This window comes from Muscardinus avellanarius (genome assembly GCF_963383645.1).
Source record: "Muscardinus avellanarius genome assembly, chromosome: 17".
Lineage (NCBI taxonomy): Eukaryota > Metazoa > Chordata > Mammalia > Rodentia > Gliridae > Muscardinus > Muscardinus avellanarius.
This window is the reverse complement of record NC_137803.1, coordinates 4,192,968-4,251,449: the sequence shown is the minus strand read 5'-3', so window position 1 is coordinate 4,251,449 and position 58,482 is coordinate 4,192,968. Positions and strand designations below refer to the sequence as shown.

Genomic DNA, 58,482 nt, shown 5'->3' with positions numbered 1-58,482 from the left:
CTGTACTTCAACAAACTCACTTGGATTCCACACTTGTTGACCATCTACTGTGTGAAGGACGATGTTCGCTTATAACTGTAATTTCTCTCCCTTGGCAAACTTTAATGAAGCATGGAGCTGTATCAATTCAACATGGCCTCTTCATGGTCTTTATTTAGCAGGTCAACTCGGTCAGCAAGATTGTCTTCTACATGACAACCCCAAGGTCATTATGAAGGTGAACTGCATAGCTAGTTATCCAAGACATAACACCCCTTGCCCCCTCTCCAAGGCCCAGATGGTTGCAATAAACTCTGCACCCTCTATGCAACCACAGGACCCCTAACTTTCTAAAACTGAACATTTCAGCTGTGTCTGTGCTTCCTCATCCACACATGCATTTAATGTGTTCCTTTAGACCCTCTAGTGGAGCCGCTGAGGAGGGAAGGAAGGCTTTTCAGCCTTCAATGCCATCTGCAGCTGCTGGTTATATATATCAGGTTTCCGATCACTGGATGGGCACCACCGACTGCCTTTTGTATGAAACAACTCTGCTAAAATCCCTACACAGCAAGTGCAGAACAGAGCTATGAGCCCATCTTTAATTCATGGGGCATGTTGATTCCCGCATTGAAAGTTGCCTGGGACCTTTAATTTGAGCTCTAAAAATGTAGACCTCTCTTTAAGTTAAATAGTCACCGATGGTGGAAAACAGGAAAATTAATGTTAAATCATAGAATTAATGTTGAATCATAGGCAGATTTTCTTACAGAGGGGGCTAGAGTAAAGCTTGCAAAGTGACAGGTCATAATTTATACCTGCTAGGTGCTCAGTAAATGTTTGCTGAATTAAATAACTCAGAAGGAATCTGAATAAGAGGAGTTCTTTTTACTCTCCGGAGGCCTTGGCGTCCTCTATATTCCTGAGTAGTGGACTCCGTCCTCCACCAGATGTCCTGAGGACAGACGCCAGCTCCCCCAGGAATTTCCACTCCCATTACTGAGTGAGTTCTCTTACTGGACGCTGCGCCACTGGGACAGAGAGAACACAATGATCTACCTCAGGGTGAATTCCTGGTGGCCTTGATTTACGAGTCAGAACTTTTATGGACTATTTTTCCCAGAATATTAACCCTGTTGATGTTTCTGAAGGCAAGAGAGGGAAGAGAGAGCATGCGGGCACAATATATCTTTGTATATTGAGTGTTACTGTGCCTGTCGCTGCAAGCCACTAAGGCCACACTCCTATCACCTCCCGCACATCTTATTCAGGAATGACCTCTGTCCTGCTGCCATGGCACCTGTATCATAGCAGAGCTTTACCTTTGCATGATTCTCTTTCCTGGATGGCCCCACCAGGGGTGGCAAGTGGTCTGCAGACTCACTCTGTGTTAGCAGGTACACATCACATGTCAGAGAACAGTATGCATAGCCCAGCAGCAAGAGAAGAAGAGACAATTCTCTCAGCACCACACACCCGGATGTTCACTTCCAGACCCTCCACCGAGGCAGGCAGCATATTCCTGAGTCTGAGGCAGGTAAGTCCCTGTCCATCAGCAAGACCTGCTCTCCCTGACTGCTAAGGGATCCATGCTCACCCAGAGCACTGATGCTCCCCACTGAAAACCTCAGGTCTCAACCATCCCTGGCTAGGCTGCGATTGTCTCGAAGGCAGGGAAAGTCCAGGAGATTCCCCATAAATACAATGTCCCCTATGTACTAGCAGCTTGATGAGAGTTTTTTGGGTGGACTGGTACACACCATGTAGAATTTTGCTTTACAATTCTTACTGCAGTCGCTCGGTGGGGATAACTGGACATTACCTGATAGTTTCACGGCAGGTGCAAGAAGAGAAATCCTCCCTGCCCTGAGTGAATGTCCACCGTTGCGTTGGAATCCGATGTCATGACTTTCAGCGAGGAATGTTATGTATTTCAATGAGTACTTTCTTAAGACATCTTATGAACAACAGAGTAGCCCTATGTTTGGAGAAAACTACAGACTAAAAAACTTAAGGCCAAAATGCAAGGGAAGGCTCCAACTCCCAGGCACACACTGCCCAGCACAGGTCAAAGCCACCTGGTGCTCAGGGTTTGCTCCACCAAGTTTTCTCTGCTCATCAATGCCACCACTTCTCCTCACATCAGAGCAGGAGGGTCAATGCCATCGCTGATCGATGTCGACCAAGCACTGCCAGCCCAGGATGCCAGGGGCACTGGAGCTGCAAAAGCAGCAAAGGCTTTGTTCTCCTTGACACCACCAAGATGCTGTGGATCAGGATGTTGGGAGGAGACATTCCTGAAGATGGAATTTCTCTGCTCCTTTTGCTTGCTCGTAACTTAGCTGTTAAACACTATTTCTCTCCCTTGACTTTTACCTACTCTTCTCTTGTGGTTTATCATCTTAGAGGCTGACTAAAATGGCTAGTTACCTCACAGGTACCTAAGTAGTCACTTTGCATTAGCCCCGGATTTCTCCACTGAGCTTACTCCACAAGAATGCTCAGGAATAGCTGGAAGCGCTATTGCCCACAGGTATGCCAGGCAGGAATTGGGGTGTGCTGGACCCTCCAGCCCAGCAGTGGCAATGGCTGACTCAGAGCAGGGGACAGCACTGGTGGCTGGGCCCATGGGGCCTTCTGCTGCTCACCTCTGAAGAGGCACTCTTGCTCTAGAGATCACACAACCATCACCACCTCCACCTCCCCAGATGCATCCCCTGTGTGGGTCACTTTCACAAAATCCCTGAAATGTTTAAGGATCCATTCTCAGCTCTCAAAAACCACCCATGGTGGTTTAGAATTCTATTTCAAGTGTGAAGAATCAACCTCTTGCCCCAGTTTCCCCTTGGCTGTGCCTCAGGCGAGTGCTGAGTTCTGATTTAGTGAGGACCCACAGGGTCATGGTTTACCTATAGGGCACAATCATTCCCCCCACAATCCCACAAGGTGAGCAATCCACCATCTCTACTCATGTACCAGCAAACTGGGATACAGAAAAGCTGAGACACTCACCCAACGTCATAAGACTGCAGAGCAGCAGAGCCCCGCTAGGCTCAGACAGATGGCACCAGCCTTTTACCTCGAAGCCAGACAGGAGGCACAATGGACCATTGCTGCTGCCCACAGGCACCAAGCATCTGTGAAACATCCTAAGCAAACATCACCAATAGGCAATGTTTGGACCATAGAAGCCACAAGCATGGGCTGAGAAAGTAACACACAACAAAATAGTTCTGCACCCATATCAACGGTATCTGTGAGTCAAAGACATTGTCACAAGGATACGGGAGTATCTGAATCCATTTGGGCAAAGAGGAGGCACAGGGCTCTGGGAGGGTGCAGCCTGCTCCTGGCCCAGGCGGGTTTCTCCTGCCAGCTCTGAGATGCTCTCCTGGTCTTCACCTCTACACCCATCCTGAACCCATCTCTCTCTTCCTCCTGTCTCCTCCTGTTTCCTCCTGTCTCTTCCTGCCCACCCTCTTTCCCTATCCTTCGACTTCTCCTATTTCCTTTCCTACCCTCCAGACACCTGCTGTGCTTCAGGATAACCTATTAAGCTCAGTGCTCAGTTCTTCCTGTTGAGTAAGAGGAAGCAGCTTTCCGCCGCATGCACTTCCATCTTCTCCCTCCCTTCTTCCCAGTGCTTGCTCCTGACCTGGACACCCTCATTTTTACAGAACAAAATCCAAGCCTTATTTCAGTGCCCATACATCTTTTCAGCTTCGAATGCGCTGCACTGAGCTGCTACCTTGTGCTAAATAGGTGCGCAATGAATGCAGGTTGAATTCCACTCCAGGAGTCATGGGCTGCTACTGAGAAAAGAAAGTTTTTCCCGCCCGTGGATCTCAATGAGTGCCATAAAGTCTAAGCAGGTACTTGGTACTTAAATCTAAATGATTACCAGCAACTCAAGAGAATTGATGTGTCCTAAAACCCAGAGCTGGTGCTGAAGTCTGAAACAAAGGATGTATGTTCGTCTGTTACATGATAGCTTACCATGATAGCTCACCATCTTTATGGAAAGCCCAGTATATTTTAAATAAATAATCATGGGCAATCCTAAGTATTTTGTCCAAGAAGCCATATTTGATTCCTGATACAGGACCCAGTTTCAAGCACTTACAGAAAATTATGGGAATGATTTCTCCATATCTATGAACTGGTGGAGAAAGAATTCAGAGAAAAGTAATGCTCTCTGCTGCTGTGAGGTTTTCAACATAAATCACAGTGATTAAACTGCATGGTTATACCCCCTAATTTAATAATACCCTTGAGGTATAAATGTGAACTTCACATAAATCCATGAGACTACATTATATTGTCTGCCTCCAAATGTGTGATTTTCATACATTTCTAATGACGGTGCAGAAAGTCTTCCATCTTGCCCCTTTATAAGACAAAGCTTTACAATCCAGGGACTTTTTCCTACAATCTAGCTTTGAGAATCTTTTTAGAACAGTTGCCAGTGTACCCAGTTGCCAGTGAGCCCCCCAGGAAAGATAAGAGCAAATGCCTAGAAGCTAAGCCAGGTATTATGGGTGGGTTTCAGCTACACATGGATAAAGTAAAATATAGCTATTTTCCAGGCTGCTTCAGAAACAAATTTCACTAGCATGGTCATTCATCCCATTTAAACAGGACCAACAATATGGCAAAGTAGCAAATTAGTGGCAAACAGTGGCCAACAGAGTCTTATCACAGAGTGTCTCGGTCACATTCTCACCTCTATCATCCAAAACCACTGACCACAGAACTCACAGGAAGGAAGACTTATTTACACTTTTGGGATATTTATTTATTTACAGTTTTTGTATATTCTGGCTTTAGTCCAGGTGAGGCCAGGGTCTGTGGACCCCAGGATATGGTGGCGGAAGCAAAGAGGAGAGAGAGCTGCTCTGCTCTCACAGCGTGGAGGCCAGAGCATGAGAAAGAGCAAGCTAGGGATTTCAAAGACAAAAGCACAGTCCCGCAGGCCACACCCCTCCAGGGACCCACCTTCTGCAACCACGCCCCATCAGCCTTGGTTACCAGCCAAGGTATTTACACACTGATGACATTACAGCCCTCACCTCTGAACGTTAGTCACATGAGCTCTTCAGGGACATTCCACCTTTAACCATAACAAAGTGTCCTGGTAAATAGGAAGATAGATCTATACAAAGGGATACCACTTAGTGTCTTACTCCAGGACAACTTTGATTTTTGCCCCAATGCAGAAAGATCAGCCTGTACTGGAAAAACAAAAGGTACTGGAAAAACCAGGGTCAACGAAAGACTACTGGGATATGAGTTGTATGTAAATACAATATCTCATAATTCTCATTGCAGGCTCCCTGTTCTGGTTACGTCAGAATTTAATAGTACAGTTAATGTAATCAAGAATGGAATTTCTGATTTTTAAATATGTTATTACATTACAGTAACATTAATAAAATTACCAATAAAATGTACTCCTAATCTCATGACTTCCACCAATCAAACTGCATTTATTTGGTCATTATTCCTTCTAGTCCTTGCTATAAAAATAAATAATTATTACTTAGCTTAAAGTATCCTGCAGTTAAGAATCACTTGACATTTTAAATCAATACAAAATGCTCAGAATTATTTAACCCCACTGCATTGACCTGAGGATGTTTAGACTCTATTTATCAATAAAAACTCTTTTCTGAGAATTATAGCAATATTAAGTGCCACTAAACCAAGATAATTCTTTTATCAGTTTCTTAGACCACAAAAGTAAGCAGTTTGCAGTTTTTCATCTTCACTGGAACCAACTTTTGTCCACAAAAGTTTACAATACAGATTTGATTCATTGATTTATTTTTGGCCCCTATCATTTTTACCAGTTAACATCTTTGCCACTGAACATTTTCTTAAGTGACCATTACTTTTCAAAGTCTGGTGGTCTTATCTGAAGTTAACCACTATCAGTTTCATTTTGCATTTATTATTTCCACCAAGCCTAAATTTTACTAATAACAAACATCACTGCAGCTGGAATGATAGTCTAAATATTTTGCTTTAATTTTACATACTTTACATAATAAGCTTCTCCTCTTGTATTTTGTATGGAGGACTGTAGGCAACTTAAAATCTACTAAATGCAACTCCTTTAGTTGACATTTTGAGACCTACCTTGGCTACCCTTTTAAACGCTGAGCCGGAACCAGGTAGATTAGAGTTATTCTATCTCCAGTGGGAGAAATGCAACCAATGACTCATATTTTTTGACAGTTACTTAGAGGCAGATGTTGCCTCTAAGTTGGCACAATTTAAAGAGAAATATTCCAGAAAGAGTTGTCAAAAAAAGAGGATATGTTTCTTAAGACAAGTGAGGTCCTGTATCTAAAAAAGTAAAAGAGTGGCACTTGGGTGGAGTGACTACCAGAGATGCCAGAGATGCACTGGGGAATACTTGTTTTCTTCAGGGTAAGAACATGTAACATGAGATCTGTCCTCTTTAAAGATATTTAGGTGCAGAACACAGTATTGTTACCGAGGAACAATGCCGTACAGCAGATCTCTAGGCTTTAGTCATAGCGCACACTAGAACTTCATACCACTGAACAGAATTCTCCACGTTCCCTCCCCCTGCCTCAGCCCCTGGTCGCCACCATTCTTCTGTTTCTATGAGCTGGACTAAATTCCACATATAGGTGAGATCATACAGTATTTGTCTTTCTGTGACTGGTTTATTTCACTTAGCATAATGTCCTCCAGGTTCATCCACATTGTTTATTTTTTAAAGCCCAGGAGCACTCTGTGTGTGTGTGTGTGTGTGTGTGTGACATTATCTTCATCCACTCATCCGCCAGGATGATCCCATATCTTGACTATTGTGAATTGTGGGAGTGACTGTGCAGGGCTTGTGGGAGTGCATATTCCTCCTCACAAGCCTGGTTTCAACTCTTTTGAATATATATACCCACGGGGAAAATGCTGGATTATATGTTAGCCCCACTTTCACTCCTTTTAGGAACCTCCGCAGTGTTTCCCACAGTGGCTGTGGCATTTTGCATTCCCACTGAAGCTGCACAATGGTTCCAATTTCCCCACCTCCTCGTCAACACTTGGTGTCTTTTGTTCTTTAATAACTGCCATTCTCACAGGTCTGAGGTGATATCTCGTTGCGGCTCTGATTTGAATTTCCCTGATGATTACTAACATTGGGCGTGTTCTCACATACTTGTCAGTCACTTACGGTTCTTCTTTGGAGAGATGTCTGTTCAGGTCCTTTGCCCTCCCCCCCTTTTTTTTTACCTGGGTTGTTTGTTCTTTCAGAGTAGAGTTCCAAGCAGTCCATCTTGTCTTCCTGGAGCTTTCTTATTTTCTCTTTTCATATTTAGGTCTTTCATCTATCTGGAGTATGTCTGTAGGCATGGAGTAAAGTAGATGTCCTTTTTTCTTTGTTCTAAGTGGCTGTACAGTTGACCTGCGTCATCTATTAAAGTGTCCCCTCTCTGTTGCTCTCGGGTGCCACCTCTGCCATAAACAATTGTCTGAGTGTCTGCTTCCAAGCTCTGTGCTCTGCTCCATTTGTCTATTTGGACTTTTCAGGCACTAAAGGGCAGTATCTTATTTCCTATGGTATTTCGGAAAGTCTTCCCGAGCCATATTGCCTTGTGTTTCTTCAAAGCAACTTGGTTATTCTTCATTTTCTGTGTTCAGATACAAGCTTCACTGGCTTAAGACATGGCCCTTTTAATAGATTTAGCCCTGTTAGGCAGAATTAGCTTCGTTGCACATGTTTATGTATTCTTTACTAAATGCCTACATGATTACAATTTCTTTAAGTGTTCATAATGGATCTTGAGCCCCCCAGCACCACAGGGCCCAGGGAGATATGGAACAACACTTAGGTCTGGGCTTCAGCACCCGCAAATCCTAATGCTATTACCAGATGTGCCCTTCTGGTTATTTAACTTCTCTGGGCTCAGCTCCTCATTATAAAATGTCATTATCATACCATCTACCCACAGGGTTATAGAAGGATTTAAAAAGATGTAGGTAAAGCCACTGCATAATGTCCACTGCCCAATACGTTCTCGGTATTAAGAGTGAAAGCTACCATTGTTATTTCATGGCAAATTTTTCACTTCCTCCCCAGCCAACATTAAGCCAATGGGAAATCACCAGTGTTTTATCTATAGTCTGAGTGTGCCTCTCTGAATTAGACATATACAGATGAATGCATTTTTTCTGCCCATTTCACTATTAATCAAACACAGGAGTATATGTCAACCAGCAACTATACATTTGCAATTTCCAGAGGTCCTTTTATATTCACCAAAAGATTGGAAGGTAAAGTGGGAGGGTCAGCCCCGGCCAGCTGTCCAGGCCGTGCCAAGAGGAAGAGGATGAGGACTTGTCTCTATCATTCAGTGAGAACCTAAGTCTGACATTCCCTGGAAAATTCTGCACATTTGCACACTTCCCCAAGCATGCACTCACCTCTGCACATAATTTCCCAGAACAAAGCTGGTATCCATGCTGTTGTATGCATCAGAGGTGGTAGGTACATAAGCTGGAGTCCCTGCCTGAGCACAGCTGGTTCTCATCAGGGGTGAACAGCAAGGGCCTGAGCATTGGTAGCTGCACCTTTGCCCCGTTTTGCCCCCAGACCAGCCTTGTCTTCTTGACTCTTCCCTAGCAGCCTGGAGCCACAGAGAGAAAGTGAGAGCTTGCACTCAGCTGCTTTGAAATGTGCACTGGGACGTTTCCCCTCAACCGCTCTGTGTTTCTCTGGGCTCCCTACTCTTGACCCTTCCTGCCCTGAGCTAAGCTCAGTGAGCATGCCTCTCAGATCAGCAGCTTCTGCAGCTCAGGACTTGTCTAGAAGTTACCTGCTTCGTGTTTACTGTGGCTCCCAGGAAATCCATGTCATTTCTTGAAGATGCTGGAGACCACAAAAGACTCTCCCAGGCTCAGGTGAATGCCCAGTAATTCCACGTACAGTTTATTCCACATACATCGGTACCTTAATAACAATTCTGCATTCAGCTTACTGGTGGCACCATTACTTTGCACTACAAGTTTCAGGGATACATTTTATGTCGATTTTCCAAGGTGACTATTTTTATCCTGAAGCAGTTATAGTCACTAGACTCAAAATTAATAAAAGTAAGAGACAACTATCAATGTATTTATAAAATTAACTTTGCAATGGTTAGGCAAGTCTTTGACCTGATTTTAAGCCAATAAGGTTTTGCATCTGAGTATACTTGAGATAAAAGTGTGTCTCTTCCACCCTTCAATACTGGTAGCTATGCCTTTCTGTGTGTAACTGAAATTTGTTTTCTTTGCCAACTGAATAATTAAGAATTTGCACCTGTTCCTTTCCTTGAACTGATTCAACTCGATGAACCCTGCGTCATGGTTCTCTTTGTATTTAAGATGCCCCAGCATAATCTTTCTTCTTGCTCTGCAAAAAGGCTTTCTTTTTGACAAAGGAATATGATTAGTAAATGCTTTTACTTCATGTGTATGACAACTTAATTTCAGTACATACAATATTAAGATGGACTATTAAGATGGGCCTTTGTCTGTTTTCTGTTGCTTTAATGAAATACCTGAGACTGGGTGATTATTAAAAAAAAATTGAGGTTAATTTAGCTCAGGGTTCTTAGTCTGGGAAGCCCAAGAACATGGTGCTAACATCCAGTGAAAGCCTTCTTGCTGCATCACAATTTGGCAGAGGGCGTCACATGGTGGAATAGAGAAAGAATGCCATCACTTTGCCTAGATGGGGTTGAGGAAAGTTTACAGAAATATTTTTATATTCTGCTTTATATACTCCTATTATTTGAAACTATTACCTTTTATATAAAAAAAAACATTTAAAGGGTCTCTAATCTAAAGAATAAAGTTCAAGCCACGTGTGATGGTGCACACCTGTAATCCCAGTATAATCCCAATACTTGAGAGGATGAGACAGGAAGATCACAGGTTCTAAACCAGCCTCAAGGACTTAGTGAGACCCTGTTTCAAAATAAACTAGGACTGGAGGTATAGCTCACAAGTAGACTGCCCTTGGCTACTACAGTCCCCAGTCCCTCCCACACACACACACACACGAATAAAGTCCATGTCTATCTGAACATGCTGGCTCCATTCACAGCCTTGTGAGATTTGGTTGTTTATCTCCCAGACAGTAACCACAGCAAACCTCTCTCTACTCCTCTGTGCCCTGTGCTCTTGCACAACCTGGGGCTCTTGAGGGCCTGCGGGATGTTTCTGTAAAGAAACTGGAAGCTCCAGAGAAATGACTTCTTATTGCTCATGTATACACACACACAGTACTTGTGTGTTGTATGATTTGCACATGTAGTGCTTGTACAATACCAAAGGCAGTACTGCCCCATGACTCTAGGGTGGCCATCACTGGCTATAGACAGTATTTCAATGCCACAGAAGAGTTCTGGTAGGATTCTAAAGTCCTGTGTCTTAAATATAAGCAGAGAGCAAACTTTAAGGGGAAAACCAGAAATTGAAGACAAAACAAAAAGAACCTAAATGAGATAGGAAACACCAGAAAGATGGGGCCAATTTTGTTTTAACTTTTAATTTTGCAATAATTTCACACAAGCAGTTGCAAAAACATCTCGAAGACTTCAAATATGCCCTTCACTCAGATTCTTCAAATGTTAGCATGTGACTTTTTTTTATCAAAGTCAGGAAAGTAGCGCTATTATACTGCTATTGCCTGATCCACAGCCCTTCCTCAGCCTTCACCCGGTGCCCCCTTAGGGTCACTTTCTAATCCGAGTTCCCGGCTGAGCTCACACTCGGTCTGTGCTGCTCCCTAGCCTCCTCCATCTAGGAGACTTTTTAAACTTGTATTTCGAAGCAGAACCTCACTAAGTTGCTCGGAAGGCTCGCCTCCCAGGTACTGGAATTATCAGCATGCACCACCGTGGATAGAAGACATTCTTTGTTTTTAATGACCTTTCCATTTTTGAGAGGAAATGTCGAATACAAAAGAAAGTAACAAGTGTAGAATGTTCTTTTGCTTCTGTTTGGTGTTTTCCCATGTATAATTTTTGGTAAAAAGCCACAGAAGTTATGATGTGTTTTTTCTCATTGCATTACCAAGGGGCAATAATTTGCCCATTACTGGTGCTGTTGACTTAGTCACTGGGCAATACAGTACTGTCTTCTCAGCTTCCTTCACTGTGAACTTATCATCCTTTCCTTTGTAACAACTACATAGCTTTGAGACTGAATCAGTATCTTATTTCTTATCATCCACCCTCTGGTGATATGATAAAATGATGTTGCCTGTGCTGTTAACCTCTGAAATGGATTTCAAATCTTTCTCTCTTCCCAGGGGCTGAACCAAAAGGACAGGAGGGTAGAAGATGGTGTCAGCAGCAGGAATCCTTTCTACTTTCACAAATCTCTGGGAAGAACCCAGTACCTCTTCCAAATCTTTGCTTCAGTGCTGTCATAAAGCCCTTTGTTGTGTATTTCATACATTCACGCAGCATCATGCATTTATCTCAAAAGAGAAAAATGGTCAGATAACAGAAGGAAAAGGATAGAGGAAGGTGAGTTTAATCATGCCTGACTAAATAGGAGAAACAAACATGATATAAAAAATCATCTCCGTTTAGGAGAGAGAGAAAAATATGATCTAAACATAATCAACACAATCTAAAGCAAATGTAAAACCAAATAACCGAAAATAACATACGCCTAAGATACATATTGCTGCTACTTAAACTCTAAGCATCGGTCAGTTCTAAGCTATTTCCGCAGAGGAAGGGCTTGGCAGCTCATCCATCGCTACTCTGCTGATGGAGAGTGTGGTGTCTTCACTGTACTGCACCAGGCCTTGCTCTTAGGCTATAACACTTTCCTCTGATGATCTCAGATGCATCACTTCTCATGAATTTGGCCACGTATTTACTTTGTTTTATTACATAATAATATGGCTACTGAGTACAGTAAGTAAACATTTGGTAATCCTAGTGGGCATCATCAAGTTTGTTTTTATTTAGTTTATTTACTAGTACGAGGGATTGAACCCAGGACATCCTACCTCCAAGCTATACCTCCAGCACTTTTCATTTTTGATGGTTTTTGTTTTTCATTTTTGAAGCTGCTGAAGCTGGCCTCAAGCCTGAGCTCTTCCTGTCTCAGCCTCCCAATTACTGGGATTACAGGTGTGTGTCACTGTACCCAGCATGAAGTTCCTATTTGTATCCTCTCATTTGGGCTTCTCACCAATTAGGAAAAAACAAAGCCTTATGTACACACATGTATACGTGCCCTTACACGCACACATACACAGTGATCACATGACTATACACTTAGGCAGAATTTCTTGTGTTTTTTTTAAACTAAGGACAGAGAAGGAAATATCTTTTCCCCTTTTGGTCTAATGTAAATTCTCATTGGGATATGCTGTGTTGTTTTTAAATGTTTACAGAATCCTCTCAATATTAACTTAAAAATGGTCCATGACTCATAATTTAATGTAAAATAAGAAGGCACCAAACATTACCAAAATATGCTTTATTTTAACTTCCAACACCAAAACTATTAGTCAAGCACCCAACAGCTGACTAGCAACACACTGTGCCCCTCCTGCCAATACTTAGTACCTGGTCCCAAACCAGTGGTTTATTTCTGCTACACTGAGGTAAAGGACCAGGTTGACAATGAAGTACTCCTCCGTCTCTTCAATCCACACCAGCTCTGCGTGCACTCTTCCTTCCATGTCTGTGTAGTCCACGTAGTATGTCTGCCCCAAGAAGTTGGGGCCATCAGAGGGGCAGGCGGCCGACCTCATGCAGACTGGAGAACTCACACACCAGAAGGGCTTCCCGTGTTCATCCAGAACGGTCACATCCATAATAGAACAACTCTAAAGCAAACAGGTTCACAAACATGAGGACCAATCAGATCCAACGTTCAGAGCACGGTGGTCCTGTGTGAGCTGACACTGGGGCTCCCTCCTTCCTCTCAGGATGCACCCTCTCTGATGCATGTGGGTGCTTGCCCTCAGCCCATCAGCCTTTGGCCTTCACGCCTGGTAACCTCCATCTTGGGGAGGCGGAGAGAGAGCGGAGCTCCCTGTGCCAGCCTGCCCTCGCTATTTCCTCTCCTCACAGGGGACCTCTCTGCTCCCCTTAGCTGCCCCTCATTCCTCCACCCACGCTGACCCAGCGCCCTCCTCCATTCAATCCCAGCCTGGCTTCCTCGAGCTGCGGAGCACAGCGAACACAGGCCTCCACTTCAGCAGCACTGAGCGTGGCTTATCCCTCTTTTCTTGACAAGCTGGCTTCCTAGATGCTCCCACAACCACAACTGCAGCCTGCCAACAGGCCCACTGCTGGAGCTCCTCGCAGCTGCGTCCTCAGCCCTCATTTCCCTGTACTTAGTCCTCTCTGTAGACGGAATCCATCCACATGAACAACCCAAGTTATAACCAATGACCGTCCACCTGCCGTGCTCCATGAAGAGCAAAGGGCGCTCGATGAGCACTCGGGAATCAGATGACTGTCAGCAGCTATGAGGATGTGCATAAATCCACAGAGTAACAAATCCAGCCCTTGAAAGGAAGCACTGATATACACACTAACACACTTCTATTATGCAGAAACCAGGAAAGACAGCTGAAGAAAAAACAACTGATTTTTTTTACCTTTATAAAGCCATCAAAAATATTAGTTCTCCAAGGAAGGCCAACTTTTCCAATAAGAGGTAGGTGCTCTCTGCTATTTTTAAAATTTATCACAGTGATCTTCACATATCCATCTTCGATGCATTCTGAAATGATTTGAAGTTGCTTTAATTACTACACTGCAAAGCAGGACAGCAAATCAAGTCTTCAGGGCTGCTCATCATAAGTTCTAGCTTCACCCGAGGACACTGGCACAGCTAATCCTGGCTCTAGCCTGAGACTGGACCCGTATATCTGTGTTTTTCCGACACAGAAAAATGAATTTGTGTTCCAGGAGAGGACTGTTGGGGGTGAGTCAGGTGAAGAAGGCTGAGGTGAGCCTGGGTGTGCATCTTGAAGAGACCACAAGAAGATAAAGGCTCCTCTCACTTGGGCAAGCCAATAGTGCTAGAAATGGAAAACCAAAAGCACAAACCTTAAGGAAGGGAATCCAGAAACTGCGGTAAAAGAAAACCAAACAGGAAGAAGCGACGCAAGTGGCGCCCCAGAAGGCAGGGAATGGAGGGCGGGCGGGTGAGTGGACGTGGGAGGGCTGGGCAATAGTCAGCATCCTGCACAGGCCCACAGTGAGTGAGGGTCCTTACGCAAGCAGGCCACGCGTGAGCCTGAGCCCCACTGTCCTGGGACCAGCTCAAGGCTGGACACCAGCAGCCTCATGGGCACTGAGGGCCCTCACTGCCAACAGTGCACACTCTGCTGCCCCGGCCTCTGGTGACATGGACAGTCTGCAGTGTGCCCAGCTCTGTAATCACAGGCTTTGCTAACAGACCATCAGGTGTGGTAGCATGGTAACCAGGCCTCTTTCAGACACAGATGCCTGAATACGGTGAGGTGTAGGCCACAGCTTAAGACAAATGGATAAAACAGAGATGAACAGATGTCCACTGGCCAGAGGCTTGATTATTCCATGAGGTAAAATAAAAGCAAAGCTAGGTTGTCTTGGGAGCCAATGCCCTGTTGCAGGAATTCTATGCAGTGTTCTCTAAGTTTAGTGTAATACAGGATTAAAACCAACGTCTTGCTATGGCCTCCTCTCTGCCTCTATCACCTGCTCTACGTAGGGGACGGCATGCGAGGCAGCGCTCGAGCCCTGTGGGAGGTGTCCTAGGCTGGGTAGCCATGCCCCTGCTTCTGAGAGTCTTCCTTTTGCCCTACATTTTCTTCTCCGCAACTAAATAGTTAACAAGAACCATGCAGCACCTCTCTCTGCTCTCCCTAGGTATGGGAATGCATGCCAGGGCACTGCCCCTTCCAGGCAGCTCTGCTGTCACTGGCAGGCTAGACAGCAGCAGCAATAGAGTCTGTGAGGAGCAGGTGTAGTGGTGACGTGCTAAGCACCAGATGTAACTCCTCACAGCCCTGTGAAAAGTCAAGAAAGTTCTCTGGCTGGTGGCAAAAACCAGGAGTCGGTTTTCTGTGCTCAGGACACTGCAGAAAATGAACCCCAAATGCAACAGCCAGTAGCATCTCAATGGCAATGGCCTGAGCTAATAAGCATGAAGTCCCTGTTGGAAGCGAAGCCTGTTCTTGTGTTATTGCCAGATACTCTGCCACTTCAGAACAATGATATCACTCTGTGTCTTAGAGGCCCCTGCTCCTTCTGCTGGCCCTCCCTACTACTTACACCTCAGTGATAGAAAGGTCCAGTCCCGCCTGCATTGAAATGACCCACACGCAGATCGTGTGGGTAAAAGTGTGTGTGTGCACACAGGGGACACTTTCGGTATTTATTGAATGCATGCCATTGAATTATGCGGCATATGTATAGGAGCTTAAAAGAATGCTTTAAGCGCCAGGCGTGGTGGTGCACGCGTGTAATCCCCGCACTTGGGAGGCAGAGACAGGAGGATCACATAGGTTCAAAGCCAGCCGCACTGGCTTAAGAGACACTGCTTCCAAAAATAAAATAGGTCTGGGAGAGTAGCCCGGAGGTAGAAGGGCTTCCAGAAATCCCAGTACCACCAAAAAAAAAAGGCTTTAAAATACTGCCTTAAAATAATAGTAGTACTATGATTTAGATTCCTGAATTCATAGGTAAGAACATGATGTTTAGAGAGGTTCCCAGGGACTTGCCCAAGGTCCTACCACTGATAAGTGCAGAAACACAATCAAAACTCTATTCTATGTCTAAAGTCTACGTTATACTGAATTAATACACAAAAAGGGAGAAACAAGATACACTGGGGGGTCCAGTCCTGCCTGCAATACAGGCAATATACAATAGGCCAACAGCCAATATTATATTAAATGGGGAAATAACTGTGAAAATTCTCCCTAAAAACAGGAACAACACAGGATGTCCATTATCACCACTTCTTTTCAATATAGTACTTGAGACTCTAGCCAGAGCAAGAAAAGGAAATCAAGAGTACAAATAGAAAAAAGAGAACTAAAACTATCGCTATTTGCAGATGACATAATACTATACTTAGAAGATGAACAAACTCAAATAAAAAAGCTTATTGAACTAATCAACAAATTCAGAAAAATGTCTAGATACAAAATCAATCTTAAAAAATCAGAAGCTTTCCTGTATGCTAACCATGAATCCACCGAAAAATCAAAAAAACATTTTCATTCAGTATATCCCACAAAAATAAAATATACTTAGGAATAAACTTAACAAAAGAGGTAAAATACCTCTACAAAGAAAATTATAAAACACTGAAAAAACTCAAAGAAGACGTTAGGAGATGGATAAATCCTCTATGTTCCTGGACAGGCAAAATAAATGTCATCAAAATGGCCATCCTTCCAAAAGTGATTTCTACAGATTCAATGCATTACCCATTAAATTACCAAGGCCATTCCTCACAGAGAGAAAAATCAGTCCTTAAATTCATTTGGAAAAAAAAAAAAAAAAGAATAGCCAAAGTAGCTCTCAGCAACAAAAATCATACAGGAGGCGTCACAATACCTGGCTTCAAACTATACTACTAAGCCATAGTAAAAAGCAGCATGGTATTGGCACACACACAAAAAAAAACAGATGCATAGACCAATGAAGCAGAGCAAAAGCCTCAGAAACAAATCCGCACACGTACAGCCAATTGATTTTTGACAAAGGGTCCAAAACATACACTGGAAAAAAGATAGCCTCTTCAACAAATGATGTTGGAAAAACTGGTTTACCATATGCATATAAGTGGAAATAAACCCCACTTTCTCACCCTGAACAAGAGTTAATTCAAGATGGATCAAAGACTTGGAAATTAGACCAGAGACCCTGCAGCTCCTTGAAAAGGGCACAGGTCCAACACACAGACACAGGTAAAAACTTTCTTAACAAGACCCCAAAGGCACAAGAAACTAAAAGTTTGGCAATTTCTTACACGTAAACTTATCCCATGAGAAAACAATTCCAGTTCTAGGTTTTTAGCCAAGAGAAACATAAACTTATGTCAATAAATTAATTTTATTAGAATTTTATAATAGCTTGATTCATAAGACCCCAAAACAGAAAACTCAAATTTCCTATCTTTTAATAGAAAGTGAACAAATTGTGACACATTTATTCAATGGAATACAACTCATCAATAAATTAGAATGAACTATGAATATCTGCAACACTATGGATCCCAAAGACATTATGTATATAAAAGAATCTGTAGAGATGGGCGTGGTGGCGCACGCTTGTAATCCCCGCACTTGGGAGGCTGAAACAGGAGGATCGCACAAGTTCGAAACCAGCCTCAGCTACTTAGTGAGGCTCTCAGCAACTTAGTGAGACCCTGTTTCCAAATAAAGTATAAAATAGGTCTGGGAGTATAGCCCGGAGGTAGAAAGCCCCTGGGTTCCACCCCCAGTAGCACACACACAAAAGAAAAGAAAAGAAAAGAAAAGAAAAGAAAAGAAAGGAAAGGAAAAGAAAAGAACGTGGAGACCACAGAGTACAGTGAAAAATCCAGAAACAAAATTGTATGATTCCATTTATATGATGTTTTTGAAATGAAGCTAATCTATGATGAAAAGTTAGAAAAATTTATATAGAGTCTTTGTACTATTCTTGCAAATTTTCCAAGTAGGAAATTACATCAAAATAAAAAGTTATGAAAGAAAAGACTGCTCAAAAAACTCCATTATTAGTAACTCTCTGAACCTTCCCCCAAAGGCCCTCTGCTTAGTTTTCTAGCCATTCCTTCCTATCCATCCGTAACTCTGGGTGGCCCAAGTCTCTGTCCTCAGATCTTCTTCACTAGTTTCCTCAGGGGGTTTAGGCCTTCAAAACATCAACATTCACCTCCATGGCTAATAGCACCCATCAATCTATACTACTCCCCTCCTTTTCTAAGCCCCTACTATATAATTCTAACATTTTGTTATACTGGATGGTTTCTGCATATTAAATGTTTCCTCAAAAAAAAACTAGCCTTTGGAGGAAATATGAGATCATATCTTCTGTGGCATATTAATAGCACTGTTAATAACGTTTCTTATCTCTCAGGTATGACTGGAGTTCCTTTGTGCCTCATAAATAAACAGCACACAAAATATGTGGGAAGGAGAGATTTGTTGATGAATTTTCCTGACACAAGCATAAAAAAAGGGATTAGATTAAATTAGACTGGAGCAATAATAACTAAATAAGAGTAATAAAATATTATATAAGACCTATCAAGTGAAACTGAACGAGATAGGACTCTAGGCCACCGTCTGAGACCAACTCAGGAGCACATGATTACACTGAATGTATATCTTGGGTAAAGAGGAGACAAGACCCAGTAAACCCACAGCTATTCCACAGAGTAAAACCAGCACTGGCGAGGTCACAGAGACCTGATGCTGACCAAATAGAATCAGTGCTCTTATGAAAATAAAACCTTTAGGATTTCTCAATTTCCTGTTAGGTATCTAGCATAAATATCCCAAAACACACATATATGGTTTCTCTTGTTTTTTCAGCCAATTACTTTTAGATATCCTATTTTCCAAATCTTTACCATAGGGAAAATTTAAGTGGCTAAGTTCAGTCATATTTCACGCAACCCCCAAAAAATCCACGCACATTAAAAGATACAATGTCAGCCGGGCGTGGTGGCACACACGTGCAATCCCCGCTCTTGGGAGGCTGAGACAGGAGGATCGCACAGGTTCGAAACCAGCCTCAGCTACTTAGTGAGGCTCTCAGCAACTTAGTGAGACCCTGTTTCCAAATAAAGTATAAAAAAAAGGTCTGGGAGTATAGCCCGGAGGTAGAAAAGCCCCTGGGTTCCACCCCCAGTACCACCAAAAAAAAAAAAAGATACAAGGTCTCTGAACTGGCGCTGATCAGAGCATTCTCTCCGCATATTTTGTCATATAGGCTGCAAGATGCAAAGAAATGAAGCTACACTGACGGGAGATTAGAAAACAGAATTCTCAAATCTTTGGCTTCCCTCCTCAGTCCATGTTTCCACAGTTCGGTGAATATGACAACTTCAACGAAATCTCCTAAAATCGTTTTGACAACTGGAGCCTCTTCATCTTCCACATTAACTAGGACCTAAAAGGGTACCTATACTAATGGCACTGTTCCTGATATTGGTAGCATTTAATTAACTTGAGTTTTTAAAAGATAAAATATGTGCTAATATTCTTCAAAGATTCACTGCTATTTAATAGAGTTTGAAAGTAACTTTTTCTATTGTTGTACTTAAGGGTTCCAGCTGATATTTTTGCAAGACTCAGTCTATTTTCCATGCCTTTGGGCTAGATTTTATGATTCCAGTCCACTTGGTATAATTTATTTTTTCTAGACTAGTCCTTTCACAGAAGTTTAAGAGAAGAGAATATAAAAATTTGTTTGGTACCCTCCAACACTACCCTACTCTCTTGTTAAGTATATTCCAATATTCCTGTGAGCAGCGTGCCCAGGTCAGGTTATGTCCTTCAGATATTGAGTATTCTCTTCACCTGGCTACATGGTCTGACCAGAACCAAGAAGACACAGGAGCGTCTTTGAGGAGACGGGGCATCGTGGAAAGGGGAAGCTCACACATGGAATATGAGATCTAGGGATAGTTAGAGCTACTTTGTAAGGAGGAAAGCTAACTAAGAACAAAGTATACAAAAGAATGTAACGGAAGATAAAAAAGGGATGAGAGAGAGAGTATATCTAGACATACCCAGATCCCGCAGGCATCATTCACACAGGGTGAGCCCCGCATCGAGCTAAATCTGAAGGCCACTCTCTGAGTTTTCAACAACATGACCCTTTTTTGCTAAGCCAGTTTGAATTGGGTTGGGTTTTCTATAGCTTTCAAAAAGAATGTCTGATAGAGAAGTGGGTTTTTTTTCCTTTTAAAATAATTTTTGACACAGAAAGCATGAGTATATTTTTAAGTAGAAGAGGAGTTGATAGGAAAACAGATTTGAGACCATAAAAGAGATAAGACACAAATGGCTAAATAAAGGTCCCAGAGCAGGCAGAAGCAGATATATTTAGGAATAAAAATTGGAAAGTTCACTTTGGAAAGAAGTGGGACATCTTTTTTCTCTGAAATTGTAAAAAAAAAAAAAAAAAAAAACCAAGAATATAAAGAGCGTGTGATGTGGTGAAGATGTGACCACACACAGAGGAGGATCAGGAGTGCCGACAGGTGACAATTTCTCTTTGCACTGTTACAGGGCAACCACCAGAGAAGACCACTCAGTTTAAGCCGAATAGCAAGTCTTTACTAGCTGGCCAGAGACTACGTTGCTGCATGTTTAGTCCTAAGTACAGCTCCGAGCCACTTTTCAGGTCTCCTTTTATATGACAAAACCACAAGCTTGGAAGTAAAGAGTTTAGGTTCTCATGGAGAAGGACAATTCCCGACAGTTTCTTTCAGTACAGAAACCATGAACAGCATTGTGCGGGAGCTCAGCAACCATGTCTGTCCCTTGTATTTTCTACCCTTGATTGTTTTAAGGATAGACATTTCCTAATGGCCTTTGTTCCTCTGCAGGTGCAGGCTAAGCAGGAGTTACAGAAGCCAAGCAGGCAGTTCTGCATGGCTAGCAAGATACCTGGTGATGAACATTCGTTTTCAGGCTGATGAGCACTAGTGCCTTGGGGTCACCAAGGTCACATCACGGCGTTACTGAAGCTAAGGCCTAGGCTCCCTTGATCACTGCATAGTAAGCCCAAGAAAGAAGATCACAGAAGGAAGATGCTGTGGTGGTATTTTTTAAAACTTTATGTAAAATGTAAAGGGGAATTACATGTAAAGGAATTAAAATGTAAAGAGCCGATTAAAAGAGTTCTGTGTGGCAAGAAATCTGAAGTCTGACAGCACCGATGGATGGGGCTTGTGCTGCCCCTAAGGAGCCACTGGGCATTCCAAGTTGAAAAGGCAGCAACAAGTGACGAGACCTGTAGGCCATCAATGAGGGAGCATGGACACGGGAAAGGGCCCCCGCGGCGCCCTGCCCTGGGTATGAGATGGCCCAGGGCACCATCGGCTGCATACCCAGGAAAAACGAAGCCAGAAGGGAGCAAGGAACCAGAGTAATGAGGAGAAACCCAAACTTCCACTGGCAGGAAAAGTGAAATCATGGATGGCAAGAGAGTTTACAATCTGACAAGAGGCCCTAAGCTCTGCACTCTGTACATCAAACTAACACCAACGAATCCACCCCTGGAGAAAATTAGAAAAAGCCATTACCTATTATACCTGTCTTCCCCAGGACTACTTCTTTAAGTAACAGATTGTAATTCTACAAATACCTTACTAAATATCTCACAAATGCTGCAATAGCTTATTTAAACAAGTTCCTTGAAAACGTAAACAAAGAACACGTTTCCGTCCTTTTAAAGGCTAAAGGAATTCAAATCACCACAGAGAAAGCACAAAGCAAATTATGAGACCAGGTCTCCAACAAAAGTCCAAGTCCAGGTAAGTGAGAGGTGAAACGGGGTCCCAGCAAGGCCTCCAGAGCCCGGGGCTCCTCCTTGAGCCCCGTGTTACGGGCAGAACAACTTCAGGGCTCAGCCTGAGCTGATGCCACACTCCCCACTGCTGTCAGGATCTGCAGCTGCCATCTTGAAGTTAACAATTTTCTCCATTTTTCTTTTGCCTGGACCCCCTCAAAAAATCACCTAGCTTTCCCACTCCTGGGTAACGCGTTGCTTTGTCCTGCTGAGCTCTGAATGAAATCATAGAGATCCGGGTCTCGGGCTGTATGGACAGTAATTTGTAATGTTCATTTTTCATAATGAGTCACCAGATGTAGAAAACAGGGGGAAAAAGAATACTAACAACCAAGAGCTAATGAAGATGCTATAACGAATCATCTAATTTTTCTAGATAATCACCACCCAGAAAGGCCAACACTGCTTCTAATGCTTTACCTGTTATGATAAATGCTTAGAGTACAACCTGACCCAGAAACATAGAAAGCAATTAGTAGCAGAAACGGGAGGAACAAAAAAGTCACCTATTTTTAGAATCATAACGAAAATAACATGATATAAGCAGAAGATGTCTGAAGCAAACAAAACACTATTAAAGAAGGGTCACCTAAATAAGGTTACCTGGGCTTGTCAGGTCGAGCAGCTCAAGAGTTGAACAAATCCCACTTTTAGTTTAAAAAGTAGCAGTTTCTAAAACCTGTAACTTCTTTTTATACCCTCAACAATTTGTGGTGTCTTGCACAATAAGCCCTGAATATTTAATCTTTAGTCAGTATATAATGAAAATCATACTGCAGAACCCATATATGATATAGCAAATCTAACACAAAGTGGACACATATTCCAAAAGAAGTTAATCACAAATGCCACCCAAAAATAAAGTATCAGTGAATTGCCAAAGGTACAGTAGCTACAAAAAGAATAGTTTTCCTGAAGATAGTAAGGCAAAACTTAAATAAACGGACTGAAATGATAAATAAAAACATAGTATTTCAATTCCTTCCAAATTAATGTAAAATTTTAAAATGAATTTGATAAAAACCTGAATAAGATACTGTACAGTCTGGACAAGTTAATATTAAATACATCTAAAAACATAAATAGGTAAAATAAAAATCATTGATAAAAGTTCATAGTCATTTTAAGTTGGGTAAAGAAAGATATTTTTAGAAAGTGAACAAATAGAGTTTGAAATATACTCTTGCCTGGTAAGGCTCTGAGGGGGAGGTACACTGATGCTCAACAGACAGAAATAATCTTAAGAGAAAAGGGCATGGGGATACGTAGTTTGCAAATAATTTTATGTTAAGTAGGAGGAAACACAAATTTGATAAAATGAAGAGAAGTTCTCAATATAGGTGAGTATCCACCTGATCTTGCAGAATGAGACTTCCTATTGTAAAAGATTTTTTAAGAAATATTAAAAAGAAAAAGGAAAAAAGAAAAGAAACATTAAAAAGATGTATATATAATTAAAAACCTTGGAGAGATCCAAAAAATGCATACAAAATAAACTAAAAGACAAAACAGAAAAATTACTTATAATAATATAATGTCTATAAATCCTATAAACATTTAAGACAATGGATCAAACATAAATATTCAATTATGATAAAACTGGACAAAACCACAGCAACAAAGCACCATGCACAGTGATGCTCTTTATTACCTCGTGTAATCCCTGCCACACTTTGTAAGGTAGGTTCCAATCTTATCCTCATTTGGCAAGCAGCATGGTGACCAGCCAAAGTCACACAAACAGTACTAAAGCTGGATCCTAAGAAGATACCTCTCAAACAGCCTGCCAAATGCTTGCTATAGTCACTATAAATGTCTGTGATAGTCAGTGTGTGTGTGTGTGTGTGTGTGTGTGTGTGTGTGTGTGTGTGTGTTACTGCGGATGAAACCCTGGGACATTCTATCTCCGAGCTATACCCCCAGCCCTATTTTTTATTCTTTATTTTGAAACAGGGTCTCACTGAGTATCAGAGGGCCTCACTAAGTAGCTGAGTCTGTCCGCAAACCATGATCTTCCAGTCTCAGCCTCCCAAATGCTGGGATTACAAGCATGTGCCACCACACCCAGCTAAACTTGTATAAATTTTAAATCTTCCCATGTGAGATTAAAAAATATTAGTTTTTAAATGTACTGCACCAGGCATGGTGGTGCACACCAGTAATCCCAGCATTTGAGAGGCTGAGACAGAAGGATTGCGGTGTGCTACTTAGTGAGTCCCTTTGCAACTCAGTGAGACCCTGTTTCAAAATAAAGGATAAAAAAAAGAGGCCTAGGGTGTCGCTCGGAGGTAGAATGTCCCTGCTTTCCATTCCCAGTACCAAAAAATATAATAAAAATAAAAATAAATGTATCTTTATAGTAATTCAAAAAGTCAAAGAGGACTGGGCCCTCAGACATGAAGTGCTGGAGGCCAGGGTGGAGATGTCCGGGATGAGCTCCAAGGGAAGCCCATTACGGGGTGGGTACACCTTTGCGAGCTTTATCTCTAGGAGCCTGAGTATTGAAATTAGTTACTACAGTAAGCACTAAAGGAAAATTCATTCTTCTGGCAAGAGGAGAGATAAGGAACCATTGAAGTACACAAGAGTAACAAGGGATAACCTCAAGAAATACCAAACAGAGCCTAACCTCCAGGAGTTTTGCTGGAGTCTAACCTGCCTTGGAGAAGGGAAGTCCCAACCCCAGCCCCTCCAGCCGTCCTGTGCCATCTAAGCGGGGTGGAGGGACTGAGACGCACTTGTAAAGGCCACAGTCCAGAGACACAAACTCACTAGAAGACTGAGACCTCAACATGGGACTACAGAATGTCACACACACACACACACACACACACACACACACACACACACACACATCCTACCACTACATACAAAGGTCTTTTTACTGAGATCCTTTTTTTCTCAGCACATCATGTCCAGCTATCAGGAAACAGTTGCAAGGAATAGTAACAGGCAAACATCAGCTTGAGAGACAGAAGAAATACCAGGATCAGACGCAGCTGAGGCAAGGATGTTGGGATGGTCAGACTGGAAATTAAAGCAACCATCACTGATCTGCCAAGGGCTCCCATGGATAAAGAAGATGGCATGCAAGAAGAGATGGGAAGAGTAAGTAAAGAGATGGGAATTCTAAGAGAGAACAAAAAGAAATGCCAGAGGGAGGGAGAATCGGGGTGGGAATTGGGGAAGGGCTAACTGGGCGGTATATGCAGGTATGCCTCTACCATCTTGTACTCCATTAAGACGTATGGCTACAATGCTCCAATAAAAAAAAATTAAGAAGTAAAAAAGCACTGTGGCAGAAATGAAGAGTACTTTGACCACATTAGTAGGTTAGACACAGCTTGGAAAGAGATCACTCATCTTAAGGATATCTCAATATAAACTTCCCAGACTGCAAAACAAGACATATCAAAAATATGAGAATATACAAAAACTTCCTCATGTGAAAACTGAGGGGCTCTGTTGCTAGCATGTATGCCTTGTGAGAAACGTTCAGCCACAATAGGTGTGACACATGTGTGATGCGGTTCAAGAAGAAAAAGATGAAGAAACACTAGAGCTCTCAGCAACTTAGGGAGGCCCTGTTTCCAAATAAAAAATAAAATAGATCTGAGGGTTTAGCCCAGTGGTAGAGGGCCCAGGGGTTCCATCCCCAGGACCACACACAGACACACACAAGAAACAGAAGAAATACATGAAACAGTAATGACTGAGAATTTCCTCCAAATTAATGTCAGATACCAAATCACAGATCCAAGAAGCTAAGAAGATAAGAAGGATAAATTTAAAAAATCCAAAGAATCCTGAAAGAAGCAGTGTAAAAGCAGAAAGACCTTACCTGCAGAGAAGCAAGGAATTACATCTGACTTTTTCCCAGAAACCATGCAAGCAAAAAGAAACTAGAGTGCAATGTTTAAAGAATCAAATGTTGTGAAAAAAGAAACACCAGCTTAGAATTCTCTATCCTGTGAAATTATCCTTCAAAACTGAGGGAGAAGTAAACACTTTCTCAAATGAAAAATGAGGGGGGTTGTTGCCAGCATATCTGCCTTGCAAGAACTGTTCAAAGGCATCTTTAGAGAAAAAAAATGTTATGGGTCAGCAACTCAGATTTACACAAAAAAGGCAGAGCACTGGAGAAGGACGAGGTGACAGCAAAATAAACCTTTCGTTTTTTTCATTTGTAACTGATCTAACAGAAACAATCTGTTCAAAATGATAATAAAAGCACTCTGGGTATGTTCACCTAATGATACAAGACACAGGAGGGAGGAATTGGAATTATTTTGTTATTATAAGCTTTTTATACTACTCCCACAAAAAACATAGTTGAAACGCAGGCTTGGGTCATTTATAAGTGTCTACTGAAAATTCCAGAGCAACAATGGGCCGGGCATGGTGAGTACACTTAATACCAGCACTTGAGAGGCTGAGACAGGAGGATCGCAGGTTCATGGCCAGCCTCAAAAACTTAGCTAGTCCATCTGCAACTTAGTAAGACCTTGTTTCAAAATAAAAAAATTAAATAAATAAAATAAAATAGGGCTGGGGGTGTAGCACAAAGACAGAAAGAACCTGGGTTCAATCTTCAGTAACACACATACACAAAAAACAAGGGTAATAAATAGAAAATACAGTGTATATTAAATCCAACAAATATATCAATAAAGAGAAAGAGATATTTAGATTGGATGAAAAGAAACCAAAACCCAACTATACGTTTTCTGGAAGAAATCTACTTGAAATATAAAGACACATTTAGACTAAAAGCCAATGGAGAAAACACACCATGCCAACACCCAACAAAAGCAAATGGAAATAGCTACACTAATTTGAGGCAGAGCTGACTTCACAGCAAAGAAAGGTATCAGGGATAAAGAAGGGCACTGGGTGATGATAAAGGAATAAATTCTCCAAGACATAAAAATCCTTAATGCAGACATGTCTACCAGAAGAGCATCAAAATACATGATACAAATGCTAGAGAGTTGCTGGAGAAATGAGTGAATCCACTCTTACAGCTGGAGACATCAACACCTCCCCATCAGAAATGGATGGATCCAGCAGGCAGAAAAATCAACAGGGACAAAGCTAAACTCAACACTGGAATTAGTCAACGGGCTAGAACAGACACAGACTACTTCATCCAGCAGCAGCAGACTGCACATTCTTCTCAAATGCACACAGAGCACACACACACATACACACACACACACACACACACACACACACACACACACACACACAGGCGGACCACACTTTGGGCCATAAATCCCACAAAACACAGCAACAAATTTAAAAGACTAGAAATGATATGGTGTCTGCTATCAAACTACATTAGAATTAAACTGGAAATCAATGACTGAAAGCTAGGTTGAAAACTCCAAAATACTTGGCAATTAAGCAATAAATTTCTAAATAACACATAAGTCAAAGATGAAATCCTAAGAGAAATTCTAAAATACTATTAACTAACTGACAAGGAATATATAACAACAAAATTTATGTAATGCGTCAAAAGCAGTATTTGGGCTAGGAATTTATAGTATTATATACATATATTTCAAAGAAAAAAATGTGAAGCCAATCAAAGTTTCCATACCCTAGAACACCAGAAAAAGGAGCAAATTAAACCAAGCAAAAGAAAAGAAATAGTAAGAATTAGATAATTTGCGTCTTGCCCCTCCCTTCTCTCTCCCTAACATATGATGTACAGTCACACACATATCAATGTCAGTCACTAAACCAAACATGAAAAGGAGGGAGAGGGGAGGAAATGAGGTGGGAATTGGGGAAGGGCTAAATGAGTGATGTGTGCATGTGTGTCTCTACCATCTTGTACCCCATTAAGACGTATGACTACTATGCACCAATAAAAAAGAAAATAAATAAATAAATATAATACTCTGGAAAATTAATTATAGCAGGAATCAATGAATTTAAAAGAAAAATCAATGAAACCAAAAGCTGGTTCTTTGAAAAGATTCGTAAAATCTATCCAGTCAAAGAAAGACAGAGAGAACACACAAATTACTAACATCAGAATGCAAAGAAGGATCACCAGTATAGACCCACGGCTATTTAAAGGGTAGTATAGGAATATTATGATTCCCTGGATGAAATGGATCAATTCCTTAAAAGACACAATTGGTCAAATTTTACATGATAATAAGAATACGGCTTTATCTGTTAAGTAAATTGAATCAATAATTAGTAACCTTCCAAAACGGAAAGAATCAGGCCCAGTAGGCTACCAATAGGCTCACTGGTAGATTTATCAAACACTTAAGAAAGAAATAGCAATTCTCTATAATCTCTTTTAAAGATAGTAGGAGAGGAAATATTTCCTAACTCATTCTGTAAGGCTACTATTATCCCAATTTTGAAACCAAAGACATTTCATAAAAATAAAAATACAGAGCAGTGTCTTTCATGAATTAAAATCTTTCAATAAACTAGGAATCAAAATGAACATTTCAACAAAGACAGACTACCAAAAACAATCTACAACTAGCATAACACTTTATGGTGAGAAACTCAAAGCTTTCCTTCTAAAATCAGGAACAAGGGAGGGATGTCTCCTCTGACTGCTACTTTGTGACATTGTACTAGGAATCTTTTCTAATGCAATAAGACAAGAAAAAAAATAAAAGGTGTGTCAGCTTTCTATCACTATAACAAATACCTATATTTGTTGAGGTAATCACCTATAAAGAGAAAAAAAAGGGTTGTTTTGGCCCCAAGTTTAGGAGGTCTCAGTCCAGGATGGGTTGGTCCTGTTGCTTTGGGGTCTGTGAGAAGGCAGAAAATCATGATGGAGGCACATGGCAGAGCAAAACTTCTCACCCCAAGGTCAGGAGTGAAAGAGAGAAAGAGGAGGAGGCTAGGATCCCATTATCTCCTTTAAGGGCGTGCCTCTAATGACCTAGAGATTTCCCATTCGTTCCTACCTCTTAAAGTTTCCACCACTTCCCAGTTGTGCCAAGGTGCAAAACAAGCCTTTAACACATGAGCCCTTGGGGACTGCCCAGATCCAAATTATCACAAAAGACAACCTGATTAGAAAGAAGAAATAAAACTTCCTGTGCTCACAGACGACATAACCATCTATGTAAAAATTCCCACAGAATCTAAAAGAATTTCCCAAATCCAGAAAACAGACTATATCAAATGCTGATAAGAATGTAGAGAAACAGGAATTGTCATTTATTATCTGTGGGAAGGCAAAATGATATTGCCACTTTGGGAAAAAAAAGTTTGGTAATTTCTAACAAAAGTAAACATACTCTTATATATGATCCAGAAATTGTTCTCCTTAAGTATTTTCTTATAAGAATATATAAATATATATATATATAATATATATATATATATATATATTATATATATATATATATATATATATATATCCAAATGCCCATGTTTACAGTTGCTTTTTTTATAATCACCCAATCCTGAAAGCAACCAGATGTTTGTATAGTTAGCTTTTCTGTTGCTGTAACTAAACAGGGATAACTCAAAGGAGCAAAATATTTAGGCTCATGATTTTGGGGGTTCAGTCCATAGTTAGCCATCTCCAAGGCGAATCATCATGGCGGGAGGGTGTGGATTAGAAAAGATGCCCAACTCATGGCATCAGGAAGCAGAGAGAGGAAGAGGAATGGGGCAGACACAAATAGCCCCCAAGGCCAGAGCCCAAGTGACCTGACTCCTACGGCCATGCCCCAACCCTAACCTGGCTGCACTGGGGAACACATAGCTTTGAGGGCTACATTCGCTATCCAGACCTTAACACTCTGTCTCTGGCCCCAAAAGCTCATGCACATCTGACAGCACATTCAGTCCATGTCTCAGAGTCTTCATATTTTTATCAGTTTCAGTTTTACTCAAAAGTCTAAGTCCAATGTCCTCTGAGATTCAAGGCAAACGCATAGCTGTGAGTCCCCATAAAAATAAGAAGCTGGTTACATACATCTATTATATAATGGCACAGAGTAAACATTTCCATTCTAAAAGGGAGTAATAGAGGCATAACAACAGGGATTATACCAAAGCAAGACTGAGGCCAGCAGGGAAAACATCAAGTCCTGTAGCTTCGTGTCTGGTGTGCTGAGCACATGGCGCTTAGCTGTGGACCCAGGGAGGCTTGGGAAGCCCTGTGGCTGGCCAGCTGCAGGCCACCTGGCCACTCTTTTGCCCTAGCTCTTTGAAGCCTGCAGCTCACCTCCACAGTCCACATTTCTGGCATCTCCTAATTCCTGGGATCTCCATTTAATTCTTACAGCTTCACAAACTGCCTGTTCAGGGCCTTCCCACAGGGATCGTGAGCCTTCTACACACTGCCTGACCCCCAGGCCTTCTTTGAAATATCAGTGGATGCTTCCATGACCCCTTAACTTCAGCACTCCGCATTCCTGCTGGACCAGCTGCTCCGCTGCCAGTTCGAGCCGTAGCTGGACCTGCTAGGGCCAGGGCTGCAGTGGCCTCTTAGTGCCTGGGCAGCTGAGCATGGTAAGACAAATCCTGGGGAAATAGCTCTCCAGGCATCCTTGTGCATGCAGGGTGCTCCTAAGGCCTCTTCCCAAAGTGACATCTCCCCCACGAGTTTCCTCTTTACACCCTGAGCCCGGGGCCTCTGTTTCCTAATCTGGCCTTGAAGCATCTTTCCTCTTGTCTCTGTCCACCGCCCTTCAGTAGATGAATGGAGAAGTAAACTGTGATGTATCTGAGCAATGGATTATTCTTAAGCACTAAAAGGAAATGCATCATCAAGCCATAAAAACAGCTAACTGAGCAAAGCCAACCTACATACTACATGATCCCAACTATATGATACCTGGAAAAGCCAACAGGGTGGAAACGTAACAAGGTCAATGGCTGCCAGGGCCTGGGGGTAGGGAGCGTGAGACAGGCGGAGCAAAGACGACCTTGGGAAGCAGTGCTATCATGATGGATACAGGCCATGGACATCTGTCCAAACCCATACAGCCCGCAACACCAAGAACGAGCCCTACTGCTAACTGTGCTCTTTGGATGGTAACAATGTGCCAGCGTATGTTCCTCAATTGCAACAAACGTTCTCCTCTAAATGATCTACTGCTGAAGGTGGAGGACATACATTTGAGAGATAAGGAATATCATTTTGAAAAATATCTGTACTTTCCTCCCAACTTTTCTGTGAACTTTGGTTTTATTTATTTATTTATTTATTTATTTATTTATTGGTGGTACTAGGGTTTCTGGAAGCCCTTCTACCTGGGCTACACTCCCAGACACCTACATTTTATATTTTTATTTGGAAACAGGGTCTCTTAAGCCAGCACAGCTGGCTTCGAACCTGTGCGACCCTCCTGTCTCCACCTCTCAAGAGCAGGGATTACAAGCGTATGCCACCATGCCCGGCTGTGAACTTTGGTTTTGAAAAGTAACTCATTGATTTTTTAAGTCAAATGACAGAAGCAGCATATTTTGTTATTTAAAATGACTTCCCTCTTCCTATTTACTATGACTATTCACCTGAGTACTGATAAAAAAAGACTACAATATACTATACTGTGCAAAACCTTTTTCTTCAGCTTCTGGAAATTGGTAATAATTAGCTTGATACTAAGATCAAATAAATATATATTCCTTTATAGTTTGCATTGCTGATCAAGCCCTTTGACAAGCTCTATTTACACTTCAAAGAAGTAACTGGACTTCTTTTCACTAGGCCGTACCATAATCTCATCAAAATATCAAAATGTTAATGGACAGTTGTGCAAAACAAAACAAAAAAAATAAACTAATATAGCAGACCTGAGTCTGTTCCTGGAAAGGCTTGCTTGCAAGGCTGGACCTTGGATATCTGAGGACTTGAAGTTTAGGAATATTCCCACGCTGTGCCTCAATTGTTTGTACAATGTATTGTTTTATGTTTATGTTGAGCATATTCTTCCCTTTAGGAAGTCTGGAATCATGATACTAGGTAGTAAGGGCCTACAGGACCAACCCCCAGTAAAATCCCGGGGCACCGAGTCTCCAGTGAGCTCTAATTAGGGCTGTCTAATGATAGGCAGTGTTCCACACACGTGGTCACATGCACTCCTGGAAAAACTTGGCACATCTTGTGTGCCCCCACCGGGAAGGGACTCATGAAAGAGCATGCTGGCTTCCTCCAGGCCGCACCCCACGCACTTCTCCTCTCCACCGACTTTGCTCTGTGTCCTTTCACTACAATAAATTTTAAATTTTAGTCACTTACATATCCATATTCTATTCCTGTGAGTCCCTCTACTTAATCACTGAACTTGGGGCTGGTCTTAGGGACCCAACGACAATAGTTCATTTATATTTCCACAAGAACATGAAATAAATTAGACATAAAATCATGAGGCACTTTCATAAGCTCACCTCAAGTTTTCACTTATTCTTTCAATGGTTTCTTCCCTTCAGCCTCTCATAAATTCAATATAGGTAGCAAAATATTTCTTCATCTAAACCTCTTTTTAGCTCAATTTCAGTGGCATCAAATATGTGCAGGTTCAGGGCCATACTCTTTTTTTTTTAAAGAGATTATAAGGATCCTTTTAAAAATAATTCTCAGTATAGCCATGACTTGCCAAAGTGGTAGAACATATACAAATACAAAGAAAGAAGACTTCCCAGGTCAGGTCCCGGGGGATGAGTATGACAAAGCTCCAAAGAGAAGCAATACAATAATCCCATCAGGGAAGAAGGGGCACATGTCCTGTTACCACTGTCAAAGCAGGGCTTCGAGGCAGAAAAGCCCATCCCAGTGACAGTTACACACTGAGGAAGGCAACGTCTAGACGCTTGGGGGCCATATTATGAAACTAGAGGCCAGAGGTTCCTCCTGACCATGCTAGAATAAAACATGCTCTCGTCCGAAAGGGCAGTGGAGGATGAGAAGCGAAGCAAGACCTGTTGGCGTTCACTGCTGGGAGCCGGGCCGCTAGAGTCACATCAGAATTCAAAACCAAGTGCCTGCATCGAGATCCTCGACATGAGTGAGGATGGCGCTGCTGAGCTCAGGTCCTCTGCTGCTCGGCTGAGGAGTGGTGCTCACCCCTAAACATTCACCACTGAGTCAGCTCTGCCGTGATTCTCCACTCCTGGCTCCGGAATCTAACCCCAGGCACCCAGAGCCACTAGAGACTTCTGGTTGGTGTTCAGCAGCACATACTGAGGAAAAAACTCAGAGAACAGAATTTCACACAGGAAAGAGTCAAGAAGATAGAACAAAAGCATATTTCATCCAGAGAAAATATTGTGACCAAGCAGTAGACAGCATCAAAGCGCCAAGAACTCACTCTGAATACCTCATTAGGATTGTTCTGTCAGAAAACAAACATCATAAATCCTTGGAGTATTATTTCTATTCCTTGCATATTCAACTCTAGAGATCCTTTTAGCCAGCCTTACACAAATGTAGTCTATAATTATCTAAAGAAATACACAGCATTTGGGAGGCTGAGACAGGAGAATTCAGGTTCATGGCCAGCCTCAGCTACTTAGTGAGGCCCTTTGCAACTCAGTGAGACCCTGTTTCAAAATAAAGAATAAAAAATAGGGTTGGAGGTGTAGCTCGGAGGTAGAATGCCCCTGAGTTCAATCCCTGGTACTGCAAGGAAGGAAAGGAAGGAAGGAAGGAAGGAAGGAAGGAAGGAAGGAAGGAAGGAAGGAAGGAAGGTCCTTTAAAGGATGAAGATAACCCCAGATATGCAGCTATAGTGTGGTATAATAATTTAAATAGTTTAAATTAATTGCTTTTGTATAAGTTCAAGGTTTATCAGAATGTGGATAAAGGATTTATGTAAATAAAACACTTTGACAAAAGAACTTTGAAACACAAAAGACAGCAGCAGTATTTTGCTCCTCACCTGGGTTTCCAGCCCTTAGTGATGCCGTACTTCCTTGGTTAGTGGAGTGTTAGAATGTGTCTAATGTCTGCTGAGCAGTTCTCTTCTACTTTCATTTTCAGAATTTAATCAGGACCTAGATGGTGACTGTACAGGTGTCTGCTCTACAGTGACCCGTTTTATATATCTCTGTGTGTCATTTCACATACAAAGGTTTAATTACAAAAAGACCAGACGAGGGAGCAGTGAATGTAATGCAGAATGCTGGTCCCTGGCGGGAGGTGAGGCATTGACAGCAGGAAGGGACAGACAGGTGCTCCTACGTTCAAGGCAACGGTCTGTTTCTTACACTGTGGGCTTGCTCCCTGGGTTTTATCTTATTGTCCTTCTGCAGCCCAAATACATACCATTTATAGAAAAGATTATACTGACTCATGATTAAAATTTTTAAACAAATTTTCTCAGCTATTCCATATGCATATGTATATTTCCAAATGGATTTGAGACCCAACTTTGCAAGTTTTACAATAACTTTTCCCATTTTTTTTAATAGAATTGCTGCAAATTTGTGGATGAGCCTTAGTCAAATGGAAAGACTGAAAATGGGCCTGCAGTATGAGCAAATTGAAGCCCTATTTATAATTTATGTCGTATTTCAGCTTTCTCCTTTCCACCGCTACATGACCTTGGGCACTGGACACGTGAAGGTCTGGGCCCAGGCTGGTTGCTTTCTCTCCACCAGCATCAGCTCCTAGGTGCCCCTCCTCAGAGCCCTCCAGGAATTCCTAGCAGCACCTGGCCTGGCCTGCAACTGCTCCAGGCTCACCAAGCCCCTCCAACTTCGCCTCTGGTCTGCTGCTGACACAACCCCTGCATTCCATCACTCCTGGTTAATGAACAAGCCGCTAAGACGCAGCATCCCTTTGAGGTCCTGCTGCTCCAGAGAGACCGCCTCATTAGTGCCAGGCTAGGCTTCTCATGTCTCACTGAGGATACGCAGAGCAAAGAACAACCTAAATTCTAGGGACACGATGATAAAACATTTCATCCTTGATAGGGAAAGAGTGTTTTTAAAAAATGGGGGCAAAGCGCTGTCATCCCCAGCCGCAATGACATAGCTAGAATTTACTAAATATACTACATGGTACCAAGAGAGTTTCTCAAAAACTGTAAAGGACGTTCTATTTGTACTTTTTTAAAATGTCAGACACTCTGATGGCAACAGCGCCCTCTGCTGACTCTTCTTAGAACCACATGAAGGAAAAATGCAGGCATTTGCTAGGAAGTTCTGTGTAAAGACTTCTTATTGTTTAAGAAGGGATGGGGAGGGAATAGGGTGGAGATTGGGTGGGGGCTAACTGGGTGATGTGTGCATGTATGTCTACACAAGTTTTCACCCCATTATGATGTATGAATACAATGCACCAATAAATTTTTTTAAATATAAAATACTACAAAAATTGAGAATTAAAAAAAAAAAACACAAAGAAGGCAAATTCTCCCGCCTCAGTTCCCCATTCTCTTTTAACAGTTTGCATGCCATAACAACTGTATAGTCACTGAAGGGTTTTATTAGTGAGTCACAGAAAGGTGCCCAAGCTGGCCACGCCGAACACACACACGCTTGGAAAGAGCTACAGTCACGCCCACAAGAAGATATTCCTTGAAACATCTCGTACAAGTGCACAGGAGCCTGCCCAGCAGGTGCTGAGACGCTCAGCTCTACAGCTGTGTGGTTCTGAGCACAGACTGGAACGTAGTCACGCGACACTGGCTTGGTAGGACGGGAAAGTGATGCAGAGCTGTAGACTTGGAGCCTACAGTGAGCGCCACAGTTATCACTGGCACAGCCAGAAATGAGGGATGCAAGATAACATTTAATCACTGTTACCCTGTATTTGTTTACAGTAAGCAAAGCTGGAGGCCCTCTTCCCTGAAGTTCCAGGTGTTCCCAGATCTGACATCCAACAGACCTAACCCCTAGAGACTAGTGATCAGTCACTCATACTACACATAAACATAGACATGTAGAAATAAAGAACGAAAGATAATACAACTATAACCAAAATGTTATAAATTGGTAAGTTCTGTATTTGTACAATGTGAAGATATTCAAAAATTAAAGTATAAAATAATGTAATCAGTATCTTAGAAACAATTTTTTTTTTTTTTTTTTGCAGGCCTGGGGATGGAACCCAGGGGCATTTGACCTCCAAGCTACATCCCCTGCCCAATTTTTTTTTCTTTATTTTGAGACAGGGTCTCACTAAGTTGCAGAGGGCCTCACTAAGTAGCTGAGGCTGTCCACAAACCACGATCCTCCAGTCTCAGCCTCCCGAATGCTGGGATTACAAGCATGCACCACCACACCCAGCTTAGAAACAATGTTTACAGATTAATTGGTAATCGGTAGAAACCATGGTATAAATCACCAACAAGAAAGAGAAGTGCCTGGCGTCTGCCTTGCGTGAAGGACGAGACAGGCACTATACTCGGATGAGATGTAGCTGTATTTGGCTCTCAGGTTTGTGTGGCTATGTACCCCATGACAGATACAAAGCATGCTGCCAGCAAATGAATTAGCAGGGCTTCTGCCTCCCAGAGAGAGATGTGCACTGTAAAGTCTTTAAGGGTACAGGCGTCTGGCCCTTCTCTGGGTTGGAAGAAAAGAGAAAATAAGGCAAGGAGGGGCTGAAGCTGGTCTGAAGATGCACTTTGTTTTGGGGGGGGTCTCTTAATGCACATGAATGTTCTTGAGTGGGGACCACATAATAGAAATTACAGAGATTAGTTATTTACTACAAAGTCTTAACAAGAAATGTGGCAAATCAGTATGAAGAAAATCCTAAAATACGCCTCAAAAACATAAGGATTTTTGAACAAATTAAAAGGTATTTCACATTCTTGAGTGAGACAATTCAACAATAAAATTTGTCCAATCACTTCACGATAATGTATGCATGTGATAAAGTTCTAGTGAAAAGGACACCAAGCCTAGGAAAACCCAGAAATCTTCCTGGGACAAAAGGAAAATAAGGCTTAAAACCTAATGGAGGTGTATCCAAAGGGCACAGAGTCAGCTTTGAGTAGATTCTGACCAAACTGCTTAGAATTTTAGCTTCAAAAAATCTGTAACTGATAATAAATTATTAAATAAATAAACAGGGCATGGTGGCACATACCTGTAATTCCAGTACTTGAGAAGCTGACAGGACGATCACAAGTTTTAGGTGAGGTCATGGTAACATAGTAAAATCTTGTTTCAAAATAAAAAATAAAATTGGGCTCAGAGGTAGAACTCCCTGGGCTCAATCTCCAATGCCTCCAGAAAATCTACTGAATATATAAAAATCCAGAAGTCCAAAGTGAAACTTAACACTAAAAAGAGAGGGCGGGTAGAGAAAGAGAGACTCCTCAAAACCATCCCCACCACAGGGGGAGAATGCAACATGGTTTCCTTAATCTAAGAAGCTAGAAGCTAAAGGGGAAAGAACCAGGCACTTATCCTGCTTTTGTAGGTGTTCACCCCACTGACGAAATAAAGTACCTTACAAAAAGCTCAGCTGGGAAATGTAGAAATGACATAATGAGAAAAGCAACATGTTTAAAACTCAAAAAAGTTTGATATAGGCAAAGATCATTAATGGATGTTTGATCCACTAGGTGAAAGACTTATGAGGAATCGTGTGTTCAGAAAACACTGCCTTACCATGAAGAGAGCTAGTGGTAATCTTAACCAAAAGAAATTTGGCAACACTAATCGTTAGACAAATGTGATGCAAAATATATACAATTTTCCCTATAAAATGGCCTTACCATTTTATAGGGAAAATTTGTCCAAGTCTTTACACCAAACTCAAGTTTACAGGGTACAAAAGGAGGGAGGGGAAGGAATGGGGTGGGAATTGGGGGAGGGCTAACTGGGTGATGTGTGCGTGTGTGCCTCCACCATCTTGTACTCCGTTAAGATGTGTGACTGCAATGCACCAATAAAAAAATTAGAAATAGCAACATAAAATGTTAAATATTTAGGGAAAGCATAATGGCAAACATGCAAGCTGTCTATACTGAAGGCAGATTGTTAGAGAAGTAATAAAGAGCTACATAAATGAAAAGATAGAAGGATGCTCTCAAGACAAGTCAGGATATGGGCGTTCCTCCTGCGCCACTCTGCTTCCCTTGGGCCGCGTCCCTCCCGTCCTCGTCTGCCCTGGCCTCTTGGCTTTGCCTCACCTGGTGAGCACTGGTCCTGCATGCAAGAGAAGGGAGGTTTTCTTTATTCTCATCCTGGACAGGCGTGACCCCAGCCCTGTTAGTGTATTTACCAAATTCCTTTCAGAAAGAAGGGGAGATTTGAGAGGTGGGGGAGCCAATAAAGAAATATCAGCAGAAAAGATGAGCAGAGGCTACATCAGAAGGCCGAGAGCGATGGCGACGAAGGGGACGGCCAGAAGCTAAAGAGATGTGCAGCAGCCCGGGGTCTCACAAGTCCTGGAGGGAGGAGGGCAGGCACCGCAGCTGTGCCAATGAACTGTAAAGGGGCCTGTCAGTAGAATAACTGAACTCAGACACAGGCCTTGCTTCCGGTTTTTTACAACCCTTTAATCCCATGAAGCAAAAATTCAATTCACCTTTCTTGGTGAAGAGATTGCGAAATGTCCCACACAGGTAGAAAACTCCACCGCCGTGCATGTCAATGTGGAGTTGGTAGCCATACAGTCCATATTCGGGGCTGTCATCCAAACATGGACAGTGAGGAGGCAGCTCATAGGGGCTGAAAGGCAAGACGGACACACAAATTAGTTACCACCAGACATGAAACACTTGAGCTGGAAATATTTCTAAAACAACATCTACTCAGAGTACTGACTTTACCAGTGAAACACTACTGGAATGCCAGTAATCTTCCATACCGTGAACTCAGAAGAACTGCTCTCACCAACTTCTAAAAAAAACAAGCATAGGCCGGGCGTGGTAGCGCACGCTTGTAATCCCAGCATCGGGAGGCTGAGACTGGAGGATTGGTTCATGAACAGCCTCAGCTACTTAATGAGGCCCTCTGCAACTCAGTGAGACCCGATTTCAAATTAAAGAATAAAAAATAGGAAAGGGGGTGTAGCTCGGAGGTCAAATGCCCCTGTGTCCCATCCCCAGACTACCCCCCCAAAAAATAAGACAAGCACAGATCTGAGTGGCACAGGCAGCCGCAGGGCCATGTGGTGAATGTGGTGCTGAGTTCGACCCCAGGACAGCGTTCTACAAGCCTCTGTCCTTAGTGCTTCTTCTCAGTATTGGGTTGCTCAGCAGGGAAATGCACCGAACCGACCCACAGGGTGGGGACCCAGGCAAAGACTGGCTGAGATGAACCAAGTCCTGTCTCATACGAATAATCTCATCACATAGGGTACTACACTCAAAGCATTCAGGAGCTTTCCAGACAACTATAAAAATGACCAAGGGAGAGTCTAAGTCCAAAGAGATAGGGTGAGGGCTAGAGGGAAGTGGAAGGCATGTTCCCTACCAAGGACACACATGTGCATTAAAAGACCCCAACCAAACATATCCACAGACCAGATACACTAGAGGGCCATGAGTCTGTGCGCTTTGCAAGATGAAAATCCAAATAAGTGTAAGACCTTGCAGGATAATAGTGGAATCTTGTAGTAATGAAGCACTCCTACCTCTTAGAAATAATGTTCTACTAGGTATAAATTCCTTAACCCAGGATAAACAAAGCAAATATGAATAATGAATAATTCAATTATTTTAGCGACCGCTGGGTAATTATGCCTTTAGGTTTGTGTCTACTGATTAAAAGCAGAATAACTTTGCAACTGTTCTTAGGATACTGAGATGGTATCAACTTCCAACCCATTTAAATTGATGGTACAAAAATATAATTCACCCACCCACAGATACATACACAGTGGCCGAGCCTAACGTGCTCCTCTCCACGAGGCGATGGAAGTGAAGATTTGCCATGATAAAAGCCAGTTCTCCATCCTTCTGAAAAGTTAATTAAAAAGAATACATTTTTCAACTGAAATATTTTAATTTTTCACAAGGTCGTTGTGAAGATCGCAGCACATTCATTTTGCAGATAGATGCAGTTTCTTACAACTATAAGATCACCACAGTACTACTGCATTATTACTGCTGATATATTATTACTATCCAATAAGACATATGTCACACTGACAGCAGGGCTACAACTCACCCAAATGTGGAGAGCATGCAGTAATGGAAGAATTAACATACTAGTACTAGTGAAACATGAAAATATTATACAGAAAGACTCCAAATACACAGTCAATTCCCGGCTATTTCAAACTCTTCAAAGATAAAGACAATACTGGTAAGACCTTCAGAGATGCCAGATTCCTTCTGCAGAAAATGAACATGACTGGCATAATGTTCCTCTCTCAAGTAATTGCTTGATTTGGCAAACACAGTGGGAATGATTAGATTCAACTTCTTCACTGGCTCATCAGGTGGAACAGCAGAAAATAAAACTGCTGGGGAGCTGATCCATTTCTCCCACATTCGAGGCTGACGCTGGCTGGTGTAGGACCCCAAATGGAAAACCTGAAGGCACTGTCCTCCCGTAGCCAGGCAGAGGAAACCAGATCCACCAGGTAGTCCTCATGACTCTACAGGCCAACACAGTCAGTGGACTCAAGTCATGAAACAGCAGGGTAAGCACGCTGCTATCCCACCCACAAGTCACCTTCACCCAGAGAGGGAGGGAGGGACAGAAAAGCAGACTGCTGGCATAGGTCGAGAAAAGAAAAAGGTATGGGAGATGATGCCGCGGGAAGGGTAGACCTTGATTCTGTCTAAGCATTGTATACCGATATACTGTCTCTTCTCCAGATCAGGACTTTCAACTACTAAAGCTGTAGGCTTTGATTCTGTCCAGTCATTGTATACAGATACACTGTCTCTTCTCCATATCAGACCTGTCGGCTGCTTGCTCTCCTAACACATCCATAGGCCAAAGCCTCAGACTTAACCAAGCCCAAGGGCACAGAGGTTCATCCATGCTGTTCTCAGCGAGAACGCCAGAGCAGAGAGCTAGTGATCAGCCTGACTTGGCAAAAGAAGAAATCAGGGTAAAGGGAAAGGAAAACTTCTCAGACACTTGATCTTGAGCAGAAAAGTACGTCTAATGCCACATTCACGTCAGCATGAACATGCCTGGGAGACCACCCTGGGGAATGTCTAGGAGGAGAGGCTTCAGCAGAGAAAGAACAGAAAAGGGAAAGAGGAGGGAGCATAGATTGATGGAAAGGGGAAAGGGAGATGCCCTGTGATGTTAAAGGAATGAGGTTAACAACCAGGAAGGCAGGAAGGGGTGGTTTGTCATCTGTAGCCACAAAACAGTAGGGCTGCCTCAGTAGAATGGAAGAGCACATAGCCAGAGGGTGCAGCTGCTGCTGAGCTGCAGTTGCTGGAGCTCATTTACCTCTGCTCTCACACAGTACACACAGAATCCATCTTACCTTCCACAGCCCCACCAGGAGGCCGGGGTGCAGGCAGAAGACCTGGACAAGTCTGTCACAGCCAATCACAGTAGATTCCGTTAATTGACTCAGGTCATACTTTCCAATTAAAGAATGCCATCGAGGTCTTTGAACAGCCATGCCAAAGAAAGGAGAGAGAAATGAGCTTTCCTGCTCAAATTATTTACCATTAATTATCACTAGTTGCCTTAAGATTCTTTTGAAAAGCAATGTGTAGATTTTAACGTGCTCTAACCAGAAGGAAGCTGAAGAATTAGGATGATGGTGGAATGGCAGAACCACCTCTGACCCCCTTCTCCCCAACCCCAAACGCTGTGCCATTCTACAATCAAAAGTCAGCTCTCAAGCTTCATTCTTAATAAAGTCAGTAAAATAACAAGAGCAGCAAAGATACTACACTCAGTAGTATCTGCACTCAGCAGTAGCCGCATCCAGTAGCATCCACATCCAGTAGCATCCGCATCCAGTAGCATCCTCATCCAGTAGCATCCGCATCCAGTAGCATCCGCATCCAGTAGCATCTGCATCCAGTAGCATCCGCGTCCAGTAGCATCCTCATTCAGTGGCATCCTCACTCAGTAGCATCCTCATTCAGTAGTAGCATCCTCACTCAGTAGCATCCTCATGCAGTAGCACCAGCAGCACCTGAACTACTGAGTGCAGCCCTTCAAAGGAGCTTGCTGTGCTGAGAGCCACAACTGGGCAGGGAGAGGTGGTGATTGAGCCTGATGGCAACTCACACTGTGCTCAGAATGTACTGGGAGGAGGATGCACACAGAGTCAGCGACCTAAGATGCATCGGGTCAGGAAGCCTGAGGTGACACTCAGCTCCAACAGACAGTGATCATAAGCAGCACAGCCTCCATGAGTGAGACCGCAGCCTCCTCGGTGGGGTGGTTGGGAAATGAAATGGCAATACCACGAGAGCCCAGCACTCGCGATAGTAGGATGGCAGTCGGTGCCATTCAGGTGGACAGAGGCGGAGGGCATGAAAAGCCTCCTCCCTCGCTCTCCCTTCTCCCTGTCCTCAGTCAACAGGGAGGTATTAAGCGGGCCCCAGGAGGAGTTTGGTGTGGGTCGGTGACACCTGCTGCAGCTGATATTACACAGCCACTCTCAGCAGCCCGGAGGCACAGCACAAATGGCAGGAGGAAGGACACTGGCAGCGAGGGAAAGTTAGTCACCAGAGAGGAACGGGTCACACGACATTCACTTTGCAAATGGCAGCAGTAGTGGAAAGTCCTCAAAACATTCTCACTAAGGAAACAAAACAGGTGCGGGTGACAGTCACAAAGTGCCTTCTTGGCTGGCACACAGGCACCGACGAGGACCTATATTCCTGCTTGTATGGCTTCGGCTGCAAACCCACCACGAACAGCTGGTCAAAACCATTCCTGAAGAAACAACTTGAGTTTTATTTACCATAGCTGACCAAAGGCTGGCTGAAGTCCATGGGAGTTTACTGGAAAGAAATTACACCAAATGAATCTTCTCAGTGATTCCAGCATTTGTCCCTGTGTAGCATCCAGTATTCCTGACCTTTATGGCAATTTTTAGGAACATACTATTTTCATGTGAGCTTTCCAATTCAGTGATGCCCACTGAGTTGGTCTTTTATGATCATTTAAATCAATGCTAACAGTTTTGTCCTAATAGCTGTAAACATCATTTCATGATATGCCAAGTAACATATTGTTCAGTCAAGCGAGTAGAGAGCCTGTGGGCTCGGTCTCAAAGCACAATTTTATAATGAATGAAACCTAAATACTGTATTAGAAAAATCTGGGGCCCATCATGACACCCTATGAAATTTCAGAGACTAATCTAAATCAAAGCACTATTTAAAAGGTAACTGTATGTCCAAAATATTTTCAGTAATATAATCAGAGTAAATAACTCATTTTATCAGCATGCCATTAACCCATTTCCTGTTTGTCCTGAGAATACTTGTCAGTGGTGCTTGCAGCTGCAGCATTTACCCCAAAATAATTGAAGGATTAATCATAGTCTTAAAAGATTTTCACAAACAGATAAATGTAGAGAAATTGACAATGATGAACTCCAAGTCGTTTTTGCAGTAATGTCACTGCAAGGTATTGTACAGAAACTGGAGCTGGAGATGCCGTGGCAGCCAAGGTCTCTGCCGGATCCACCTCTGTCAGGCAAAGACTGCGGAAAGCTATGAATGGTGGGAGATTTCCACTTTTGCTTCAGTGCCTGCATTTTATCAACAATACTTCCACATCTGCAGGTCAAAGGCCCATCTTTCATTCCAGAGATCGAACCTGTGATTGACTTTTTCATAAATACATTTTCAGTTGTATATACTCAAAAAAAAAAAAACACTGCTGTCCATGAATCACAGATTTGCTTCAGCCTCACAGCGCATGCTTATGTAAACCTAAATGAACACAGCAGCAACTGCACTTCTTATTTTTTCTTCGAAACAGGAAACGGGTTAAGGACATTTTCAGAATACAAGACAAATTTGCAAACAGCAAGAGGTCTGAATATCCTCACATTTGCAGCAGAGCGATCACCAAACTCACTCAAAGAGCTGCCACATGGAAGCGACGCACACAGCCCTTCTCCAGAAAAACCACGAGACAACACTGTCCCTCCTGGAGAGGGCTGACACCACTGTGCGACATCTCACCTCCCACAGCAGGGACAGATATGAGAAGGCGAGTGAAGGACGGAACTGCAGGATCTGAGGACAGCAAGAAAGGGGTGCAGATGTGCTGCCGGCAAGTCAGCAAGACAGTGACAGAGAGGGCAGACCGGGCAGGACACCAGCTCCGGAGAAGGCGGATACTGACCTCTGCATTGGAAACTGACTCTGAGCCGGGTGTGGTGGCGCACGCTTGTAATCCCCATGCTTGGGAGGCGGAGACAGGAGGATCATGCAGGTTTGAAGCCAGCCACGCTGGCTTAAGAGACCTGTTTTCAAGTTAAAAAAAAAAAAAGTATAGAATAGGTCTGGGAGTGTAGCCCGGAGAAGGGTTTCCAGGAACCCCAGTACCACAAAAAAAGAAAAAGAAAAGAAAAGAAAAAAAACGGACGCTGTACAGAGAGGTGTCAGCTTCTCATGAGATGGAGATGCCACCACAGTGCCATAATCCAGCTCTCAGGAGACAATCACTGCTGAGGAGAAAGGGAGCACGGGGGACATGCTGGGAAAGACAAGCCTGCACCTTGCAGACAGGGTAATGACACTGTTCGGTGATCGTTGGCCCTGGGAACACACTGATCTGACCGAGTGTTCTCACAAGGATGTATTCTGACCTTCACAGCAGCCATCCATATCAAATACTACATTGGCACTGGCATCCTTTCATTTTACATGTGTGACTATGAAAGTACAGTTATACACACAAGAACACATACCCAGTGAGGTCAAGAAAATGACATACAAAACAACTATGTTTATGATCTCGTATTTAAACTACAATTGGTATACCATTTACTTAAGATAAATATCTTTTTATACATTATTCTATTAAAATAACTAAAGCAAAAGTCTTCAAAAGGTTAGCTATCAACCCTCCAAAAATTTTGTTAACTAGAATATAATTTTGTATTGTTATAAATAACCAAGATATGAGGAACTTACATTTAGAACTAATCCTAATCATAACAGATTCATTTTTCATTTTCTATAGTAATGTGGAATGACGGCATGCTTTACAATGCAATCTAACTCAAATACGTTGACAGTATTTTGGAATTACCAAAGTAATGCTGGCCCATATTTGCCTACAACATGCATCTCATGGGACAGTTCTGCTGAACTGGTACTTACCCGTTTTGGGGAGGGGGGTTATACCGGTCCATAAACACTGGTGTCATCCCAGACAAATCCAAAGTGGACAGCATGGCTACACACGGCCAGCTTTTGCCATACCACATGACACTAACTGAGGTGTCATTTAGGGACAGATCGACGTGCTGCATGATATATTCTTTTCCACTTTTATCTTTCAAAATAATTGACCAACCCAAGCCAGACATTCTGGAGAAAGAAAATAAAAGCAAAAACCCTCACTGCACTGCAGCGTGCGGGGAAGGCTGAAGGTAGTGGCATGCACCGTCCCAATGCGCTTCCTTCCTTAAAACCCTAGGTCAGCACTCTTGGGACACAGACCACACCATTGTCATCTCACCAGCATGGCCCTCTCTAGACTCTTTTCTCACCTGACACTCACTCACTGAGCATCTCTGATATTCCAGGGACTGGCAAGAGAGACGACGTAAAACACAAGTTCTGCCAGGACGGAAGGACAGCCTGAACGCCCTTGCTTTACTGAAGCAGACCACTAGGTTATTTCTGCTTTTCAGAAAATCTTTAGGTTATATATATGCAATATGAAAACGATGCATACTATATTGATGCACAAAACCACACAAAATTATCAGACGGTTCCCACAGTCTAAACCGCCCGCCTGTCCTATGCACACGGCACTGAGCTGATACCACCCTTCTTCTCTAAAGTGCTTATAAACTCGGTGTCACAGTCCTCCCGGGCCCCCACTCGCAGCACGCTGCGTACCTGAGGGCCTCTTTGGTTTTCACAGGAAGTCCTGTGTAGGGGCTGACAGGCTGGAGGACCTGGGCCAGTGCTGCCTTCACGGATGTGATTTGCTTTGCAATATATTCTTTCTTCCAATACCCAGGCTCTTTATCCTCAACTGACAGAAAACTCACAGACACCGCTGTCTCCTCTAGGGAATTAACTTTCCAGTTTGATCTTTTAGGTGAAAACACAGTTGAGTAGATTCTGATCCAAATGAAACTGAGGGGAGAAAGGGAAAATGTGATATCGAAGAGATGGTGCCATGTACCTGAAATAGTAATATATTAAATTAGCAATGCCTAATTTTTAAATTGTCTTATTCCCTGAGTAAATCAAGCTGAACATTTACAGTTATTCGTGTGTTAAAGTGAATTGCCATTTGAAATGAGGTGTTTTAGATCTGCCAACCTCAAAACACATTTAAAGAAGTAAGTCTGTTTCTGAAGATACAGTTTAAAGTGAGCAATTTTATTTGGAATAGTCCACTCTAATGCCTTCCTAATTGAATAGATCTATTCTAGAAAAATAACAGGGCTCTTAGCTTGTTTTTATATATACATACTTTTAAGGAGATTAAAAAGGATATATACACATAAATATCAACAGTGAATAATGGAATTAAACATTCATTCTGCTTTCTGTATTTAGCTTTTCCACAGTGAACAAGCATTTCTTTCCCAAAGATAAAAAAAAAAGTGAAGGTTATAGAAATGACTGCCAATGCCAGGCGTGGTGGGCACGCTTGTAAGCCCCGCGCTTGGGAGACAGAGACAGGAGGATTGCACAGGTTCGAAGCCATCTGCACTGGCTTAAGAGACCCTGTTTCCAAAGAAAATAAAAAAGTATGAAATAGGTCTGGGAGTGTAGCCCAGAGGTAGAAGGGCTTCCAAGAACCCCAGTACCACCAAAAAATAAAAATAAAAAAATAAAAAATAAAAATGACTACAAATAACAGTTAAGTTTCTTTGAGCATATGTCAAGCACTTTCAAGCACTTCATACGCATTAAATCCTTCACACAACCCGCAAAGCCAGCCCTGCTATCATCTCCATTGTACAGATGGTGCAACTGAGACCCAGGTACAGGGTCTGGGCCAGGATGTGCACTCCAGTACATACGTGGTAGGCTTAGGATTTGAGCTCACTCAGCTTCAGAGTTCATGCTTTTATCCCAGGCCTCATTCCCTAACAGCACTGGGTACAGAGAAGAGGAATAAGTTTTCCAAATCCAGAAAGCCAATCAGCCACGATGCTGGAATCCAGACTGCTACCAGAGGCCGTGAGGAGTCTCAGCGCAGTGCGGCCAGCCGGCAGCCGGCGACCTGGTCACCTGCCCTCTTTCAGCGAATGCTCTCCATCACTCAGGGAAAGCGGAGCAGGGGTTAAGGTCGACTAACTAACCTGAAAGGTGGGCTTGACAAATATATGTGTTTGTTAATTTACCTCTGCCCATTTCTATTTGGAGAAGTTTGAGATAAAGTGGCTGGTGGCCAAGTGCCTGCTAGGAGGAAGCAACTGTCCAGAGCCGGGCTGCTGCTGAGCTGCGGAGGCCGCTGGGAGGCCACACGCATGTCCCAGGAGGGGAGAACTGCTTCATCGCTGCAGCAGGAAAGCACCATTTCTCACACATAGGACTTAGGAACACATCTCCTCTCCTCTGTTCAGGCATTGCTTGGACTTCCCAACAAACACAAGCTCACACACGGCCACATGCCTACTGGCACCTCAAATCATGTCTCACCCACAAAGTCATGTGAGGCCAAGCTGTTGTAGTAAAGTATTTCTACTCTGAGGAATTTCTGGACTTTCATATGTGAGTCAATAAATACAAAGTAATGTCCAGCTGTGCGCAGGAATGGAATCCACTTAAGGTAAATGGAATCCATTCATCCAAACCTCTTGGACAGACCCTTCTTAAAACACCCAGTGCATACGCCGGCTTGTTTCCTTCACACTCACCTTACCGTCCTCTCATTCCGCCTAAGCACTGCTTGCTTTACCTTTACAAGACCTCACAGTTCTCACCTCAGCACTGGCACACCATCCAGCGCTCCTTATAGGTGCCCAGCCCTCACAAAGCACAAAAACAAGCGCTGCTGTAGAGGGGAGGTCAGGGCAGCAACTACACAACACACACACATTCACACACAACACACACATACACACACTCACATATACACACAACACACATTCACACACATTCATACATACAACACAACACACACATATTTATACACATACATACACACACGCAACACACACATTCACATACACACATACAACACAACATACACACATTCATACACACACACACACACACACACACACACGTGTGCTGAACTATATTCACACAGGCACATTCGTTTACCACAAATGAAGCCTGAATGCGAACACTGTACATTATGAAACTGGACTCTCCAATGAGATTGTTCCCCTCATTCTAAAATAAAAATGTTAAGTTTACCGTGGTTTCAACACTATCCTTAAATAAAGTGAGATCTCTCCACAGCGTTACCGGTTGGGGCATCTGGATGATTCCTTCCTGGAAAACTAGCTCACTGCACTTTGCTTGAGTCAGCACCTTCCGCTCTTTTTAGGTCATTAAAAGACACATAAAATTGGTCTGCATGCATCCTAGAAATACTGTCAAAGATAGGGTTATTTCACTCGTGAATGTGTGTTGAGGTGGACAGACAGACGGACATTTAGGAAAGAACTTGTCCAATTCAAAAGATAATAAAAGTCACCCTTCCCGACCAGAGAACGGCATACGCCCCTTTGAGTATGAGCAGTGGAAGGCAGCCTAGCAGAACCTGAAGGTTGTTCTGAATTACTCAAGCAGCAAACACACACCTTCAAGTCCCTTCAGAACCGACCGCTCACTGGCACGAGATTCCAAAGCTCAACTTCAATCTGAAGAAATGCAGAATCGGAATCCAGGCTTTACAAACTTCCCCTGCGCCTTCTGATGCAGCCTCTGTGAACTGGCACTCCAAAACCATGGAACCACGCAACACTTCTTACCACGTAACACTTCTTGCCCGTCATCTTCCAGGGTTAACCAATATTACTGCCTTCCTTTTGTCAGCCTCCATTTCCTTATCTCTTAAACAAAACCACCATTAAAACCTGCATTTCCTCTTATCTTAATGTTCCCCAGTGACATGGGGTTCTACTTGGGATCAGTATCTGTATAACGTTTTGATGTTAACGAGAAAGAGACCTTAAAGGCCAAGACGTTCAGCTGTGGCCACACACTGCTCACTGGGTGTCAGAGGAGCCACCATCTCTGTAGATGAAGTAAGATTCTGTGGTGCAGGCAGAGCTCAGAGCAACCTTCACCCACAGATGCCCTGGGAGCCCAGACGAGAAAGGCTCCAGCTCCCAACAGCAATAATAGCTCAGAGGTTGCTCTAGGCCTCTCTCCTTCACTCTGCCAGCAGACTGAGCTTACATGATTTCAGGCTTTGGGGGGGGATGTGCAGGCTATTTATCCTGTACCCTTGCATTCCTTTCTCCTTATATTCCAGCAGACAGCATGCAATCTGTTCTGTGAACTCCGGGCCAAGGGTCACGGGGCAGGTCCCTGGAGGTGCTGCCTGAGCCCCTGTGGAGGTCTGTCTAATCTGTCTGTCTAGCTGACCAACCAGAGACGCACTCTCCAACTGCTACAGCAATAACTAGCCTAATATTCTTTTAAGTATAGGAGTGCAAATAACTAAAGTTATTATATGACTACTAAGGTATTCAACATCTTATTATTTCTATTTATGTATAAAGTACTATTGAAATTAATTAGCCTCAATTGTAAAAAGTGCTTAAGAGCTTGTAATCCCAACATTTGGGAGGCTGAGACTAGAGGACTGCAATTCGCGAACAGCCTCGGCTACTTAGTGAAGCCCTTTGCAACTCAGTGAGACCCTGTTTCAAAATAAAGAATAAAAAAATCAGGCTGGGGGTGTAGCTCTGAGGTAGAATGCCCCTGGGTTCCATCCCCAGTACCACAAAAATAAAAGTGGTTGAGAAGCTTTTTAGTTCTCTTGACATAACAGAGAGACGTGGGGTTTTCCTTACTTGTCATTGGCCAAGTGATAGAAGCGTCTGCTCACACATCCAGCACACAGCAGGCTCACGGCATCCAAGTAGGAAAATATTTTCAGCAAGATTTCTGAAGGCATTCTGAGAGAGGGGGAGAAACCAGACAAGTGGCCCAGTGCTTAATCTACAGATTACCTAGAAAACAATGGGCTGTTCATCTTTAAACAGAAAGCCATGAATAGGACCCTCCTGCACACGAGGCAGACGTGTCTTCATCTTCAACTGCTTTCTTGACTGAAATTTTCTGGTTATTACAATCCTTATGACATAATCCAACAAAGAGACACCAGGGTTCAAAGAGCTAGTTTCCCCCACATGTTCATCATGCTCATGCATTGAAAGGAGGACCCCACTGCCTTGCTCATGAAAGTATGTATTATTCTTTGATAAGACAAGAAATAAGGAACAGATACACATTTGTAGCTATTAGTAAGAAAAACACAGGTCAGGTGTGGTGGCACATGCTTGTAATCCCAGTACTTGGGAGGCTGAGAGAGGAGGATCATAGGTTCAAAGCCAGCCTCGGCAACTTAGTGAGGTTCTCAGGCCCCTGGGTTTCATCCCCAGTACCACAAAGAAGAAAAAAGAAATCAGAAGACACTTCTGGGTTTCATCCCCAGTACCGCAAAAAAAAAAAAGAAAAAGAGAAATCAGAAGACATTACACCCACTGGAAAGGAGGCCCGGGAAGGAAGCCTGGCTCCTCCAGTGCCCACCTGCACTCCTGCGCCCGGTCCTGTCCCCAAGCGCTCTTCCCCAGGCTCCCGAATCTCAGCCTTAGTTCCCATCTTCAGCGTCACCTGCTCACGGTGCCTTTCCCTGTCCTTCCACTGCATTATTCTGCACCAGGCCACCCATCTGCTTTCTTGATAATTACTTGCTTTTTAAAAATCTGTCTCCCCTACTAGCCCATCCGCTTCAGATGAGCACATGTGAGCAGCTCATACTTTTCCCAACACAAAGCACAGTTTAAAGATGAACCAAACTAATATTTGCACTATTTCTCTCATCAGATTATTCTATGACAGATTCTGTTCCCAGAGTAAAGGATTTTAAACTTAAATTGGCACCCTTAATTAAATATCTTTTTTGGCTTTACTTTGTGGTTCTGGAGGTTGGACCCAGGAGTGTTCTACTCCTAAGCTAAGCTGAAGTCCTTTTTTTTTTTTTAATTTTGTAAGAGGGCCTAAGCTATTTCACACTGGCCTCAACTCTGTGATTTGGGGAGGCCTCTACCTCTCAAGTACGGGAATGACAGAAGTGCACCACCACACCCAGATTTTGATTGGGGGATTTTTTATTTTGTATTTTTTGAGGGGTGTTCACTATAAAAGCATACAAAAATATCTACATTAAAATGTGTACATAAAATGTGGAAACTTAAAGTTGAGCTAGTTAAGATATAGTATTAAATGCCCAGAATTTGAAAGCATACGACTTATGTTTGAATCACAGTTTTGCAACACGTAGAGTATGTGGGCTTTACTTCCTCCAGTGTAAAATATATAACAGCAAAGTTTTCAGGGCTCCACACAATACTTAGCATACAGATGGTGTTCTATAAATGTTACTACAGTACAAATCTGCAGACATCCTACCATAAATTATAAGTAACTTTAAAAAAAAAGATTTCATGGATCTTGGTGCTGAGAGTCACAGTAGAGACTCTTTCCATGAAAAAAAAAATGGTCAAAGCCAAGAAATTCAGAGAGTTCATAAGTTTTTAGGAAAATATACTTTAATCTTCTTTTCCTTCTTAAGAGCATTTATCAATTGAAAAATGAGTAATTTTGGAGAACATTTTAATAAAAGGAAAATTCAATTTACTTGTCACTTTTATAAGTTTAGTTTCATAAAACTAGTCTAATAAGGATAATGGTGACAGGCTTGTGACTCATATCAAACTGTGTTGTACATTCTTCCTACACAGTCCTATTCTTAGAGAGCTCAAAATAGCAACTTGGTATATACAGCACCATAATCTTTTCCAATAAACCTAGGCCTAGAGCCCCCTTCAGTCCAAATAACAGCAGGCTACTTACCTATCGAGGGACACAGAGCAGCTATGGGACTTCTCGCGGTGCTGGCCACGCCTGGTGCTCTGCCTCAGAGCAGTATGGCTCACAGCAAATTTGAAATCTGGCCCCTTTCTGGAAGGAAAAGGAGGGGCCTGAGTGATGTGATTACTTAATGAGGTGGGTTATCTATTCCTTTCCACAAAATCCTCAGGGACGCATCAACTCCAAAGATCATTCACTGAGAAACTTCATCTTGCAAAGAAAGGAAGGGAAGCAGAAAAAGAAAGAAAACTACTTTTTTAAAAAGGGAGAGAAAAGGGAGGAGGGACTCTGACACCTGAGCCCTGGGTAAGAGAACCTGAAGCCTAGATTTACTGCAATGTGTTTTCAACCTATGGTTTAGCACTTGCTCTATCTGGACACTTTTGATAACACAACAGGTACCTAATGAAGACAGCATCAGGAGATGTTTAAGAAGCTCAGATCTGTGAACTCCCAACACAAGCTACAACTCCGCTGATCTTTGAGGATTAGGACCAGTTTCAGCTCTAGCTTTGGTAGTCTTGGCTAAGGAAGTACAAATATCCATAGTTTTTTTCAAATTAGCATCTCATATTCAATGAAATATAGCTTAATTGGCCACTTTTACTTTAATAATACATAAAATAATAGTGCATCTTACAACTGGCTTTTTAGATTTTATGTAATAAGGCATAATAATTTATTTATTTAGTTATTTATTTTGCAATACTGGGGATGAAACCCAAGGGCATTCTGCTTCCGAGCTACACCCCCAGCCCAATTTTTTTATTCTTTATTTTGAAACAAGGTCTCACTGAGTTGCAGAGGGCCTCACTCAGAAGTAGCTGAGGCTGTCCATGAGCCACGATCCTCCTGTCTCAGCCTCCCAAATGCTTGGATTACAAGTGTGTCTCATCATGCCCAGCTAATATTTAATATTAAGGCATAATATTTATAACCTCATTTTCAGAGGTTCCCAAAATAAATTTTTATATTAAGTTCAATCCTCAAAATCTGTCATGCTCAATACCAATTTTGAAGAGGTCTAAAGCACTCAAGAGGTTGAACAGCTCAGAGCCCCCACTTTAGGCAGGAGCTGTGGGACAGCCCCCAGTGAACATGCTATTTTTCTTGGAAAGGTTTAGACTCTTCTTTAAGCACTCTACCATATACATGTACTCGTTGTTGACCCACCTCCCGTCCATCAGGTTATTTTAAAAGTGCCTAAAATCTAGAGTATAGGTCCCCTATATCTCACCATCATTGAATTTGTGCTGTGATTGTTCTCACCGAGATTGTGTGTGTGTGTGTGTGTGTGTGTGTGTGTGTGTGTGTGTGTGTGTGTTCCTGGAAACCCTTCTACCTCCGGGCTACACTCCCAGACCTATTTTATATTTTTATTTGGAAACAGGGTCTCTTAAGCCAGCGAGACTGGCTTCAAACCTGCGCGATCCTCCTGTCTCCGCCTCCCAAGCGCGGGCATTACAAGCGTGTGCCACCACGCCCAGCTCTCACCGAGATTTTAACCACACTTGGTATCAAGCACTTCAATGTGTCACTGTCTCACCAAATCCTTCCTTGGCCATGCCATGTAAAACTACAATCTAGACTCTGCACATGGACCCTGTACACTTTTCCCCTCTACTCTTCCTTACAGTATAGGTATCTGTCTTTTTATTATCAATAGAATGATGCTCCATATGGGCAAGGACACTGAGTTTTGTTCCATGCTGACTCTTCCGCAACCACAATATGCCTAGCCTGCAGAAGCAGTCAATGTCTGCTAAATTAAAAATGTATTGATTGAAGCCGGGCGTGGTGACACACGCTTGTAATCCCTGCTCTTGGGAGGCAGAGACAGGAGGATCGCGCAGGTTCGAAGCCAGCTGCACGTGCTGGCTTAGGAGACCCTGTCTCCAAATAAAAATGTAAAAATAGGTCTGGGAGTGTAGCCTGGAGGTAGAAGGGCTTCCAGGAACCCCAGTACCACGAAAAAAAATGTATTAATTGAAAAATCAGGTTCTGTTTATACGATATAAATATATTCTCATATAAGAAAAAATAAATGCAGGCATACAAAAAAAATCTGGAAGAAGAAAGAAATATTAATAGTCAGTAAATCTGATTCATAGGATTTCAAGGCGTGGTGGCGATGGTTGCTTTTAGAAATTCGTAGGATTTCAAGGCTGGGTGGTAATGGTTGCTTTTAAATGGGGGCTTTAGGGCTGAAAGGGGGAAATTCCCGGTATTTACTAATTTTTCTTAACGCATTAAATATGTAATATATTTCGGAAGTAGTCATCGTTTACATCTCTAAACTGAGAGTCTCATGCACACGGTGGCTAGGAATCCCAGTCTGACAGCACAGTCCTTCAGAACTGGGTGGTGGTTCCTAAAGGTATTCCCAGGAACAATGCCCCCAAGAAGTTGAAGCCAGGTCCCCTGAAAGTGGGGGCACAGTCTGTAGCAAGCAAACTCAAAATTTCTTAGAAGTCTCTCATTTGGTTTTAAAATTTAATGCAAATATCACATTAATATTTCTCCTAAAGTCTCTGTGCTAGTTTTACATATCAGAAAGAGGTGTGCCCCCTGCCCGCTGGCACCCATCCCTTTGAGAAGCATAATGCTGGGGGTTCAGTTGCTAAAAAGAACACAGGCAGGTTCAATCCAGCAAGTTCATCTTCCTGTATTTAATTAGAAAATGAAGGCTATTTTATTATAAACAAGCTTACCACTTAAAAAGTTTTAAATGTTAAAAACATTTGAGACTCAGCGTTTTATAACAACTAAATTAGATTCCCGGGCAGGGCAAGAAGCTGCCAGAGCAGAAAGTACCCGCTGTGCCAAGGAACACACCACCTGTCCAATCGAAAGCCTTTATTTTTGTGCTTGTTTTTAACCTGTACTGTTGTAAATTTTTGGTGTGTTTTTTGTGAGTTTTTATTTAATTGTGTAAATTTTTTCCGTTACTGTGAAACCAAACGTGTTGTGGTATTGTTTTTTTCTTTAAGCAAATGTTACATACATATTTAAGAGAAGAAATTCCAAATAATCTTCAAAACAATAAAATAGATCGTTTCACAAAATAGAAGACTACAGCTCTAATGAGGCAACTAAAATGTGTCTAAGGTCACAAGCTGAAGATGGAGAGTCTCCAAGACCTTTGTGTCCTTGAAGTCCTTTCAAAGCTCTTTTAAATTAACTGCAAGCCGGGCGTGGTATTGCATGCTTGTAATCCCAGCATTTGGGAGGTTGAGACTGGAGGATCGTGGTTCACGGACAGCCTCAGCTGCTTTAGTGAGAAGAAGATTTTAACTTTGGGCGCCATTGAAGCGCATCTCCACATCTCCCTAAAACCTACTGGACATTGTTAAGGGCCACACGATTAACAAATTACTAAAGTGTGTGCATGTCCTCATGCAGATATTTCTAATATACTAAGTAAGATAACAGATGGCTTAATGTTTTTCTGGCGGGTTTGGTAATGGAACCCAGGGGCATTTGACCTCCGCCCTACACCCCTGCCCTATTTTTTTCTTTATTTTGAAACAGGGTCTCACTAAGTTGCAGAGGGTCTCACTAAAGCAGCTGAGGCTGTCCGCGAACCACGATCCTCCAGTCTCAACCTCCCAAATGCTGGGATTACAAGCATGCAATACCACGCCCGGCTTGCAGTTAATTTAAAAACACCTTTTAGGTAACAGATGTTTGCCTGACAGCTTTAACTAAGTTCAATATTTTAATAATCGAATTGTTGCACCTGTTGTATAGTATCTTGTAAGTAAAATCAATTAGACTAGCTATAAATGAAGCCAATTTGATTTGCTTTCTGATCTATTTCTTACAGTGTGACATTTATACATATTCACACTTTGTATTAAAAAGAGAACCACTGATTCCTTATTAACATCTAATTTTCCACAATGAGGCATTAAACCACAGCCAACAATTCTATTCTTAGAAGCTGACTTTTCTGTATTAAGAAGAATCTACATGTTCAAATTACAGGTTGAAAGGTCTGTTAGCTCCCCAGGCCTAATGACAGACACTCTTACATCATTCCACCAGGAAGTGCACTCAACTTACAAATAAAAGACTCATCATATAAAAATCACTCTGCTTCCCTCCAACAGAGCACTGTATAAAGACTCGTTTTAGTAATAGAGGCAAATGGATTTTTAAAGTTCAGGTTGCCTATTTAAAAGCCAGTCTTTCTTGTCTACACAATAGAACTTCACAATAGACCTTTTGTCACAAGGCATGTAGTTTGTCTAGCATTAGAGCTATTCAATCAAGAGCGATTATCATGCACAAAGGAACAGGGCTGCGATTCTGAAATCACATTTATGTGAGGTGGGCGAAGACCTAGAGAGGACACTGGACATTGTCCTGTAGATTCAAGAGGGAAAAAACTTTAGCAGTTGAAGTCCTCAGTAATAGAATCTTTGTATGCTTACACATACATGGACTTTGTGAGGTTTTTACATCTATAGGTCGGCTTTTTACATCTATAGGTCAAGTAGCCTTCGATGCAAAAAAAATAATAATAATCCTCAAGAATGTAAATTCTTGGCGTTATTCCTCTACTTGGTAAATCAACCAGGGTGATGGATGCAGGGGTAGGAACAGTACATGAGGACTTCTAAGGTACCATTATAGCAGGTCGGTACTTCTGACACACTGGGCAACCCACTCCTCTGGGTTAAACTTAAGATCCTTCTAAACCTGAGACACTGCCTCTGCTTCCCCGCTCCTTTCACACCTCGCTCCGCAAGTTGCCCTCTCTCGCGGTAGTGGGGGACCGGCCTTTCACTCTCAGAAAAGATGAGAGCAAGACAAAAGAGATGAGCCTTTTGGCACGGGACAAGAATACCACAGGCCCAGCGCCAGGAAGCCCATGCAGACGACAGCAGAATAGAATAATTATTAAGAGTTGAGCAGGGGCCGGGCGTGGTGGTGCGCGCTTGTAATCCCAGTACTTGGGAGGCTGAGACAGGAGGATCGCAGGTTCACAGCCATCCTCCGTTACTTGGTGAGACTGTTTCAAAATGAATGATAAAAAATAGAGCTGGGAGTGTAGCTCGGGGGTAGAGGGTCTCTGGGTTCAATCCCCAGTATTGAAGACAAAAAAAAAAAAAAAAGACTTGAGCAGGGCAGGTTGGCGGAAGTGTGTAATCCCAGTGCATGCAAAACTGAGACAGGATCGCAGTCTTTCAGCAATTTACAAGGCTCTGTTTCGAAATAAAATAGGGCTGGAGGTGTACCTTGGAGGTAGGATGTCCCTGGGTTCAATCACAATTTTTAAAAAATACTGAGCACGGGGCTTGGCAGTTTACAAAGCATGCCGTCCTGTGCCGTCAGAGGACACAAAGTGCAGCCCATGCGGCCACGCCTGCAGACCAGGGGCTGTGTCCTCCTGCGGGCAGCTGGGCCTCCGCAACAGTCGCGCACGCAGCATCCCCGCATCCCGCGGCAGACTCCCGCTAGGCGGCGCAGGTGCCCGCCAGGTGGGCGAGCGGCGGGAAAAAAGTACACGGGAAGAGACTCCACTGGTATCCAGACTTGTGAGCCCACGTTTCCAGATGAAGAGCCCTCCTATCTGCTCATCTTCCATCCTTTCCCGCTTTAAAAAACAAACAGCATCACGTGCCAGAACCCACCAATAAAAACACGCCCGCGTAAGAGGCAGGACCAGGCCCGGGAGAGCGCCCACGCCGGCGGACCCACCCTCGGGCCCTGGCCGTCACCTGAACCCCGAGGCCCAGGCGCGCCCCGCGGCCGCTCCTGCGCTGCCCTGGCCCGCGCGACCGAGGTGGAGGGGCCCATTCAGCGCCAGGAAGCCCAGCCAGTGCTGCTTCAGGACCCGACCGCGTCCGGTCGCCATGGAGACCCGGCAGGTGCCACCCTGGACGCCGCGGGTCTGGCGACTGGTGCCCCGCCCTGCGCATGCGCAGGCGCACAACTCCACTTGCGCGTGCGCGGTGGGTCCCACCGAAGCCGGCTGGGGCTCCTGGAGCGCGGCCAGCCACTTCCGGCTGGTCACTTTCCCACGCCCCCGCTGTTCTGTCGTCCAGGACGCCTGGTTCCAAGTCCGCCACTCAGAATTTAGGACAGCATTGTAACGACCCTGTTAATCTCCACTTTGATATTTTTTAAGGTACTGGGGATGGAACCCAGGGGCATTCTACCTCCGAGTGACACCCCTCATCCCTATTTTTTTATTATTTATTTTGAAACAGGTTCTCACTGAGTTGCAAAGAACTACGATCCTCCTATCTCAGCCTTCCAGATTCTTAGGATTACAAGCATGCACCACCACGCCCGGCTCTCGAGTTGTTCTTTTTTTAAAAATTGATGTGGGCATGTATATCTCCACCAGTCTTTTATCCCGTTAAGATGTATGACTACAATGCACCAGTTTAAAAAAAAAATTTTTTAAAGAAATTGAAGTGCAGAAACTAAGTCATTTCCCCATAAGCACAAGAAGACCTCAATGAGACCCAGGGCTTTGCAGCTGACACAGCCCTTTCTACAAGGGTCATGGGAACCCGTAGTTTACACCTGCCCACTCACTGGATTTGAGCAAGATCAGAGTGAACCTTGCACAGACTCAGGTGGGCTCCGCCCACAACACAGCCCCGCCTCCACCTGCTGGGCCGCCCAGCGCATGCGCACCCGCCCTCGGGCGCCAGCGCGGCTGGAGCGCTTTGCATTGTGGGAGCTGCAGTCCTTCCCGCCGCCTCTCCATCGCGGCGCCGTTAGGAGTGAAGTCTCAGAACTGCGGTTCCCAGAGACCCAGAGTTTCCCAGGCTGCTTTGCGGAGCCA

The 58,482-nt window shown here is 43.0% G+C and overlaps 1 protein-coding gene across 1 annotated transcript; it reads right to left on the bottom strand.

Annotated features, from left to right (window-relative positions):
• Positions 1–12,580: 12,580 nt before the first annotated feature.
• Positions 12,581–57,540, bottom strand: FBXO15 (F-box protein 15; the record flags this gene model as incomplete). Its single annotated transcript, XM_080714590.1, has 10 exons — positions 12,581–12,850; positions 13,631–13,755; positions 38,056–38,198; positions 39,348–39,430; positions 40,927–41,053; positions 44,750–44,959; positions 45,498–45,740; positions 49,595–49,699; positions 51,660–51,767; positions 57,404–57,540. The coding sequence occupies 10 exons, from the start codon at positions 57,538–57,540 to the stop codon at positions 12,581–12,583; spliced, it is 1,551 nt and encodes a 516-aa protein (XP_080570716.1).
• Positions 57,541–58,482: the final 942 nt, after the last annotated feature.